General features: G+C 43.2%; 2 protein-coding genes across 8 annotated transcripts; both read left to right on the top strand.

Moving 5' to 3' along the window:
* The first annotated feature begins 12,820 nt into the window (after positions 1 to 12,820).
* LOC111159043 (CCHC-type zinc finger nucleic acid binding protein) lies at positions 12,821 to 25,169 on the top strand. Of its 7 annotated transcripts, none has more exons than XM_022521417.1 (5): positions 12,821 to 12,985; positions 22,399 to 22,515; positions 22,634 to 22,726; positions 22,906 to 23,104; positions 24,081 to 25,169. In XM_022521417.1, exons 2-5 carry the CDS (start codon positions 22,413 to 22,415, stop codon positions 24,196 to 24,198), a joined length of 513 nt encoding a protein of 170 aa, XP_022377125.1. In that variant the 5' UTR covers positions 12,821 to 12,985; positions 22,399 to 22,412; the 3' UTR covers positions 24,199 to 25,169. The 7 variants fall into 7 exon arrangements, with proteins under 7 accessions (XP_022377125.1, XP_022377122.1, XP_022377124.1 ...); XM_022521414.1 differs by having other exon boundaries at positions 22,399 to 22,536; XM_022521416.1 differs by having other exon boundaries at positions 12,839 to 12,985; positions 22,903 to 23,104.
* Positions 25,170 to 39,668: 14,499 nt separating this feature from the next.
* On the top strand, positions 39,669 to 64,543 carry LOC111159028 (ISY1 splicing factor homolog). The gene is made up of 11 exons (XM_022521385.1): positions 39,669 to 39,913; positions 42,003 to 42,025; positions 43,086 to 43,137; positions 43,899 to 43,964; positions 45,214 to 45,256; positions 47,561 to 47,673; positions 53,607 to 53,724; positions 58,417 to 58,539; positions 59,325 to 59,446; positions 63,582 to 63,668; positions 64,058 to 64,543. The coding sequence occupies exons 1-11, from the start codon at positions 39,911 to 39,913 to the stop codon at positions 64,163 to 64,165; spliced, it is 858 nt and encodes a 285-aa protein (XP_022377093.1). The 5' UTR covers positions 39,669 to 39,910; the 3' UTR covers positions 64,166 to 64,543.
* The last annotated feature ends 6,555 nt before the right edge of the window (positions 64,544 to 71,098 follow it).

Genomic DNA, 71,098 nt, shown 5'->3' with positions numbered 1-71,098 from the left:
TGGAGTCCCACATCGGGCTCTCTGCTCAGCAGGGAGCCTGCTTCCCCCTTCCTCTCTCTCTCTGCCTGCCTCTCTGCCTGCTTGTGATCTCTCTCTGTCAAATAAATAAATAAAAATCTTTAATAAAATAAAATAAAATAAAATCCTCTAGGTCTGTCCCCATTGTCACAAATGACACAATCTCATCCTTTTCTATGGCTGCCTAATATTATATATATGCATAATATTTTATATATATAAGCATTATATATATAAATATTGGATATCTCACATCTTCTTTATCCATTCATCTATCAATGGACACTTAGGATACTTCCATATCTTGGGTACTGTAAACAGTGCTGCAATAAAATAAACATAGATCTTTCAAATAAATGTTTTCTTTTTCTTTGGTATATACCCAGTAGTGGAATTATTGGATCATACGGTATTTCTATTTTTAATTTTTTGAAGAAACTCCACACTGTTTTCTGCAGTGGCTGCACCAATTTACATTCTACCAAAAGTGTAGGAGAGGGTTCCCTTTTCTTCACATCCTCACCAAGCCTTGTTATTTCATGTCTTTTTGTTTTTAGGCATTCTGACAGGTGTAAGGTGATATCTCATTGGGGTTTTGATTTGTGTTTCCCTGATGATGAGTGATGTTGAGCACCTTTTCATGTGTCTGTTGGTAATCTGGAGGCCTTCTTTGGAAAAATGTCTATTTCAGGTCCTCTGCCTGTTTATTTTTTATTTTTTATCTTTTTAAAAGACTTTATTTGAGAGAGAGAGAGAGAGAGAGAGAGAGAGAGAATGAGTGGTGGGGATGGACAGAGGGAAAGAGAGAGAAAAACAGATGTTCTGCTGAGCAGAAATCCCAGATCCCAGGACTCAGAGATCATGACCTGAGATGAAGGCAGATGCTTAACTGACTGAGCCACCCAGGCGCCCCACTCTGTATGTTTTTTAATTGGATAATTTATTATTATTATTATTATTGGTGTTGAGTTTTGTAAGTTCTTTATATATTTTGAATATTAACCCTTTATCAGGGATGTCATTGCAAATATCTTCTCCCACTCAGTAGGTTGACTTTTTGTTTTTGTTGATTGTTTTCTTTACTGTGCAAAACGTTTTTATTTTGATGTAGTCCTAATAGTTTATTTTGCTTTTGTTTCCCTTGCCTCAGGAGCCCTATCTAGAAAAATGTTGCTATGACCAATGTCAGAGAAATTACTGGCTTGCTCTCTTCTAGGATATTTTTTTGGGATTCACATGTAGGTTTTTAATCCATTTTGAGTTTATTTTTGTGTATGGTGTTGGAAAATGGTCTAACTTCATTCTCTTACCTGTAGCTGTCCAGTTTTTCCAGCATCATTTATTGAAGATACTGTTATTTCCTCATTGCACATTCTTGCCTCCTTTGTCCTAGACTAATTGACCATACAATTGTAGGCTTATTTCTGGGTTCTCTAGTCTGTTGGATTGATCTATATGTCTATTTTTGTGCCAGTACCATACTATTTTGATTACAGTTTTATAGTATATCTTGAAATCTGGAATTGTGATACCTCTAGCTTTGTTCTTCTTTCTCAAGATTGCTTTAGCTATTTGGGGTCTTTTGCGCTTCCATACAAATTTTAGTATTGTCCTAGTGTTTTGAAAAATGCTGTTGGTATTTTGGTAGGAATTGCATTGAATCTCTAGATAGTTTTGGGTAATATGGGCATTTTAACAATATTAATTCTTCCAATCCATAAGCATGAAATGTCTTTCCATTTGTTTATGGCATCTTCAAGTTCTTTCTTTCTTTTTTTTTTTTTTTTTAAGATTTATTTATTTATTTGAGAGAGAAATCATGAGCGGGGGTGGGGGGTAGAGGCAGAAGCAGACCCCCGCTGAACAGAAGCCCAATGTGGGACTTAATCCCAGGACCCTGAGATTGTGACCAGTTAAAGTGGATGCTTAACTGACTGAGCCACCCAGATGCTCCAATTTCTTTCTTTTTTTTTTTTTTTTAAGGTTTATCTTATTTATTTGAGAGAGAGAGAGCAGGGGGAAAGGGCAGAGGGAGAGGGAGAGAAATCTCAAGCAGACTCCCCGCTGAGCATAGAGTCTAAGGCAGGGCTTGATCCTAGGATCCCAAGATCATGACCTGAGCAGAAAACAAGAGTCAGCCACCTTACTGACCGACCCACCTAGGGGCCCCTCACTTTCTTAATTTATGAGAGGAAACTTTTGGAAGCATTCTAAATGTCCATTGAGGGATGAAAATGTCCATTGAGGATAAAGAAAATGTGGTGTATATATACAATGAACTATTATGCAGCCATATAAAGGCTTAATCCTGCAAATCCTGCAATTTGTGACAACATGGATGGACCTTGAAGGCATTACACTAAGTGAGATAAGTCAGACAAAGAATACAAACACTATGTGATCTCACTTATATATGGAATCTAAAAAAACAAACAAAACACCATACATACACAAACAAAAAAAATTTTTAAAGTAGAAGCCCATAAATACGGAGAACAGATTGGTGGTTGCCAGAGGCAGGGGGAGGGTGGTAGGTGAAGTAGGTGAAGGTGAAGTGCTTAACCGACTAAGCCACCCAAGCGCCCCTTTATCAATTTTAATTTTATCTTGGTTAAAAATGCCCCAGGTTGCCTGGGTGGCTCAGTGGGTTAAGCCTCTGCCTTCAGCTCAGGTCATGATCTCAGGGTCCTGGAATCGAGCCCCACATCAGGCTCTCTGCTCGGTGGGGAGCCTGCTTCTCCCTTTCTCTCTGCCTGCCTCTCTGTCTGCTTGTGATCTCTCTCTCTGTCAAATAAATAAATAAAATATTTTTTTAAATGCCCCAAATCTGCAACTTACTTTCAGCTGCCTTAGCAATAAAACATGTATGTACATATGTGAACAGAAGAGGAAATTTGATTACACAAATGAGAAAACAGGGTAATTTATCTCTTATGTTTTCATAATAAAAAGATAATGTTCTATGGTTACTTGGACCTATGCTCTCCTCATTAAGAAAGGTTAAATAGAGTGTTGTGGAGGTAAAGACTGGCAAGCACCAAACTGGGAGTTTTCCCTTGAGACAGATAGAAGGCTTGAAAGAACTTGAAATGAGACTTTATTACCGTCTGATGTCACTTTAGTTGATGCCCTGCCATATGCCACCTGAAAGCACTGAATGCATCCCATCCTGCAAAAAACACTAAGGAAGCCGATGCCTCCTACAAATAAAATCTTGGGGGGAAAATAGGTCTATATATTTAAGCAGAAGTATAAAAAAAATAGAAATAGAAAATATAAAAGTAGAAATATAAAAAATATAAGATATAGAAAATATAAAAAGTAGAAATATAAATAAAAGGTCTATATATTTAAGTAGAAATATATAGGCCTTTTTTTTCCCCCAAGATTTTATTTATTTGACAGAGAGAGAGAGAGATAGTGAGAGCAGGAACACAAGCAGAGGGAGTGGGAGAGGGAGAAGCAGGCTTCCCGCTGGGCAGGGAGGGAGTCCATTATGGGGCTCGATCCCAGGACCCTGGGACCATGACCTGAGCTGAACGCACGAGCCTAATGGACTGAGCCACCCAGGTGCCCCATGAGGTTTCTGTAAGAACTAAATGAAGTGAAGAATACCCTGGCTGGTGTGGCCTGTAATAATCTCTCAATAAATTCTGGTTGAACGTTTATATGGAAACTATAAGGTACTATGTAAATGAAGTTATTATTAACCTAGCATCCATTGGTTGATAAAATGATTGTCCCTGATAGAGCAGGGCATGTCAACGTTGACGAGAGAAGGAAGCTGGCCCTGACCGAATCAGGAAATCACTAGGAAACTAGATGTGTATTTGAAGTGTCAGAAAGAAAGAAAATAGGAAGCACAGGAAAGATCCCATTAACCACCCCCTTTAGTTTAGTCTAGAGCTGTCTTTGAATTCTGTGCCACCTAAAGCAAACTTTATTTTGGATAAATCTTCAGCATCAGAAGTTTTAGAGTCAATGTTAGTCCCCTGAGAACTTTTATTGCATCGAGTAGGGAAGCCAACCTCTAAATAAAGGAAAAATATTACTTCCAATCATTCTTCAAATACAATAGAAATATTATCATTGCCTATTCAAGTGTCCAAGATATTGTCTTTATATGTTTTTAATCAGCATGGGAAAGGAATTTCATGCCTTAGATGTTTCAGAAACTGTTCTTAATATTTTACCTTGGTAATACACTTGGGAATTTGTGAAGCATTTTCCATTTAAATACCTTATTTAATCTTCGCTACTGCCCTTTGAAAATATCCAGAGCCTCGTTTCTTTAACATTTATTTGTTTGTTTGTTTGTTTGTTTTTAGAGATGTGCTTGGGGGGACGGAGGGAAAGGGATAGAATCTTAAGCAGTCTCCATGCCAGAGTGGGGCTCGATCTCATGACCTGAGATCACAACCTGAACTGAAATCTAGAGTCAGATGCTTAACCAACTGAGGCCCCTAACATTTGTTTGTATAGCATAGTGGTAAATTTCAGGCTCCTAGAAATCCTGGTACTCGCTTTATGGTTTTTTTTCCCCTCCTGTGGTTTCAGGGGAAATTATAAGAAACTTTGTGTATCAGTTTCTTCACAGGCAATCCACATGAACAGTTGCAATGTTCTTATAAATAAACTAGTCAAGATAATTTTGGGTAGTGAATGTTTTATAAGGTAATTTATTGAAATGAGAGCTAAATTTGGAATTGTTAATTCAGCTATGCAGACTGTTTCACTGTAAGCACCACGCCCCAACCGGGACTGTGCAGATGGGAAAGACAGCTCACTGAGCTCAGAAGATGGTACTGGCTGTGCCAGCTCGTACAATCCACAGCTTTATGGCCAGGATTGCAGAAGCGTGGCTTCCCCTTCAGTCAAAGGAGAAAGGAGAGCAGCTGAGCAGAAGAGAAAGTTAGAAAGGAAAAGCCTCACTATTACCTGAAATTGCATTACTTTTGGTTTGTTCAAAAGCTATTTTCCGTTTCAAAGTCACTTGGAGAGCACTGACCATACCAGAATGATCAGCATTCTCTGTGGCAGGCTGAAGGGTGAGTCAGGATTCTAAATTCTGGCTGCAGTGCTAGGGAAAATGGAAACACCAGTGGAGGAGTACATCATGATGTCAGCAGTTTCTGAGGGCTGATTAAAATGCTGCAAATCATGGTTTTGGGATGCAATAAATGCATCTGAATGCCCTCCCCCAAAACGAGGCAAAGGGTTTGCTAAAAGCAAATCCGAGGACTCGTGGCATTTGCTCTCAAGCAGGCAGAAATTTTGATATGCTCTGCCTGGCCTTCAACATGACATCATTAAAGCACATCGTTGGCATTTAACAGATGCAGTGGTGCTACGAAATGTAGGGGCTGTGGTAGTCTCCCCAAACTCTCGATGGGTAGCCCTGAGTGACCTTCCCTGTATGAAATCACTCTGTCTCTTCATCAGTGATCCAAATCCAATTTTCAGGAATTCTTTATCCCTGTCTGAACTTTACATCACATTGAGAAACAATGATCACCAAGATGTCAACACATACAATTTCATATAACTGACAAAAGATTGGTATCCTGAACAGATAAGGAATGCTTTCAGGGGCACCTGGGTGGCTCAGTCACTAAGTGTCTGCCTCTGGCTCAGGTCATGATCCCAGGGTCCAGCGGGAAGCCTGCTTCTCCCTCTCCCACTCCCCTGGCTCACTGTATTCCCTCTCTCGCTGTTTCTCTCTCTCCCTGTCAACTAAATAAATAAAAACTTAAAAAAAAAATGCTTTCATATCAGTAAGAAAAAGGCAAACAAAATAGACCAAATGAGCAAAACTGGCCCTTCTCAAAAGAGAAAACTTGAAGAGCCTACACATATATGAAAAGATGATGAACCTCACTGGTAATGTGGGAAATGTTAATTGAAAAATGAAATACCAAATAAAAGCATCTTTACACAAAAACCTGCACACCAATGTTCATGGCAGCTTTATTTGTAATAGCCCCAAATCAGAAACAGTAGTCCTCTACTGTTGGTTAATCTATGGTTTATCTATAAAGTGGAATGCTACTCAGTAGTAAAGGAACAAACTATTTGATGCACACAACTCCCATGATTCTCCAGCCAATTATCTCAGTGAAACAAAAGCCAATCCCAAAAGGTTACATACTGCACAATTCCATTTATATAACTTTTTGAAAATTTTATATATAACATTTTTGGGGCGCCTGGGTGGCTCACTTGGTTAAAGCATCCGACTCCTGATTTCCGATGAGTTCATGATCTCAAGATCCTGGGATCAAGCCTTGTTGGGCTCCACGTTCAGCAGGGAGCCTACCTGAGCATTCTCTCTCTCCCTCTCCCTCTGCCCTTCCCCTGCTCATACTCTCTCTCTCTCTCAAATAAATCTTTAAAAATTTTATATATAACATTTTAAAAGTTTATTTATTTTTTTAATAATCTCTACGCCTAACCTAGGACTCAAGAGTCACATGTTCCTCCAGCTGACCCAGCCCGGAGCCCCTATATATAATATTTTTCAAAGGACATTTTGGAAATGAAGAACAGGAATTAGGGAGGAGGAGAAGAGTGGGAAGGAAGTAGGTGTGGGTATAAAAGGGCAACAGGAGTGAATCTTGAGATGTTGAAGGTGTTCAGGTGTTCTGTATCTTGAGTATGTAGGCAGTTACACTGACCTACATGTTAGATTGTATAAAGCTACACACAAACACAGACACACAGAGTACAAGTAAAATGGGGGAAATCTGAACAAAATAATTGGACTGTATTGATTTCATGATTCTGACTGTAACATTTTACTACATTTTTGTAAGATGTTACCATTGGGGGGAATTGGGTAAGGGATATACAAGATCTCTCTGTATTACTTCTTTTTTTAAAAGATTTTATTTATTTATTTGACACAGTGAGAGAGAGATCACAAGGAGGCAGAGAGGCAGGCAGAGAGAGATGGGGGAAGCAGGCTCCCCGCTGAGCAGAGAGGCCGATGCAGGGCTCCATCCCAGGACTCTGAGATCATGACCTGAGCCGAAGGCAGAGGCTTAACCTACTGAGTCACCCAGGCGCCCCTCTCTGTATTACTTCTTTCAACTACATGTAAATCCACAGTTATCTCAGTAAAAACAAACAAAACAGAGACAACATGTTTCATCCATCAGATTGGCAAAAAATAATTTCACAGTGTGAAATGTTGGCAAAGATTTGAGAAATATGGCACCATTACTCCCTGCTGCGGGGAGTATAATTCGGTATGACCACTTTGGAAAGCAATATGGCAGGCAGCCAATGAAATTTAAAATACAGACCCTTCCTTGCCCAACTGTTCTCCTTCTGGGTTTGTATACCCTAAAGAGAGTCTCCTACATGTCCCTGAAGAGACTTGTATGCAAGGGTGCTTATTACAACATTGTTTATAATAACAAAAAGTGGAAGTAATATAAATGCCTTCCAAATTGGGAATGGCTAAATAAAATATAGTATATTTATAATACATAGCTGTAAAAATGAACCAGATAAGATTATATATACAATATACATTATATTTACATATTAAATGTTTCAGAAACACAACATCAAGTTTAAAAAGCAAGATACAGGGGCGCCTGGGTGGCTCAGTGGGTTAAGCCGCTGCCTTCGGCTCGGGTCGTGGTCTCAGAGTCCTGGGATCGAGCCCCGCATCGGGCTCTCTGCTCTCTAGGGGAGCCTGCTTCCTCCTCTCTCTCTGCCTGCCTCTCTGCCTGCTTGTGATCTCTCTGTCAAATAAATAAATAAAATCTTAAAAAAAAAAAAGCAAGATACAAAGTGATACTTATTCATTCAGCAAATATTTGAGAGCTTGCCATATATAAGGAGCTGTTCTAGGACCCGGAAGTATAGCAGAAAGCAGACAAAGCCAGAGTTCTTGCTTTGTGGATTTTTTGTTCTTAGAAGGGAACACAAACGAATAAGCAAATATGTATGAGGTTATTTATGTAAAACTTTTAACTGTTCATGTGTATATACACACACACATATATATGTAGTTATGTGTGTACATATATATGTAATGTAGGCACTACATAGTGTGGAGTTACTACATACTATGTATACATATAGAATCATTATATACTATATACATAGTAATTTTATTATATATTATAAAAAATAGGCCAGAAAGATACACACTGTTTTTGTGATATTAGGAGGAAAGAAAAGAAGTGGGACTCAGGATAAGGAGGGATAAAAGGAACATTAGCTGTGTCTGTGATATTCTAATTGCCTAAAAGCCATTTTTTTGCCAGGTGTAATTTCAAATGTTCTCTTTTGTAGTTACAATTCATAATTGAAAGACATTTTCCTAGTATAAACATACAGAGTTTAAAGTTAATGTTTCTTATATTGAAGTCTATGTACATGTCCCAAGATTTAGAAATTATTTGTTCATCCTTGTTAAACTCATAAGTTTATCACTACTTTATAAATGAGAATGACCATTGAGTTAATTTCCAGAGAAAAAGGCTGGAGACACAAGGCACAAGTGTAGAGTATTAGATTTGGGCTCCCCTTTTCTTATCACCACTGCAGTTACTTGGATTAATCAGGTCACAAGCGTAGCTAGTAGCTCCTTCCTTATGATATGTGGGTGGGACTCTGATTTACTCATGTTAAAGACATCAGTTCTTTTAGGGACTTGTAGGGACTCTAGGTAACTCTATAGGTCTCTGTCTCATTTAAAAATGAGGGGAAAAATGAGGGGATTAGATGAAATATTCTGAGATTAGGCTAAATACTCTTTTAGATGTTAGATTCTAATTCACCCAATTATATAGTACTTATTTTTCAATTTAACCTTGAAAAGTCAATTACATTATTTTTGTAGATTATGAGAACCAGGTGATCAAATTTTTAATGCTCTCTCAAAAAACAACTTAAGACATTTTGTGATTTGCCATTCACTACCTGTTTTAAAGTTTAAATAATGAAAGTGATCCATATGAAGTTACTTTTTTAAATGAATGCATCTGCTTTTCTTTTAAGAAAAAAATGGATGGTTTACTTCGACCTTTAAAAACTATTTGCGAGGGGCACCTGGGTGGCTCAGTGGGTTAAGCCTCTGCCTTCAGCTCAGGTCATGATCTCAGGGTCCTGGGATCAAGCCCGGCATCGGCATCGGCATCGGCATCGGGCTCTCTGCTCAGCAGGGAGCCTGCTTTCCCCTCTCTCTCTGCCTGCCTCTCTGCCTACTTGTGATCTCTCTGTCAAACAAATAAATAAAATCTTAAAAAAAAAAAACAACTATTTGCGAATGATGTTCTCTTGCCAGTTATTTTGCAGAAGTAGAGATAGATTCAATTTGGGGTCACAGAGGAGAAAGCCAACTAATGGAAAGCTCACTAAATCATTAGTCAGTGTTTCATATTTTCCTTATCATCCGTTAGTATTCCCTATACTGTCACTTTAAGGAGTTAATGGGAAATTGTAGGATTAGGTTTTGAAAACTGCTGGGAGGCTAGAAGCTTTGTGTTTAAGCACTTAGGCTTCCTCTGTCTGAAGCCTGTCCTGTCATTTATTCACTCTCTGACCTTTGGCAGAATCCTTGAATTCTCTGGAATTTTATTTCCTTATGGGGATAATAAAAGTACATATCTTATAGAGGTTTTGTATAAACTTACAAAGAGGTCATAAACAATGACTGGCATATAATAAGCACTCCATAATAATAACAAAAATAGTAGGTAACACTTTAATAGTAATTGTGCCAGGCCCTGTTAAAGAAATTTATATGTACTATTAGCTATTATTAGATTAACTGATTCCAATTTCAGGATTTAGTTCAGTAAACTGTTTTAACTTCAGAAGCAGACAGGAGAGGTGAAACGATTTATGCTCCTTAAACTTATTTGCATATTTTCCAATTTAAGTCACAGAGACTCTTTCCCGGTAGGCAGAGAAAGCAAGACATGGAGGGTTTAGAAAGATATATACGATATCATCTCCATTGGACAGCAGAATTTAAGGCATGTACTATGCAGTTGGGCATTTCAGCGGAAATGAAGAATTGGCAGGTCTTGCTTCTCAACTGGTACTCATTTTAAGGAATCCTGAATCATGCTGAATCATAGCATTTTAGCTGGTCCTCCCTCAGGACACTTAATACTTTTTTTTTCCCTTTAAGATTTATTTATTAATTTGAGAGAGAATGAGAGAGAGAGAGAGAACAGAAGCAGAGAGAACAGAGCCCCCCCTGAGCAGGGAGCCTGATGCGGTATTTGATCCTAGGACCCTGAGATCGTGACCTGAGCAGAAGGCAGAAACATAACCAACTGAGCCCTCCAAGGCGCCCCCAAGGCGCCCCCACTTAGTACTTTCTTATGGTCCATTTCATTTTGCTAGATCTTCAGGGGAAAGGTCTACATCTGAGCTAGTTACCTTTGTAACAGTTAACAGTGCTGAGCACAAAAAGTGGGAAAGACTGGGTAAGACTGAACACTGGAAGGAAGGAGGGGGAGAAAACACATTTTTAGAGGAGGGACTTCATATATGGTTGGCAGTTTATCTTTTGAGTAGGCTGGCTTTTTCCTTTCTTCTTTTCAAGCATCTCTAGTGAAATAGGTGTACCCAAGGGCATATCCAGACAACACAAACGAGTATAGTTAAATTCCATCATAAACCTCTGGAGACAGAATGCCTCATGATCAGCGTGGCTCTGTTAATAGTAATAGTTATTGCAGAAAGCTGGATGCCAGGTAGAGAAGAGCCATTACTTGTTACCAGAGCTAAGCAGCAAAAACCACATTACATTTCCATTCCTTCCACTTAAGTCTTTTGAAACCTACAGAATCTTATGTCCACTATTTCACACCCACCCTCTTTTTAAAAAAAATTTTTAACATTAGGAACATTCTGTCTCTGCGTCTATAATAAATATCAAACATTTATGTAAGCATTGTGGTTGGAATGATAAATAAAAATCAAGTCAAAAGTAGGAATTGATGGTTACTATGACAATTTAACTAGTCCTCCTGGCATGGCTTGGATGCATACAAGGTGGACTTCCTCCGTTTAGCCTCTTGCATTATACTGACTCACTGCTGGGGCTTAGGAAATCACTACTTAAGTGTCTGCAAATGCCACACTACTACTTACCTGGAGATATTATAAAGATTAATCAGTTAGGGAGGGGAAATCTATAAAGCTGTGTAAGCTTCTTGGTAATAAAACCATGTAAGCACAAAACAGTTTTATTATTGGTAACTCTGGTGTTATATAATTCAATATACAAACTGCTAGGCAGTTCAATCTTATTGGAAGATTGGGACCCTTTCAAACTGAATTTTTATATATTTTTACTTTAATTTTCTTGGCTAAAAAAAGCTTGCAAAAAAAATCACTGGCCCTTGAAATAGGTGATTCACTCTTTGATGATTGCTATCCTTCATTAAGCACTGTGTTGAGTACAACTTGCTAAATGCACTATACAGTGATTAAGTAAGCACTAGTGATTTGAATCCAGGTTTAATGCCTTATTCTCAACACCTGTGCTCTTAACCACTGTGTCTTTCTACCAACATGATTTCAAGTCATACAGCCTGGGGACTGGGAGGATTCAATGGGATGAGACCAAGGGCAAAGGACGGGTAAAGTCTTCACAGCTACTCACTGAATTAATGCTACAAACAAGGACTGTTTATCACGGTTTTAACATCTTAATAGATCTGTGCAATTAATTTCAAATAAGATGCTCATTAAAGGAATGAAAAGTAAATTTCTGGGACATACCAGCCAACAACTTGGCTGCTTATCAACCTTGAGGAGCATATTAAGTTAATAGGTGACTATAGTAATTTCAGGGCTTTTAGAGCTCAAGAGGCTGGGGGTGCTTCAATTTTTTCTCCTCTTTTTAACAAAAGTCATTTCAAGATGGTACACAGAATTCTTGAAATTTTAGTTCACATTCAGCAATTTAAATTGTTTTCATCTGAAAGAATATCTATGACTACGTATCCAACCTTTTTTGGAGAAGATACGAAATCTCAACTAAAGCCATTCCTGAACACGATAGCCCAGGCCAGATGGCTCTCCTGGCACACCGTGTGACCCCCTTGAGTCGCAGGGAATGTGACTCATCAATGTGTTAAACGGTCACAAGGTGTGTTGTGAGGCAGAGAAGTCTCAGGGCCATTCCTTCGCCGTCTTCACACCCTCCGCAGGGCAGGTCCCTTTCCCTCATGGGGTGCATTTTGTGAGGGTTGTTGGTGCTGGTTTATCTGTTAAGAGGTTTAAGCATCATGGCTTCCAGGCTCTGCCTAGACTCACACAAAAACCAAAACAAAACTTAGGGCCTGTGACCTACAGCCACAGCAACTTCTGTCACTTGGCTGCCGCGACCTTTCCCTAAACTGAGATGTGTGTTTTAGGAAACGGGTACTAGCTCTGAAAATCCCAACTAGGGGTCTCCGAGCAGACCCTTTTTTCTGAGCCCCAAAAGGGGTAGGGATTTTCCCTGATCCTACGCTAATCACAGCCATTTCACTGAGACCCGCCCTCTAGCATCCCTGGTCGCCAGGCGCCGCGAGAGATCACAACACTGGACACCCAAATTCCCCCCGGGTGGGGAGGAGCCTGGAATAAGCGGAAAGGGCCCAAGAAAGGTCGGGACCTGGGGTTCCGGGCGGGAAAGGCCGCGCGCAGGGCACGCCGGGAAAGGCCGTGGCGCGCGGAGGTAGAAGTCGGCCCCGCCCCGCGCCGCGCTCAAGCTGGGCGGCCCTCCTCTGGGGCGGCTCTGATTGGACGGCGGAGCTCCGCGTGCTGATTGGCCGCGTGGGCGAGGCGGAGGAGAGCCGTGCGCAGCGGCGTGTGTGGGGCCGTGTGCAGACCCGCGTGTGGCGCAGGCAAGGACCCTGAAAATAAACAGCCGCTACCTTGTGAGCCGCCTCTCCCAGGCCTGCGTCCGAGTCTCCGCAGCTGCGGGCCCGCTCAGACGCTGAAGGTGAGGGCCTAGAGCGGGGCCTGGGGTTGGGGGGAAGTCGCGGTGCGGGCCCTGGCCGAGGCGGACGGAGAGGTTGGGAGCGGTGAGGCGGCGATGGCGGCCGCACTCTGGCCTGCTCTGCTGCTGCGTCAGGCGGGAAACTCGGCTGCCACCGCCACCTCATGTCCAGGTTTCCGGCCTGCCGCAGTCGGGCGTCCCTGCCGCCCTTCCTTCCGTCTTGGGAAGCTGGGTCGCCGCGTCTCGGGGCCTCTTCAAGGGCCAAGGCCGCACCCCAGGCCGCAGCCTCACAGCAAAGGAGGCCCCAGCCTGTGCGCCCTTGGGACTGAGGCGCTGAGACTTCGAGGGTCGCGGAATGCGGGACGGAGGGTCGATTTGGCGGGAACTTACTGGAAGGAGGCTGTGTGGTGGGAAAAGGACCCTGGTGAGGTCGGAGGGGGGGATGGGTTTGGGTATTTATGCAGGCCATGTGCTGGGGTAGTGGGCCTGGCGGGCCATGTGCCAAGGGTTGTGATGGGCTAAGAAAAGGGTCACTGGAGACGTGCTTGGATTTAGAGTGGTGGAATATTCCGCCAGAAGGCCCGAGAATCTTCGAAATTCGTACTCTCCATACTTGAATTTTTATCGTCGTTCAAATGCTAGGTTACTTCTCTTAACATTGCAATTCGAAAAAGAGGCAGATAGGTCTCGCTTTCCGTGAATCAACGAAATCCAACTATTTCATGGGTTAAACAAATACAACTTAATTTGAAATTGAGACGTGAAAGTTGATGAACCAGTCCCCATCTAGATATTCCAAATGTGAAAACCTATTTTAGGACCACATAATTGCCCACATTTGGGTTTGGGTGTTGATTTTATTATGGGTAAGGCGTATGCTTGTTGCCACATGTTAACCACATGGTCTCAGCCACAGGGCACTTCCAAAGGAAGTGACTACATCTGGTCTTGGAGGTCTTAGAAAAAGCAAATACTGCTCAGTAGTCTTCTGTGACTTGGGATAGTGTGTTTCAGTCATTATCCAGAAAGAGCCATAGAGAGGGTAAGAAGCCAGGAGTCTGGATTAATTTACATCCTACATCCTCATCATACCCCAGAGTATACAAAAAAAAAAAAAAAAAGTTTCCTTCTTTCCTATTGTTGGATCTCATTTTTGAAAGAAATATAACCAGTTAATTTCTGCATGGAGGAGTTACCATAAATTAAGATAGCAACTTTGTTATTCTTGCCCAAACACTATAAATTGCATGTACCATTTTGAGGGCTTTTAAAAGATGTATGAGATGAAATTCTTACCTCTTAGGCTTTTTTTCCCTTCTGTAAAGCAGTCATTTTCAAATGCTTAAAAAATCACTCTGATCATGGTTTAATCAAACCCCTACAAAAGCGACGTACATAGGTACACGCTGTGTTTAGCTTGTTGAGCCTGTTTCTTGTCTACAAGGAGCTCTCTGTCCTGGCATAGAAAAAGAATATTAGATTCCCAAGGGCTGAATTAAGGACTTAAAATTTTTTCCAAATCACAACTCTTGGCCGCAGGTTTTTTTTTTTTAAGCTAACAGTATATGTTTGTGTACTTATCTGCTGCATGTGTCACATTGGAAAACTTGGGTAAGTCTTAGCAGCCTAAAGGTCCACGTTTTCATACTGATAGGAGGTAATGTGTTTCAAACAGATGTGGAGTTTCTGTAAAATATTTTGAGCCAAATCAGTGGAAGACCAAAGGGCATTTATTACACTAGCATTTGAACAACTGGATCTCTTCTTTAAGGTATTATAAATGGGTTTTGTAGATGGTTATGTGACTTTGGATTATTTTGCCTTTTAAAAAAAATCTAATAAAAATATGTGGTATGTATATGGGAAGTTACCGGATTGGTGCTTAAAAGCGATAGAACCACAGTTTGAATCATTGGAATGGTCTGTTGGCTAAGCACTTGACCACAAGAGAGATTTTGCAGTTTTGTTGTTTTTTTTTTTTTTTTCCCCCTCTTGCGAGAGTGAGAGTTTTAAAAAATTGTTGGCTTCTTTCCTCTTCCTAGCCTTCTGACAGTAAGTGGAGAGCCAGAAGACTGATGCCAAGGCATCCTGGCCTGCTATGTGGAGAATGCTCTTTCCCTACTGTCTGACTTAATAGAACTCCTATTCTGGCAGTGTCAGTTGCTGCTGCAGTAAGGGCATGCTCGTGAGAATTCAATAAGCTGTGCATCATTTTTGTGTTGTGAAGAACTGCTGGAATAATAAAGTGAGAGCTTGCGGCCACCAAAATTTAAGTTGTAAGTAGGTAGAATCTGTTAAGCAGTAGTATGAGAGTGTAGTATAGTGCTCACCTGGAGTGGCTCCATAATTAAAAATGAGGCTGTTAAATGGTGAAATCAGGTTGCCAGTCTTTGGTTCTGTGGTGACACTCTTAAGTTCTACCACAAAGAAGGTTGAGAAAATCTGTCTCGGCTTAAAATTCAGAAAGCTGTGTGATGGTATACTGTGAATAAATTAATACATGGCAGTGGGTTTTTAAAAGGTTGATGAGTTCTAGTTTCGGTTTACCTAAAGAGAATATTTTTGGCATTACAAATTAACATGTTTTACATAGTCTCAGATCTTCAGTCTCCTTATCAGTGAAATGGGAACAAGTATACCTAACTTGCAGGGTTGTAAGGGTTACAGATAATATGTTTATTAATCTTTGAGTCATAGTAGATAATTTAGTTATTAAAACCCTTTGGGGTAATCAGGGCAGGAACCAGGGTGAAAACCCAGAATCACTCCCAGTATTAAACTCTGGTCTCCTTTATTCTGGCCAGAATGCAGGCAGTGTACAGCGTAACTTGTTTCCTTCCCTTCTTTCTGTAGTTTATTTATCTTGAGTCTGAAGTGTTTCAGTACCATGTTGGAACACTAAACTGATTTATTAGAGCACAATGATGAGTACCTTCAGAGGGGCAAAAGCTCCCCTATGATCTGGATATAGTTAGGTCAGCAACATGAATGAATCAGGGATAACCCTACACTTAAGGGAAATAACTGGAGATACAGTAAATGTGGATACACACAGCTATGTTACGAAAACCATGTAAAGCAATAAAGATAGCCAGAGCCACACAAAAATTGTCTTGCGTCCCCCACCATTTGCCTGTCACTACTTACTTAAATATATTTGTAGCCAGAGTTAGGGTCTTACTGGGATTCACATTGTTAGTCTTGATAGTGTGCTGTTAAGATTTAAGTAGTTTACTAGCTTTGTTCTTAGTATCAGAAATGGTGGGAAACTACATTGATAAAGACAAGTTAGTATAATCAATAATGTTTTGGTATCAATTCCAGAATTTAAGCCTAGATGAGTGTAAAATAGCCGGACCTCTTAATTATATATGGTCTCTCAGTGAATTTCCAGTCTTTTCAAGTGATGTCTTGACTGCCTTACTGCTGCCTGGCATGCCCTATTCTCCTGCATTTCTTTTTTCTTTTAAGATTTTTAAATTTTATCTATTTGATAGGGACACAGTGAGAGAGGGAACACAAGCAGGGGGAGTGGGAGAGGGAGAAGCAGGCCCCCTGCCAAGCAGGGAGCCTGATGCAGGACTCCATCCCAGGACCCTGGGATCATGACCTGAGCAGAAGGCATTCACTCAACCACTGAGCCACCCAGGCGCCCGCCCCTCCTGCATTTCTTTAAGCTGGTTTGTGTCATGAAAACATGAAGTGGAAACTAAGTAACTGGTTTCTGTTGTTGGAAATATAAAGTCGTTTGGCATTATTACTCAATTTTTCTTACCTCTTCATTCCATTTAGGAAGTAGACTTCGAGATGGGAAACTTGAGTATACGCAGAGTTTGCCCTGTTGTAAGCCTGCTCTGTAGGCATTGCACTGGGTTCTAATCCACCTGTAAGCAGTCTAACTTAACTGAGGGAAGAGTAGAAAGACTAAATGGGGGACATAAACCCATAAAGTTTTGAAGCTGAGCACCTGTTAAGGACAAGACCCCTGGTAACAGTCCTTATCACAGATCAGTTTTATCATCTTTTTTCCTGAAAATGACAGACTTTAAATTGTCTGAGGTAACACAGCAGGTGTTACCCAGGCTTACCTGTTAAAAGAGTCCCCAGATCTTTACTGTGTGACAGTGATAATCCATGTAGATACAAGCAATGATTTTTAGCAGCAAAAAGAAGGAAATACATGCTCTCCTTCTGCCTGGCAACAGTGAAAATACAGCATTTTGTCTTTTATCTTTATTAGTAGATATGTCTCGTAGCATTCCATAAAATACTAGAGGTCTAGTAGATTGTGAATTCCTGGAGTAATAGAATTTTATTAGATAATCCGAAATAAACATTTTTTGAGTGATAGTACATCCTCAATGAGTACATAATTTAAACATACATAACCTTTTTTTAATTTTTTTTTCTTTTTTTTTTTAAGATTTTATGACACAGCACACAAACGGGCAGGAAGGGCAGAGGGAGAGGAAGCAGCAGACTTCCCACTGAGCAAGGAGCCCAACTTGCAGTTCTGTCCCATGACCCTGGGATCATGAGCTGAAAGCAAATGCCCAACTGACTGAGCCACGCAGGTGCCCCTGCATTGTTACTTTAAATTAATGGTGCAGTAACTCTTGTGATAATAAGAATTTAGGTGTTAGGGGAGGGCGCCTGGGTGGCTCAGTGGGTTAAGCCGCTGCCTTCAGCTCAGGTCATGATCTCAGGGTCCTGGGATCGAGTCCCGCATCGGGTTCTCTGCTCGGCAGGGATCCTGCTTCCCTCTCTGTCTCTCTGCCTGCCTCTCCATCTACTTGTGATCTCTGTTTGTCAAATAAATAAATAAAATCTTTAAAAAAAAAAAAAAAGAATTTAGGTGTTAGTACTTGGTTAGATTGGGTTGAGTCTGTACAAGAAACAGTTTGTTTCATTCGGCAAATGATTATTAATTGTCCCTTCCCCGCAAGCAGTTAAAGTACTGAGTGTAACTGCTACTAAAAGGATAATTGTATGGGGTGTTGTGATTGAAAGGTGAATTACTTGGTCTCTGCCCTCAGGAATATGATAAAAGTCAATATAGTAGTGTCATCAGACAGATACCAATAAAGTACTGTCAGCTTTACTAGGAAGGAGAGTTCCAGTCTAGGAGATGTGGTCAGATTCTTTTATAAGAGTTGGCATTTGCGTTGGCCATTGAAGGGTGGAAAAGGTTGTGACAGGTGGAGGGGGCAGAGGCAGCACAGTGCAGCAAAATTCCAGCCAGGAGTAGTCATAGGCAGTGAGAATCACAGAACCATAATTCTCTACGGTCTTACCTTACTGCCTCTTTTCATAGGGAATAGTATATAATTCTCTATAAAGACCTTTTAATTAACTACATTTTGCATATAAGATGAATATTAGGATGGGGACCTTCTTCTAGGATAAGTGATTGGTCTCTAAAACATAGTGGGAATCGGTTGGTTTAATGTTACTGATGAGATAAATCTATCACAGGAGACTCAGTGAAAATGTAGAACAGCTAATTGACTGTGATTGGCTTGACCAAAGGGGGAGAAGGCAGATTGCATATACATTACCTAAGCCCACTGGGAAGATCTTCTAGAAAGCATGTGGCCTACTGATGATGGGTCTTTGGGATGTTAATGAAATGTTTCTTTCCCTTTAAGACTTCGTATTTTTTTTTGACCTGTATTTATTCCAGTAAACAAAATTATGTGAGACTAAAATTTGTTGATAGTAAAGCAAATAATCTAAAACTAGTTAAAGTGTATAAAGTTGCCTATCTGTTTAGTAGAGTCGTTTAATTACTGTCTAAATGGAGAAGTATTGCTTTCCTTAAATAATTTGTGGTTCATATAGAAATGATTACACTTTAACCAAATTTCAATTAGGAATTAGGGTGAGGAGAAGAAGTAGAGTGTAGTGTTTAATCATTAAATGTTATTTTAACTAATTGTCTTCTTTCCAGAAGTACTTTTCCTGTGATTTCTTTTTCTTCCTGTTCATTTTGGATCTGGGTCCTGTGCATAGAGATACGACAAAATGGAGAAACAATTCATGAAAAAATGTACACATAGATGAATCAATTTCTTGGGGGGGGTGGTATCTTCTTTTTACTTATTTGACAGAGAGGGAGAAGCAGGCTCCCTGAGTAAGGAGCCAGATGCGGGGCTCCATCTTAGGACCCTGGGATCATGGCCCAAGCTGAAGGGTAGAAGGGTAGGTGCTTCACTGAGCCACCCAGGCACCCAGAGAAATCAGTTCTTAAGTAGTTTTTTTTAAACTCGCATTTCTTTGCTGAAAGTAAACCTACTTTATATACATGATGATTCATTGTAACATATTTCTTTTGTAGTTTATTATGAAATAAAGTGTCCTTTTTTTTTTTTTAAAAGATTTTCTTTATTTACTTGACAGAGAGAGAGAGATCACAAGTAGGCAGAGAGGCAGGCAGAGAGAGAGAGAGAGAGGAGGAAGCAGGCTCATTGCTGAGCAGAGAGCCCGATGTGGGACTCGATCCCAGAACCCTGAGATCATGACCTGAGCCAAAGGCAGAGGCTTAACCCACTGAGCCACCCAGGCGCCCCAATAAAGTGTCCTTTTAAAGCATCAGTCTAAAGGGGTGATTGAAACTAGCTATAGAAATGCGTGTTGAATATGATTATGATATTTTTAAAAGACAAGTTAATCTTGTTTACATATATATCGGTAAATATAATTTTTTAAAAGATCTTATTAGAGCATGAACAAGCGGGAGAGGGAGAAGCAGACTCCCTGCAGACCAGCAGCGCTCGGTCCCAGGACCCAGAGATCATACCTGAGCCTAAGCAGACACTTAACTGACTGAGCCAACCAGGAGCCCTATACATACATAATTTTTATGATTCGTTTATTTGAGAGTGAGTGTGGGGGGCAGGGGAGAGAACCTCCAGCAGATTCCCTGCTGTAGGAGGAGCCTGACACAGGGCTTGACCTCACAACCCTGAGATCATGACCTGAGCCAAAATCAAGAGTTGGACGCTGAACTGACTGAGCCAGCCAGGAGCCCCTCTTGTTTAAATATTAAATGATAAAATACTCAGGACTTGTCAAATTGCCTGTATTACCTTATAAAAGGAAGTGATCATTTCTGTGCAAAGAATTCATTGACAGCAATAGTTAAATGTGCTTAAACTGGTCTGGCTATAATAAACTGGGGAAGATGCAAAATGAAAAGGAGGGTACGAGGTACCATAAGCAGCTCTTTTCTGTGATCTTTTTATTTTTTATTATTTTTTTATCCTAACTCTTCTCTCTGGTGGTAACCAGTACTTATATGACTTAAAAGGCAAATACTAGTAACAGAAAGCAAAGGTAATCTCATGCTTTGCAAAAACACATTTTTAATCTTTATTGGCTGTTTTCTTTTTTTTAAGATTTTATGTATTTGACAGAGATCACATTAGGCAGAGAGGCAGGCAGAGAGAGAGGAAGGGAAGCAGGCTCCCTACTGAGCAGAGAGCCCGATGTGGGGTTGATCCCAGAATCCTGGGATCATAACCTGAGCCAGAGTCAGAGGCTTTAACCCACTGAGCCACCCAGGTGCCCCTGGCTGTTTTCTTCTGACTAGAAATGTGCATTATGTATCCTGAAACCACTAACCTTTTTTTTTTTTTTTTTTTTTTTAAGATTTATTTGAGGGGTGGGGGAAGGAGAGAGAATCTTAAGCAGATTCTCTGCTTATCTGCCCATGAGATCATGACCTGAGTCAGTTTAAATCACAAGTTGGACACCTAACTGACGGAGCCACTCAGGTACCCCTGAAACCACTAACTCTTAAGTATCCCATGCTGGTCCCTGCCTGTCCTTCCCCCCACCCCCATTTTTGGTAATGTGTTTATATGGCAAGTGGCAGGAATTGATAAAAAGATCCCTTTGAAAACTTACCCTGAATCTGATTGTAGAGACTTGGGGTAAGTATTGAGTTCTTTTGAATATTTGACAATGGAAACGTCTGAAAGTGAACTTTAGCTTAATTTTTAGTTAGTGGATTCTCTATAACTTAGCAATGAACTGGTTACTGAAAGGGTGGCAGGGAGGGGGGACTTTAGCATTTCACTGTCACTTGAGTTTTGGTACTGTGGTTGACTTGGATAATTCCACTCTCTAGTCAGTCTTAGTTGTTCTTTTGTTTTTTGTTTGTTTGTTTGTTTGTTTGTTTTTGTTTTTAAGATTTTATTTGTTTATTTGACAGAGAGATCACAAGTAGGCAGAGAGGCAGGCAGAGAGAGGGGGAAGCAGGCTCATTGCTGAGCAGAGAGCCCAACGCAGGGATCAATCCCAGGACCCTGAGATCATGACCTGAGCCGAAGGCAGAGGCTTAACCCACTGAGCCACCCAGGCACCCCAGTCTTAGTTGTTTTGCTAGATCATGGTGCTTATCTTTGAGAGGGTAGTTAAAAAACTTGGTGTACCATGGGTTGACACTGGGAATAAGGTAAAAATATTGAGATGTAGAAGTTACTACGCTGCATTGTTCTGAGCTAGTTTGTTTTTTAAAAACCAGTTTCCTAGGAGTTCCATTCTATTCCAGGAATAGTTCCTGTTTATTTTTAGATTGTTACATAAGAAGTATAAAATTCATTTGCTTTAGTGGGAGTTTTGGCCCCCCTTGTAAATAATACCCAATAAAGGAATCCGTTGTGACATTCCAAGTAGCCTTGTTTTAAATGAGTTACAGGAAAATTGAGAAAGAAGAGAATAAAAGAAAAAAAAAAGGTCCTGGGCTTTAGATGGTTTTGATACTTTGGTGTACCCTTTTGTTGTTTTTCTAATATTTTTAACATATTGTATCCTCTAGAGAAAATTTATATCCTGCATTTTTTTTTAACATGTCTGCTATAAAGAGTCTGCAGACAAGTGCTACAGTTAACCAGGCACTATTAGATGCTAAAGTTAGAAAGTTTCTCTTTAGCTACCCCGCACTCTCAAAGTACATACTATGGTTCTGTTGTTTTGAGCTATTCTGATTTTATGACCATTAAATAACCAGTTGCCCAAAATAAAGTTGACTGGCTTGTAACCATGAAAATGTGGCCATTAAATTAGACCTGGAAGGAGATACTATTTATTATTTCTAATAATGGATGTGCATTGATACTCTGTGCATTCTATCACCCCATTAATAACTGAATAACATTTGTATTAATCCACATATTCATAATTTAATGGTTTTAAAAATCAAATTATATCAAAACGTTTTACATTTTTTCAGTTTTACTGTATTTCTTAATAGGCATACGATGCCTAAGTACATAGTTGTGTGGCCCTTTTTCTAACCAGTATATATGCTGGCTTCTTCCCTCAGAATAATTATCCAAAAATACACTAAAAGGGCAGTAAAAGCTAAAAGTAATTTCAAGTAGTTTAACAATGTCATTTTTAATATTTCGAAGATCTAACTGCAGCCATGAGCAGCAATGAGTGTTTCAAGTGTGGACGATCTGGCCATTGGGCCCGGGAATGCCCTACTGGTGGAGGCCGTGGTCGTGGAATGAGAAGCCGTGGCAGAGGTGGTTTTACCTCGGATAGAGGTATTTTTGTCGAATAAAAAATTTTGAAGCACTTCAGTGTTTATTAGTATCAAGACTGGTCTAATTAGCCAAATTCTTTTGTTTTTGCCCAAAATAGGTTTCCAGTTTGTTTCCTCATCTCTTCCAGACATCTGTTATCGCTGTGGTGAGTCTGGTCATCTTGCCAAGGATTGTGATCTTCAAGAGGATGGTAAGTATTTAACACTTCTTTTCATACCCTTGTAGAATTTGGAGAGGTGAGCATGTACTACTGCTGCACATAGCATTGGGAAAGACTTAATACCTTTGAGGCTTTGTGTTGTATGGCTTAAAGCAATGTTTTGTAAAGGTTTTATAGTCTTGGTCTGCTTCTTTTCCTTATTGTTGAAGCCTGCTATAACTGCGGTAGAGGTGGCCACATTGCCAAGGACTGCAAGGAGCCCAAGAGAGAGCGAGAGCAATGCTGCTACAACTGTGGCAAACCAGGCCATCTGGCTCGTGACTGTGACCATGCGGATGAGCAGAAGTGCTATTCTTGCGGAGAATTTGGACACATTCAGAAAGACTGCACCAAAGTGAAGTGCTATAGGTAAGTTAGAGTGTTGCTAGAGGAAGGCTTGTGGCAGAGATTATTTTAGAAGTGAGTTAGGTATAAATGGAAGGGACTTGGGACCATTTATTGAAAGTTGGCTGTGACCAGATGATAATTTTCAGCATATGTAACCAGCATCCTGTCTGTACATTAGTCACTGTTCTGCCATCAAGGCTTGTGGCTTATGGCAGCTGGACAACTTACACAACTTCGGAACTTTTAAAGATTTAAAAATAAGAACTCTTCTGCTGTAATTTGGAATTTTCAGAGGCATTGTAGAAAACTGTAATTCCCATACACAAATATTCTGTCCTACAACCAGAAATCTTTGTGGATGAAATATACAATAAAATGTACATATTTAAGGTATAAAATTTGGAAAGTTTTGAGAAGTATCTACTGGTGAAATCTTAGAGATTAATTTGTATAAAGGTACATCTTGGGGCGCCTGGCTGGCTCATTCAGAGGAGAGTGCAACTCTTGATCTTGGGGATATGTTTTGAGTCCTACCTGGGTTTAGAGATTACTTAAATAAAACTTAAGAAGAAGGTACATCTTGGCCAGTGTCATTCATTTAGCATTTTGGAGGGAGAGAGAATCCCAAGCAGGTTCCATGCCCAGCACAGAATGGGGCTTGGGGCTCGATGTCATGACTGTGAGCTCATGACCTGGGCTGAAATTAAAAGTCAGTCAGTTAACCAACTGAGCCACCCAGGTGCCCCTGTTTTTGGTGCTTTGGTGTTTTTGGTGGATCTGTTATGGTGAAAATTCTAATTTTATGCCTTAGGCTGCATAATTGAGTGCTGTTACTTAATTCCTGCTTCCTGCTCTTAATTTAGGGGTTAATGAGATTCTTGAGGGGAAAAAAATGCATTGCTTCATCGCTATTGCTTTTTGTTCCTCAGTTACTATTGCTCCAGTACAGTTTTGCATTTTCTGAGTACATTGTGAAGACTCTCTCTCTTTTTTTAAGGTGTGGTGAAACTGGTCACGTAGCCATCAACTGCAGCAAGACAAGTGAAGTCAACTGTTACCGCTGTGGCGAGTCAGGGCACCTTGCACGGGAATGCACAATTGAAGCCACAGCTTAATTATTTTCCTTTGTCGCCCCTCCTTTTTCTGATTGATGGTTGTATTATTTTCTCTGAATCCTCTTCACTGGCCAAAGGTTGGCAGATAGAGGCTACTCCCAGGCCAGTGAGCTTTACTTGCCGTGTAAAAGGAGGAAAGGGGTGGAAAAAAATCGACTTTCTGCATTTAACTACAAAAAAAAAAAGTTTATGTTTAGTTTGGTAGAGGTGTTATGTATAATGCTTTGTTAAAGAACCCCCTTTCCGCGCCACTGGTGAATAGGGATTGAGGAATGGGAAGAGTTGAGTCAGACCAGTAAGCCCGTTCTGGGTTTCTTGGATATGTTCCCATGTAGGAGGTAAAACCAATTCTGGAAGTATTTATGAGCTTCCATAAATAACTTTAATTTTAGCATAATGATGGCCTTGGATTGTCTGACCTCAGTAGCTATTAAATAACATCAAGTAACATCTGTATCAGGCCCTACATAGAACATACAGTTGAGTGGGAGTAAACAAAATAAAAAGACAAACGTGTGTTAATGGCTGTGCGAGAAAAATCGGGATAAAGGCCTAAACAGGAACAACTTCATCACAGCATTGATGCTGGATATACATAAGGTGATGGCAAAGGTTTAGAACACATTTTTTCAAAGACTAAATCTAAAACCCAGAGTAAACATCTATGCTCAGAGTTAGCATAATTTGGAGTTATTCAGGAATTGCAGAGAAATGCATTTTCACAGAAATCAAGATGTTATTTTTGTATACTATATCACTTAGACAACTGTGTTTCATTTGCTGTAATCAGTTTTTAAAAAGTCAGATGGAAAAAGCAACTGAAGTCCTAGAAAATAGAAATGTAATTTTAAACTATCCAATAAAGCTGGAGGAGGAAGGGGAGTTTGACTAAAGTTCTTTTTGTTTCAAATTTTCATTAATGTATATAGTGCAAAATGCCATATTAAAGAGGGGAATGTGGAGGACTAAAAGCTGATAGTTTGGACTTTTCTTTGTGTACTAACCCAGTCATGTCTTCAGTAATGAAAAACAGCTATTATAAGGAAGTATAGGCTTTAGATCCTTTGGTGTCCTGTTATGCAGGGATAGAAAAAAATCCCTTTGTAACCCATTACAATGCTACCCTTTACCTCTATGTTCATTATTGATGGTTTTAATGCCATTGTTATGTTTTAATGTGATATTTTTCCTGGGCATCACAAGGATGTGAAATGTTTTTCATTTCTTGTTTCTCTAAGATTTGTTCTAGAGTTGAGACAAACCTTAGAAATTACTTGGTTTATTTATTTATTTATTTTTTTAAAAGATTTTTTATTCATTTATTTGACAGAGATCACAAGTAGAGAGGCAGGCAGAGAGAGAGAGAGAGGGAGAGAGAGGGAAGCAGGCTCCCTGCTGAGCAGAGAGCCCGATGCGGGACTCGATCCCAGGACCCTGAGATCATGACCCGAGCCGAAGGCAGCGGCTTAACCCACTGAGCCACCCAGGCGCCCAGAAATTACTTGGTTTAATGAACGAACTCACTTTATAAATGAGTTCAAAGCTTATATAAGCATACATAAGTGGAAGCTTAACTTGTTTGAGAAATGTACAGCTACCTAGAGTCTAGAACCTACGCAAGTATACCTCCCCCACCCTATGTTCTCTTTTTTTTGTCCCCCCCCCCCCCCAGCTAAACTAACTATAGTTAGTGGTTTATGCTTTCCCGACTTAGTTTATTCTTTTCCCTTCACACTGCCACATATCACATTGGATATATATTGTTTTCCCCAGGTAGTCAATTTTTTTATCTATACCATTGCAAGGTTAAGATGTTGGTGTCTGAGCTGTGCTGTGCCAATTCCTACTTGGTCTCATTAATAGTCAAAAGGAGGCAAAGTAAAAAAGTGTGAAGCCCTGGCATGTAGGTCCTTTCACTCATGAATACAAGCTAACAAGTTTCTTTCTCCTTTGATATTTGTATTGAGCAAATGATATATATCAGATGTTAACTAGACATGTTAAATGTCTTGATAATTTTTGTTTCTGTTGCAAGGAAAAGATAGCATAAAGGAAGACCTGTTTTCAAAGGCATCATTGTTAAATGTAGATTCAGGTTTGGGGGTGGTACGCATGGGGTTATTCCACCCCCCCCCCCCAGGTTTTCCAGCCTCAAGTTGGAAAACCTAGCTGTGAGATATTTAGAACAATTTTGCTTCACACAACTGCTCTTTGTCCTGCATTTGTAGTACCTAGGAGCCTTTTGTTTAAAGCCCTTTGATACGCATAACTGAGGGCCTATTCACATGCCACATAAGTGTTCTTTCATAAGGTTGCATTTAGTTGCATTGATCTTGATGACTGAGCAAGTACAACGTGAAAATACGTGTATTCTAGGGAATTCAAACTAATTGCTGAGAGCCAATGAGAAGTTCCTGTAGCAAGGAAGGATTTGTTGTAACTTTTTTTAATGATTATTTTATTTATTGGAGGGGGCAGAGGGAGAGAATTCTCAAGCAGACTCCTCAGTGTGGAGGCTGACACTGAGCTCAGTCCCAAGAGTTGAACACCCAACAACCAACTGAGCCACCTAGGAGCCTTGGCTTTAAGCAACTTTTCAAAAATCATTTTCAGATAGTAAGTAGTATATTGCCTTGATAGGCAAGCTCTGTCAAAAGGGGGGTTTGTTTGGGGTTTAGCAGCTTTCACTTTGGGTAAGAAACCAATCCCCCATTTCTTAAGGTCTGAGAGTCCTATGCCTGCAAGGTCGATAAAAGGGCAAGGATTTCTCCTAACAAGGGTTGACGGGATGATGGAAGGATAAGTGGAGGTGCTGCAAGGAATTCTACGTTGTCTAACATTTTCATCTTTGCATCCCTGTTAAGTTTTGCTGCCTTTTTGCTTGCTTCTAGAATAATTTCTCAGCCTCTTGAAGCTGCTTCAATAGGAGTGGATCAGATGGAATTCTTGCCTACAAACTTACCTTGAAGAATCTAATAAAGAATAGTTAAAATAATCCATACATTGAAGGATGCCTGGCTGGCTCAGTAGAGCATGCAACTGTTGATCTTGGGGTCCTGAGTTCAAGCCCCACATCGGGCTTCGGAGGTTACTTTTTTTTTTTTTTTTTTTTGAAAGATTTTACCTTTCAGAGTGCACGCACAAGCAGGCAGAGTGGTAGAGAGAGAAGCAGGCTCCCTGCTGAGCAAGGGGCCCGATATGGGGACTCGATCCCAGGGCCCTGGGATCATGACCTGAGCCGAAGGCCGTGGCTTAACCAACTAAGCCACCCAGGCATCCCTGGAGGTTACATTTAAAAAAATAGGTCATGCTGTCAGGGTCCTGAGATTAAGCCCTGCGTCCTGCTCTGCACTGGGCATGGAGCCTGCTTAAAATTCTCTACCTCAGGGTCCCTGGGTGGCTCAGTGGGTTAAAGTCTCTGCCTTCAGCTCAGGTCATGATTCCAGGGTGCTGGGATTGAGCCCCATGTTGGGCTCTCTGCTCAGCGGGGAACCTGCTTCCCCCTCTCTGCCTGCCTCTCTGCCTACTTGTGATTTCTGTCAAAATCTTTTTTAAAAATTCTCTACCTCTGTCCCCTTCCCCACCCCACTGCTCATGCATACACTCTCAAAATACTCAAATTGAGCATTCCATCTAACTTAGATGTGCATACCAAAGCTACATTATTAAGTTGGCTTTTTAAAAGACTTTATTTGAGAGAGAACATGAGCTAGGGGAGAGGCAGACTCCCCGCTGTGCAGGGGAACCCAGTGCAGGCCTCATTCTAGAACCCTGGGATAGTGACCTGAGCTAAAGGCAGACACTTAAGCAACTGAGCCATCCAGGTGCTCCTATTAAGTAGTAGTTTAAAATGTTAATTTCAGTGATCTTTGAAACTTTATTTTATTGAAGATGTAGAGTGAGCAAGGGTAGGGTCAGTGAGACTCTCAAGCAGACTCCCCACTGAGCCCAAAACCCCAGATCATGACCTGAGTCGGAATCAAGAGTTGGATACTTAACTGACTGGACCACCCAGGTGCCCCCCTGCTTTGACACTTAAAAGACAACTGAAAAGATTTCCTTCCTTTCTTTACAGTAGATAGTAAAAAATTCTCTTCCCTACCCAATCAATGTGCTGTGTTGCAATGAAGAATTAACAGCAATGGTGTTAATATAGTGACACTGGTTTTACTTTGGGAGTTCACTGCTGCACTGTACTACAATGTACGAACATGTTTTTGATGCGTAGCATAGAACTTTGGGGTAGTTGGCTGCCAGAAAACATTTAGATTATGGTATCTGGTTCAGGTTCACTTGTAACCTTGTCTACTTAAAGTGCCAGAGGTAAAACCTTGAGGTTTGAGGGGAGTAAAGTTTATAGTGCATATTTGTCTTTTACCAGCTTTATCTATTTTGGATGTGTTTGCCTTAGTATGTATGAGTATTTGTTGTGATCATCCAAGTTAAACCTCCATGATACTGAAAATTCTTTAGAAGATTGGGGGCACGTTTTTGTGGTAGACTCGATATGTCATAGTAAGCATTAAACATTGCATTTCATGTGTGTAACCTGAAGTATTGGGGGCTCCTGTTGTGAGTCTTGTGTGCTTGATATGAAGAGCAGGTAACTGCTGATTCAGCGGAGAAGTGTGAATCTTAGCAACAGGCTTAATGGCTGGGAGCTAGTAACTTTTAGAATTAGACATGCAGCCATTTGACTCTAATTTGTCTAGGTGGGTCCTGAGCTATCACTATTTTATAAGCTTCCAGATGATTCTCAGGTACCCCTGGATTGAAAACCATTGGTGTAAGTAACCAAGGTCATAGCCCTGGTGGTGCAGTTGTAATTCGAGAACTAGTCCTGTGCTTATGCTCTTAATTACACTGATTTGTGTGCAATTATCCTTTCTTGCTTGCTTTAGAATGGAAAGAACATTCATTACACATAACTGCTTCCCTTCTGTCCATTTTCAACCCCACAACAAACCTTTACAAGGAACTTAGCTGCTATCTGTAATCTTCAAGTGAATGTTCTGATAGCAAGCTAAAGTGTTTTACCTCCTAAGGTAGCTGGTACATATCCGAAGGCAAGGATGGTGGTAGTGTTTTCTTAAAAATAAGCCTGTCTTTTTTTACTTAATTCTTTACTTTCACTTGTAAAAACATCCTTTCCTAAATGGGCCTGAAGAGATCAATCAATTTCAAGTAGTTTGGATGTGTTTTCGTCTTGATCCTTCCTAGTTTTGGTTTCCAGCATTGAAGTTCTCATTGAGGTTACTCTGCAGCATGGCCCACGAACCAGGGCCTAGAACCTGCCTACTCTTGTCTCCCCAGAGAACATTGCTAACTGACCAAACTTGGGCAGAAATAATTTGGTGGCAGAGAGAGGTCATTCAGTGAATGACCACTTGACTGGGATGGACTTCTTTCCTCAGTCTGGCTCCTTCATTGCTTTGCTTTCACAGAACAACCATCCTTTGCCCTTAGGTTCATTTCAGATATTCTTAGTTGCAGTTAGTATGTCCTCTTGTGCCCCCAATAATGAAAGTCATTGGAGACGTGTTGTGACAATGGGCCCTCAAAGTGGATGCAAGTGGGATGGAACGGGGTGAGGGGTGCGGGGGTGGGGACAGTTACCTGGAAGGAGAATGGGGAACTCCAGTCCTTCTGTCTACTACATTTATACTTCTTGGATCAGGCCACAAAGCTGTAGGCAATAGGCACATGTACTTGATGTCTGATGCTTAGTTGACTGCACCTAACATTTATGAGGCAGTCCTATGTTAGAGCTCTTAGGAGCTTGCTTGCTTGCTTTTTTTAAGATTGATTTATTTATTTGACAGAGAGCAATCACAAGTAGGCAGAGAGCGGGGAGGGGGAAGCAGGTTCCCTGCCGAACAGAGAGCCCGATGGGGGGCTCAATCCCAGGACTCTGGGATCATAACCTGAGCCGAAGGCAGAGGCTTTAACCCACTGAGCTACCCAGGTGCCCCTCTCAGGAGCTTTCTAATCAAGAATTGATCATACCTGGTTCAGTGGTTTAAAGTCAGAAGGCTTTTGGCTGATTTAGGTATAAAAAGCTCCTTAGAGGAATGGCATTCATTCAGTGCTTCCGGGTGGTATTTTTAATTTGGAAAAGTCAGAAACTGCAAATTTTATCGTGTAACACAGACAAGATGACACTCTTCAGGCTATTGCTGTTTGCTTGTCTGCTAATGTTTTTGGGTGATAGTTTACACACAGTGAACCTGAACTGATAGGGCAAGAGGTCAGAGTTTATAGTCACAGATTGTTTTTTCTGAGTAGGACAAAAATTTAGAGGCAAGATTTTTTTTTTTTTTTTTTTTAACATTTTTAAACCATACAGCTGAGGGCTGAAACAGAAGCAAAAAGTTACTTGTCACTGACTTTCAAATCTTTGCTGATTCTCTGTTGTGAATGGAAGAGAAAGTCAATTCACTCTAGTGGGTTTTGTGCCAAATTTCAGAATTAGATCACAGTTCTCCTAGCTGCCAAGTTTATATCGACTTTGTACAAAATTGCTTCATTAACGGGTTTCTGAATCAGATCAGCCAAAAAAAATGCCTTGGAATTGGAATATTTGCAAAATGGTAAGTGGTAATGTATGGAGGAAACACAAATTTGATTTCATTTAACTTTTTCCTGCTGGGTCAGGATCCAGTGCTCTCTACATACTGCATCTGGTAATATCTCTTAAATCTTTAAGTTGCCCATCCTTTTTGGAAAAAACAAGTTGAAGAATCTCTAATGACCTGCATTTGGTTGGTTGTATCCCTATAGTATTGTCTCATATGGTTTTACCTCCCAGAGTTTAGTGGTAGTCAAGTCTAGAAGCGTGATTACATTTTGATTATATTTTTTAGGCTAGGTACATCATAGGGGGTTTTGTATGTCCTGTTGCATCACATCAGGAGGGACATAATGTCAGGTTGCCTTACTTCTGGTGATACTAGTCTTGATCAGTAGGTTGTGGTGATTTCAGTGTTTTCTATTATAAAGTCTTCCAGTAGCCTTGCACCTCATGGTTTTAGCAGCCACGGATGATAAATAGATCTCTACCAATACTTCAGTTATAAAGAACAAATAGTTAAAGGACCTTAAATCCTTAAAAATGCAAGCCCAGGATAGAAGACCTCAGGAATTAATGGGTATGACTTCTAAATGCTGGCAAAGTTATATTTCACTTTACCCCCAAGGTCTATTGGTACTGCAGTACCTGGGCCTCCAAAAAACTGATTTTAGCTGCAGGGCCTTGCCCATTTTAGGGACCATAGCATCATGCAACCATTATAGGCTGTGGTGTCAGTCTTGACTGGAATGTCTGTTCCAATTTGAAACAGCAAGCATTTCTAAGCTCGGGTTTCCTCAAATACAAAGTGAAGGAAAAAAAACCCAAAACTTGTATTTTGTGGGATAACTGTGATGGATTACACAAAATGTTATTCATAAAGGGCCTACCACTTAACTGGAATAATAAATGGTACTTAACTGTTCTTTGCAAACTTCCTACAGTGCCACCTGATTGTATGCCACCTTGAGAGGAATACCTCTCAGTATGTTCAGCAAGTCTGAGATAAGGCCTGGTTGAACCAGTTCAGGGATACCTTTAATGCATGCCATTAACTCCAGAGCCTTTGGAAGGCCACAGATGGTGATGTGAATGAAGCTGGTCAGCTGGGAGATGGAGGAGGTGGTGCTATAGAGAACTGGAGAAGAGCCCACGTCCCTCTGAGGACAATAGCTACTTGGCTTCTCTTAATTGAGAGATTGTCTAATGCTTTCGTGCATGGAGGAGCAGTCTACTATTTTGAACTTTGTGTAATGCATACTCTGAAACCTGAGGAACATTTTGAAAATCCGTTTTCCTTACGCATTTTGATCTTGATTCTAAATTTGTTCTAAATTTAAACTTTGATTACAAATTTAATCTGGCTTTGAAAATTGGAAACACTACAAATACAGTGGTTTAAAATTTTGTTTATAACTTTTTAGAATGTTCTGCCTTTGTGATGTTCCAATCATATGCCATCCTAATGATTAGGTACCCCAGGATTTTATAATTCTACCATATTCCATTTTTATACTTGGTCTGGAGTGTAAACACTCTCAGACCCAAGAGAAAAAGGATACCATCTCATTTTGGGTTATCAGCATGGGAGTTTCTGGTGTTTTGGGCTGGTTAGCCCTAGATTAGGACACAGAAGTCCAAAGGTGATTAAAGTCTGAGATGTTGCAAGTGAGCTTGAATCCTCTTTTGTAACAGTTTCTCTTAGTATAGTCATTTAGCAACAGGTCTCCCAATCCCTATATTTTAAGCACATTTAAAAATGTTTGGACCCTTTCTTCTAGAAACAAAGTGTTCTTGAAATATATTTTTTAAAGATTTTATTTATTTATTTGACAGAGATCACAGTAGGCGGAGAGGCAGGTAGAGAGAGAGAGCAGGAAGCAGGCTCCCCGCTGAGCAGAGAGCCCGACGCGGGGCTCAATCCCAGGACCCTGGGATCATGACCTGAGCCGAAGGCAGAGGCTTTAACCCACTGAGCCACCCGGTGCCCCTTGAAATATTTTTTTATTAGGCTGCAGGTGTTGATCGGACCTTTCCATTCTTTGTATAGTTTATAAATTTTCTGGATTGTTTAGCTGATTTTGGACATTTTTATTCATGCTCACTTTGGCAGCTCATATAAAATGAGCTCATATAAAATTGAGCTCATATAAAATTGAAACATTTTTCAATTTTTTGCAGGTAAAAAGTACACTTACTAAGAATAATCTGGGGATGCCTGGGTGGCTCAGTCGGTTGAGTGTCTGCCTTCGCCTCAGGTCATGATCCCAGGGTCCTGGGATCAAGTTCCACATTGGGCTCCCTGCTCAGTGGGGAGCCTACTTCTCCCTCTGCCTGCTTTGCCTGCTGCTCCCCTGCTTATGCTCTCTGACAAATAAATAAAATCTTTAAAAAAAAATACATCTATATAATAAATACTTCTGTGTAACAAGAAGTCCCTTAGTGGAACTCTTTCATGTTTATATCTTTGCAACTAATTTTTAACTAACTTTTAACTTTTCTTAGCAAAAGTATGAACTCATGGGCTTTTACAAATTCCTTTTTTTTTTTTTTTTTAAGATTTTACTTATTACAGGGTGGAGGTAGGGCCAGTGGGAGAGGGAGAGAGAATCTCAAGCTGAGTGGGGAGCCCAAGGTCGGGCTTGATCTTAAAACCCTGAGATCATGGCCTGAGGTGAAACCAGGAGTCGGAGGGTCACCCGACTACGCCACCCAGGCACCCCTCATTTTTACTATTTTATGCTCATATTGTCACATCTTATTTTCTGCTAAGGACAGAATTCTACAGGATCCATTCAAGGGTTTTCTTGCCCCTGGACAAGGTATCAATCACTGTGTTAGTTACCTGTTGATGTAACTTCATCACATCCCAAAAGAACCTTGGCCATGTATAGTAACATTCACAGGTGGTGGGAATTAGTACATACACACTTTGGCAGGGTATTATTCTTCCTCAGTCTGGACTCTGGCCCCTAAAGATTTCACAGCCATCTCACATGCAGAATGCATTCATTCATCCCAGCGTCACCCCAGGTGTCGACCACTACACACCACCAAAGCAACATTTCTGTCTTGGATCCAAAGTCCCAAGTCTCATTGTCTTAAATCAGGTATAGGTGAGGGGCGCCTGGGTTGCTCAGTGGGTTAAAGCCTCTGCCTTTGGCTCAGGTCGTGATCCCAGGGTCCTGGGTTCGAGCCCCTCATCGGGCTTTCTGCTTGGTGGGGAGCCTGCTTCCCCCCACCTCTCTCTGCCTGCCTCTCTGCCTATATGTGATCTCTGCTGGGTAAATAAATCTTTACAAAAATAAATCCAATCAATCAGGTATAGGTGAGAGCTAGATATGATCTATCCTGGGGTGAAATTCCTCCCCATCTGTGGTTTGGTTTTAAGTTATCTTCTCCCAAAAGTCAATGGTAATAAAGGTATAGGACATTAGTAACAGATATGGCCCTTTAAAATGGGAGGAACTAGAAGGGAAAAGGGAGTCACTGGTCTCAATTAAAAAAATCTAGCTGGGCAAACAGTAAAGGTTTAATGGTTGAGGATATTCTCCAGGCTCAAGCTGACCTCCCAGGAGCCAACCCCTTTCCTTTTTTTTTCTTTCTTTCTTCTTTCCTTTTTCTTTTTCTTTTTCTTTTTTTTAAACAGAATGAACACAAGCAGGGGGAGCGGCAGGCAGAGGGAGAAGCAGGCTCTGTGCTGAGCTAGAAGCCCAATGCGGGACTAGATCCCAGGACCCCAGGATCATGACCTGAGCCAATGGTAGATGCTGAGCCAAGGGTAGATGCTTAACTGACTGAGCCACCCAGGCGTCCCAGTATAGCTGAGTAGATTTATCAGCTTGTTTCCTCCATATGAAATTTTGGGAATTCAAGAGCCTTTTTTCATTTTTTTTTTTTTTCCTGTCCATTGGAGTCCAAGCTGGCAGTACAACCTTATGGGTCTTCTGTGTTTGTCATGGGAATTCACTTCATTAGACAAGAGGATCCTCCACAGAACTTTCCTGGATAATTCCATCTCTGTCCTGGGTTCTGCTGCAATGATTGAAAGGATTCAGGAGTCACACACCTAATCTCTTACCCTATCTTCAAAGTGGATGAATATTCTGACCTTTTGATCATTCTGAGGCACTAGAAAAAGGTGGTTCAACCACACCCTTAGCTTTTTCTCCAGAGCACACTTTCCAGTGAATCTCCTAATTTTAGCATCTTTTGTAGTATGGATAGGCTAAGATTTTCTCAAATCAAGTTCAGGATCTGTTTTAACAGTACTTCCTTAGGTTATCTCTTTGCTCTTGCATTTTACTATAAGCATCAAAAAAGAAACCAAAACCCCTCTTAGCTAAATATCCAAGTTTGTCATATACAAATTCCACCTGCCACATAACTAGGCTACAACTCAGCTATGTTTCTATCATATAAGGATTTCCCTTTTTTCCAGTTTTTAAAAAAGATTTTATTTATTCATTTGACAGATCACAAGTAGGCAGAGAGGCAGGCAGAGAGAGGGGGGAAGCAGGCTCCCCACTGAGCAGAGAGCCTGATGCAGGGCTCCATCCCAGGATCATGACCTGAGCTGAAGGCAGAGTTTTTTTTTTTTTTTTAAGATTTTATTTATTTATTTGACAGAGATCACAAGTAGGCACAGAGGCAGGCAGAGAGAGAGAGGAGAAAGCAGGCTCCCTGCCGAGCAGAAAGCCCGATGTGGGGCTTGATCCCAGGACCCTGGGATCATGACCTGAGCTGAAGGCAGAGGCTTTAACCCACTGAGCCACCCAGGCGCCCCTTTTCCAATTTCTGATAACATTCCCAATTCCTTCTGAGCCCTCACCAGCAGTGCTTTTAGTGTCCATATTTCTATTTATGTATTCTCTACAACACAGATTTTCTCTGTTGAGCTCTTCACTTCCTTCTGAGTCCTCACTAGCAGAGTTGTTATTATCCATGTTTGTACTAACAATTTGCAGAAAGCATTCTAGGTTTTTCTATCATCCCCATAATCCCTCCAGCCTTTGTCAATTGCCCAGTTCCAAACCACTTGTAGATTTTAACATGCACTGACCTAACATTAGGATTTTTTTTTAAGATTTTTTTTTTTTTTAATTTGACAGATCACAAGTAGGCAGAGAGACAGGCGGGGTGGGGGGGCAGGGGGAAGCAGGCTCCCTGCAGAGCAGAGAGCCCGATTCAGGGCTCGATCCCAGAACCCCGAGATCATGACCTGAGCTGAAGGCAGAGGCTTTAACTAACCACTGAGCCACCCAGGCGCCCCTAACATTAGGATTTTTTAATAAAGATTTTATTTATTTGACAGAGAACAGCAAGAGAGGGAACACAAGCAGGGGGAGTGGGAGAGGGAGAACCAAGCTTCCCGGGGAGCCGGGAGCCCGATGTGGGGCTCATTCCTGGGCCCCTGGGATCATGAACCGAGCGGAATGCAAACGCTTAATGACTGAGCCCCTAACATTAGGCGCCCCTAACATTAGGATGTTTTACTTGCATTTTTCTTTAAGTAGGCTCCACACTCAGCGTGGAGCCCAATGCAGGGCTTGAACTCAAGACCCTGAGATGAAGAGCTAGGTGCTTAACCAACTCAGCCACCCAGGGTTTTCACCTGTATTGACAGTTACCGTGCAGGAAGAAGGGTTTAGTGTTGCCTCATATCAGGATTTCTGTGTGAGATTTTCCGGTTCTTCACGACAGAAGTCAAAACCAACTCTGGGGGCGCCTGGGTGGCTCAGTGGTTAAAGCCTCTGCCTTCAGCTCAGGTCATGATCTCAGGGTCCTGGGATCGAGTCCCGCGTCGGGCTCTCTGCTCAGCAGGGAGCCTGCCTCCTCCTCTCTCTCTGCCTGCCTCTCTGCCTACTCGTGATCTGTCTGTCAAATAAATTAAAAAAAAAAAAAACCAACTCTGTAGGCCAAATTCAGCCTGCTGGTCAGTTTACAGTTGTTCTGTAGATTAGTAATGTGATCTAATGATAGGTCACAATTGTGGATGCATAGATAAGTAAGATATTTAGGACTGACACTGGGATGTAAGTACAGAAAATCTTAGCAATACAACAGGCTGTTCAGATTTACAGGGTGGCTGAGAAACAGCGTAAGTTGGGGCTGTTGGCACACCAAAAAAGGCAGTACAGTGCTAGTGTCTCTGTTGCTTTACTCATTTGGCTATCCTATCTCACGAGCCAGACCAAGGGGCAGAGATAAAAAACCAAAACAAGATAAGATTCCAGTAGGGCAAAGCCTGTAAATCTAAAATTCGGTTATTTAAAGGTCATCAGAGGGACGCCTGGGTGACTCAGTTGGTTAAGTGTCTGTCTTCAGCTAAGGTCATGATCCCAGGGTCCTGGGATCCAGCCCCACAGCGGGCTCCCTGCTCAGCTAGGAGCCTGCTTCTCCCTCTCCCATTCCCCCTGCTTATGCTCACTCTCTCTGACAAATAGATTCTAAAAAAAAAAAAAAAAAAAAAGGCCAAAAGAGCTTTTACAGAGTCCCTAAGGCTGGACCAGCTGACTACATAGACTTGGGTAAGGCCACATAATAGATGTGACTTGCAGATCATGGGGTTTTTGGTTTTAAAATAATTGAGTACTTTACATAGATCTGTTCTGAGCACCTTATATATAGTTTCCTCTCTTAACAACTCTAAAGCAAATGTCCCAATATCATGAATGAGGAAAAATGAAAATAGAAAGGTAAATACTATTATGGCAATTTCACAGACTAGAAATTAAACACAGAAGTTAAGTCATCTAAGGCTGTCTAAATTGTCTCAAATGAGGAAGGCATAAACGGGATTAGTTGGGTAGCAAAATGAAGAAAGGGTGCTGCGGGCAGAAGGAACAGTATGGGCAAAGACAGGACCAGTGTGCACAGAGAAAGAAAGGACATTAGCAGACTGTGGCATGATGAATGGTATCATCAGGATGCTCTTAGTTTACGGTAAGTCTGACTCTTACTGGTTTCTACACTAAAGAGAGTTTATTGGTCTACATAAGTGAAGACTGAGCAGTGGGCTTGAGGCCTTATTCAGCAACTCACTTAGGTCCCCAAATACTGAGTCTTGTCTTGGAGTCCTAGAGTGGCTGACAGCAGCTTCTGTTTATTACGTTTGTTCTGACATCCACCCAGCCCTGCAAGCAAAGTCTGGAGACTCACTCTGGGTCAGCCTGGGTCTTAAGCCCACCACTCAATCAATATTCATAGGGAGATGACATGGATTGTTTAGCTTAACCTAGCTTTCTTATTCTGTTCTTAAAGCTGGGAATGTAGTTCCCTTCCCCTGAGCCCTAAGATTCCCAAATGGAGTTCAGGTAAGTGGGTAGGCATAACGAATGCTGGAAGGACAATCAATATAGGTAATGATTTAAGAATCCTGTTTCATATGACCTCTGCATCCTAGTGTCAGGGATTTAATGGATAAAGATACAGAAGTCTGAGAAACTTCTGTCTCAGAAAAACTCATTTGAGTGAGGAATGACCTTGCTTGTTTGGGATCAACAAGCTTTGTTATGTGTTACTTATGGTAAAGATTAATAAAGGCAATAAAAGACCCCCAAATGCAGCAGCTTAAACAAGATGATATTTATTTTTCTCTCATTCTACAGAGCTAGATATTCCACAGCTGGGAGGTGGCTCTGGCATCCTCACAATTCTTCCATTTCTGAGTTCAAGGTGGCTGTTGCCATACTCGCCTCTCAGCAGGGAAGGGAAAGGGCAAAGGGAAAGGCATGTCCATACTTTTCATGACACTGCCTAAGTGGCACACATTCCTCTCATTCAGTTCCCATTGACTATTATATAATCACAAACCCATAACTAGCTGCCAGAAACCTGGGAAGATGGAGCCTAGTTGTGTGGCCAAATGCCCACCTGAAACTTTTAAGGAGACAACTTGTCCTTACCATGGTTCAGGCATGAGATTCTGGTGTCACTCTTCCAAGTACTTGTCCTGCCTGATCCTGAACCACAAGCCAGCTGCCTTCCCCCCCACCTCCCCCCGCGGACTTGTGTCTCAGGTTGGAGCCGAAGTGCTCACCACTGGTTAGGTCTTCTGGCAGAGGAAGGCACTGAAAAGGGAGAGCTGCTCTTACTGGCTTAATTTGCTACCGTCCTTCGCCTGAATTTTACACCACAGCTCTGGACACCATACGGGAGGAGCCCCCAGAACCATACCCACCCATCAAGTGGCCTCTCCCGTGTTCCTGGGTCCTTGTCTAACGATCATCTTATCCTAGCAGTAAGCTCATCACACACTGACCGCATCTCTCTGGTAGTGCTACACATACTACCTCTCTAACCAACCTCCTCCTCCGAGTAGGTAGCTTTTTCTTCCCCGGTCCTTACATTTTTTACTTTAAAAGAAAGTGACTTCAAGTACCGGTCCAGCTCTGATAAGGCCCGCGATTCCAGAAGAGCTCGGAAAAAGGCCCCACGCAAATGACAGGAAAACGCGAAGGAATTAACGAAGCCTGGCCAGTTCGAGCTCCTGGAGAGCACTCGCTCTGCTCTGCCCAAAGAGGCGTTTCAGCGCCCGCTAGCTGGAGTCTGCGCCTTCCACTTCTGGAGCTGCCTGGCCTCTTCTGCGCAGGCTGGGACGACTTCGTTCGGAGGCATGAGGATGAGCGATTTCCACAAGGGCACGCTTGCTCTCACCAGAAGAAGCAGAAAGGGGGACGGAGGGATGCGACCTACAGTATCAACCGTGACGCCAAACAGCTCCGTCTCAACAGCAGCATGTATCGCCAGCTTCCGCAATACCAATAATTAATGCGAGAAAATTTGCTATCGCGAGATCAAAACCAGGGGGCTAAGCCAAACATATCAGTCTCACTACGCAAGCGCAATTTTGCCAACACCCGCCCCGCCCATCCTTCGTACGCGTGTATTGGTGCAACCTCCAGACGCCTAGGGAGGACCAGCCTTACAGGCGCGCGCTCACGTTTCCTCCTCCCCTTGTCAATTCTTCAACTTCACTTCCGGCTCCCCACTTCCGGTCCTTCCCATTTGTCCTTCCGACAGAAAAATAGGCGGTGCGGTCGCCTAGGGTATTTCTGTTCCCGCTAGGATCTCCCTCGCGGGAGGCGGTGAAGCTTCGGGGGCTGGGGCCGCGCGGCCCCAAGGCGGCACCCTCGCTCAACCATGGTGAGTTGGGTGGGTGCGTGATGGAGGGGGCGAGCGGGCGGGCTGTGAGGGCCCCCGGCCCCATTCGGGGTGCTCGTGGTGTAGGCTCGCGCAGCCGGGCATCACTGCAGGCTTCAGGCTCCTGGGCTACGTGTAACTTGGGTTTTTTTTTCCTCCTTGCTTCAGTTGTCAGAAGTTGGGGGAGGAAACGGGAACCTCGGGAGCGGAGGAGTTAGCTTCTCCGACAGTGTTTTCATGTCGATCAAGCGCTTTAAGTTACCGCTCGGGAAAAGTAAGGAACAGAGGGGCGCAAGGACCGGCCCCAAGTCACGGTTCCCGGCGTGGGCCCACTTGTTTGTCCCCAAGTCTCATACGGGAGATGAACAGCGGTTGTGACAATATGTTTCTGGGTTATTTGATTTATGCGTTCTCGGTCTCCCCCACGAGATACAAACTTCACGAAGTCACCATTGCTTTCTTAAAGTCTAAAACGGCGTCTGGCACGTTGTGGTGTTCAGTAACGATTGAACGGATGACATAGTGTTATTGCGTGAGGGTGTGATCTCTGTGGTCTGGAGTGGTCTGTTGGCTTCTCCATTCGTTCAGCAGCGCTCACGACAAGTAAATGTGAGATTGCACATCGCGCTGGTACGAAAAAGTTGCTCATATATCTTGGTAACCATAATATTTTCATTAAGTGAAGCCCCGTAAGAACCACACGACGCAGTAATAAGGTTGTAGATGTATTTATTGCAAGCTCTTGTAGATTAATGAGCCCAAGATCCGAAGAAGAGGAGAAACCAGTGGGCTAGAAGCAGCCCTTTCTGTGGGAGAATATGCCCCAAATTACTGCTTCATACTGCTCTGCTCAGCCTTGAGGCTCTTCCTTTCTGAACTCTAGCAAGCATAGGGAATCCATCTCTCCATTCCCTAGCAGGGGAGAGGGCTCCCTGGGCCTGGATATTTCTGGGTACAGGAGTTGTTGGTTATTTTATAACACTCTAATCATCACACATTTGTATTTGTGGGCCTACATTATCCTGGATATATTTATTCCCTTATCACATTTATTCATTGTTTTGGGGTGGGGGGAGTTCCAAGAAGTCCCCTCAAGAAGAAGATCCATGGCTCAATTGCTAGCACCTACCATGGTATTTTAAGGTGGAGTAAGCATTGAGAAACATTCAATTAAATATTCAGAATCTCTAGGATTTAATGAAATAGGTAGGACACTGCCTCAGCCTTCAAGATGATGGTTTCCCCTGGGAAAGCTGCGCTGTTTTATTCCTTAGTAGATAATGTGTTCATGTATCTACCCAGCTTTCGCCAAGTTTTTTCCTGTGGTCATTGAAAGGGAGGACCAGAAAGTATACTTGAATTGAGCTCGCTTTTGCTGAGTATAAACTGCATACCTGATGTTTTCATGTATTTTTCTCATCAAGTCATCATGACATCTCTATGAGATAAGAGGTATGATCCCTATTGTAAAGATGGGGAAACAGAGACTGCTTCTCAGGGATGGTAAGCTGAGAATAAAATTCAAGTCCCTGACTCAACAAGTACAAGTATAAGCAGAAATACTTATACTACAACCCAGAAAACATATTCTGTGCTTGACACTGTGTTTCAGGGACAATTGTCTTGACACTAGTATGACAATACTTACATAAAACTCAGTTTGGAAAAGCCAGCCTTTTCTTTCTCAAATTCTGCTGGCAGGAAACAGACAATTGGGATGCTGGGTGGAAAGGACCACAGTAGTTATAAACCCAAACTAAAGGTAGCAGCCCCGTTGGGAAGAACGGGCTACAGAAGAACTTTCTGGGATGGTGATGACACAGATGATACATTTTGAAGGATGGATAGGAGTTAGCCAGATCCAAGGGGGTGGGGTAGTGGAGAGGTAAAGATTTTAGGTGGAGGGAGCAGTGTAAGTCACGTCACAGGATTTGGACATCTGTTGATTTTTTGCTGTTGTTGTTGTCGTTACAGTGTACATATACTAGTTCAAACTTTATGTTTGTGACTGTCCTTGTGATACTTTTCTCTAAATAGTACATGAAAAAAAGGGTATTTTAAACATGGGCATTTTTCTTCCCTTCTCTCTTAGGCCCGAAATGCAGAAAAGGCCATGTAAGTATCGACTTAATTTTGTTTGTAAATTTTATATTGCTTAATTATCACCACAGAGCTCTTTTGTGTTTGGTCCTTTTGGTATGTTTCTTTCTCTACATGTGTTAAAATAGTATTCCCATATTTGCTGTTTGTTTTTCCCATTAGTGTTTTCTGACAGATCCCAGAACTTATACTGGATAAACATTAGTTCACTTGGGGATGGTGCAGGGTGTGTCTGGGCACCCCATGATATTAGTCTTTTAACATCTGGATGTGTTGCTCACCACAATGGTCTGATGCTTGGAGTTCCCCACAGTGTTTACACCCAGTGTAAGTAAAATAGTTACTTGGATGTTCAGGAACACCAATGGCTTTTTTAAGTCCCTCACTGTTGGAACATGGAAACCTATAACTTCTCTGTGGTGACTTAATCTCTTTCACATGCTCGTGTGTGCTCTCTTTTTTTTAAATGAATAAGTATTATGAAAAAGTATATAATAGGTCCATTTCTTTATCAGTTAGGAAGGACGTTAGGTTTGAGGTTGGTGTTGAGGAGAATAACTACCATGACTTCCAGTGCTTTGATGGAACGTCAGGTGCGAGGCCTTCTGGCCAAGCGTCTGCGATTTCATGTTGTTGGAACCTTCGTTGTATCCCTGGGGGTTGCAACTTTCTATAAGTTTGCTGTGGTCGAACCAAGAAAGAAGGCATGTGCAGATTTCTACAGAAATTATGATTCCATGAAAGATTTTGAGGAGATGAAGAAGGCTGGTATCTTTCAGAGTGCAAAGTGATTTTGGAATGTAAAGAATTTCTTTGGGTTGAGTTCAATTGAAGTTTGTCACCGACCTGTGTACCTGAACTATGAAGCGTGAATATTGGGTTATGGAATAGTTTGCCTTGATAAATAAACAACTAACAAATACTTTGGACAGTTAAAAAAAGTATATAATAATATATATATGAGTCATATTAATGAATACCTTACATGATGGTCATGAGCAGATCTACCCCATCTAGGAACTTGGATGACAACTCTGGGAGCAGTATCTTACGGAGTTTTCTCTCTTCCTGATAGGACGGCCTTAGCAAGATTTCGCCAAGCTCAGCTGGAAGAGGGAAAAGTGAAGGTTGGTGTAAAGCTTCCTTGTGAATTGTAAAGTCTCAAGAACAAATGTGGTAAAACTCCCTTCTGAGCAGGCTAGATTTCCTGTTCCTTGTCTGTGCTTGCTGACATTCTTATGAGTCTGTACCCATGAATTCTACGTGTACCTCCCTCTAGCTGGGGCAGTGTGACGATCTAGCTGCTTGTTCTTCCGCCTCCTCTGTATTATGATAATTGGCTTCCCATATTATCCCAGCTCTGTCTAATACAGGAAGTGCCATCGAGAGCAGCTCTGAAGCTGCAGCCGGTGAGTGATCTCAATTCATGGAGGCTCAGCCAGGTTAGGAATAATATGTGCCATTCTTTCAATATTTTTGTTTTGTTTTTTTTTTTTAATTATACACATAAGTGCTTACACACATGTACATGTATACACATATATGTTTGTTCTAAACACTGAAGCCATTATTTCTTAAGATAATATGAATATGCCATGAAATGGATATAATCTAGCTTACTTGGCCATCTCTCTGGAATTTTAAGTGGTTTCCAGTGGTTCATTCTACTAGATACAATGCAGCCTCTGTATGTATGTTTTTGTATGTATACTTCTTTCCTAAGTAGAGACTGGAGAGTGAAACGTAAGGCTTGAAGATCATCTGAAACTGAAGCTTCAAATGTATTTGAACGTTTGGACGTTTAGTCTTCAGGGCTGAATCAGTTGTGGTTGCTGTATAAAGCTGGCAACTAGGACAGTGGCAACATGTGTATTTTGCTTCTTCTTAGGAACGAAGACCCTTCCTTGCCTCAGAATGTACTGAGCTGCCCAAAGCTGAGAAGTGGAGACGACAAGTATGTTCTGGGTGAATCTGTTCTTAGTAGAAGTAACAAGTCTCTAATTGCTTCTTTTTGGATTGAGGTGTAATTGATACAGAATGTTACATTGGTTCAGGTGTACAGCTTGGTGACACCACAAACATAGCTACCATCTGTTACCATAAACCCAATTATAATACCACTGACTATATGCCCTCTGCTCTACCTTTCCCCACACTGTGACTTATCATTCTATAATTGGAAGCCTGTACCTCCCACTCCCCTTCATCCATTTTGCCCATCCCCCAACCTCGCCCCTCTGGCAAGCATGAGTTGGTTCTCTGTATTTATGGGTCTGTTTCTACTTTTTTGTTTGTTTATTCATTTGTTTTTTTGATTCTATATATACGTGAAATCACGTGGTATTTGTCTTTGTCTGACTTATTTCACTTAGCATAACACCTTCTAGGTCCATCCATGTTGTTGCAAATGGGAAGATGCCATTCTTTTTTATGGCCAAGTAATATTCCATTGTATATGCCCACCACATCTTCCTTATCCATTCTTCTGTCCCTGGACACAGCTTCCATATCTTGGGTATTGTAAATAGTACTACAGTTAACATACATTTTTTTCAAATCAGTGTTTTCATTTTCTTTGGGTAAATACTCAGTAGTGGAAATAATTGGATCATATAGTATTTCTGTTTTTATTTTTAAGGAACCTCCATACTGTTTTCCAAGGTGGCTGCACCAGTCTATATTCCCTCTAACAGAGGGAAAAAGAAAAGAGAACAAGGGTTCTCTTTTCTCCACATCCTTGCCAGCACTTGTTATTACTTGTCTTTTTGATTCTAGCCATTCTGGCAAGTGTAAGGTGATACCTCATTGTGGTTTTGATTTTGTATTCTGTTGTTTCTTATTATCTGAATGGTTCATTACCAGGATTCTAAGGTTTTTTTTTTGTTTTTTTTTTTTAATATTTTTTTTATTTTATTTAAAAAAATTTTTTTAAGATTTTTATTTATTTATTTTGACAGACAGAGATCACAGGTAGGCAGAGAGAGAGGAAGGGAAGCAGGCTCCCTGCTGAGCAGAGAGCCTGATGCAGGGCTCGATCCCAGGACCCTGGGATCATGACCTGAGCTGAAGGCAGAGGCTTTAACCCACTGAGCCACCCAGGCGCCCCCTAAGTATTTTTAATTACTGATTTTGGATTACATTTTTTCTGTGCTTTCAGACATGTTCAAAAGTCTTGAGAATTACCTTTTATTTTTTTTTCACAGATCATTGGAGAAATCTCAAAAAAAGTGGCTCAAATTCAGAATGGTAAGGTAACCTGCCTTTTAAAGTGTTGATTCTCAAATCCACAATTAGACGTGGGGATTTCAGCACTTCTCTCAGTAGAACAAGTAGATAGAAAATCAGTAAGGACATAGAAGAACTGAACAATAGTGTTAATCAATTTGATATTCATAAAACACTCCAGGAGACATTTGTCAGGATCTGGAGAAATTTCGATTTTTACAACTTGGGTTGCTACTGGCATCTAGTGGATAAAGCCAGGGATGCCGCTAAGTATCCTCCAGTGCCTCCTACAAAGAATTTTTGACCCAAAATCTCAATAGTGCCACTGTTTAGAAACACAGCTCAAAAGGAAATTGAAAGCTGAGTAGCCCTATATCTATTAAAAAATAATAAAAAAATTTCTTTTTCTAAGTAAACTCTGTGCCCAGTGTGAGGCTTGAGCTCATGACCCCGAGATGAAGAGTTGCATCCTCTACTGACTAAGTCAGCCAGGCACCCCTGTATCTGTTAACGAAACTGAATTCATCGTTAAAGCCTTCCAGCAAAGAAATCTCCAGGCCCTGGTCAGTTCTATCAAACCTTTAAGGAAGAAATAATACCAATTCAACATAGTTTCTTCCAGAAAATTGAAGGGGAAGGAGAAGGAATACTTCCTCATTCATTTTATAAATTTTAGTATTAGCATTATCATGATACTAAAATTAAAAAAACGACATTATGTGGATAGAAAAAAACTGCCAATCAATATTCCACATGCATGTAGACGTAAAAATCTTCAACAGAATATTAGCAAACCAAATCCAGCAATTTATAAAAAGGGTAATAAATCACAACCAAGTGGGATTTATCCTGGGAATGCATGCATTGCTGATTCAGCATTAAAAAATTAATGTAATTCACTTAATCACCATTCTAAAGTTGAGAAACCACATGCCCTTCTCAGTAGATATTGAAAAAATATTTGGCAAAATTTAACCTTCACTCGTGATGAAAACTCCACTGACTGGGAATAAGAGGAAAATTTTTTTTTTAACCCTACCAAAAGACCTATCACTAATATCATAATTAATAGTGAAAGATTGCATGCTTTCCTCCTAGGGGCAGGAATGAGGCGGATACCTATTCTAACCATTTATATTCTAGGTCATACTGGAGTTCCTGGTCAGTGCAGTAAAGCAAGAAAAGGAAATAAAAGGCACACAGACTGGAAGGGGAAGAACTATAATTCTCTGTTCTCAGATCATGTAATTTTCCCTGTAGAAGATCCCAACAAAGCTATAGAAAGATTTCTAAAATGAATAAGTGAGTTTAGCAAGGTCACAGAATAGAAGGTCAATACACAAAAATCAATTCTATTTTTATAACATAGCACTGAAAAATTGGTACTAGAACATTTTTAAAAAGTGCTATTTACAGAAGCACCAAAACACAATAAATACTTGGGTATAAATCTAACAAAACATATGTGCAATCTGTATGCCTTTTTTTTTTTTTTTTTTTATTTTATTTATTTTCTTGAGAGAGAGAGAGAGAGATGGTGAGAGAGATCACAAGTTGGGAGGAGAGGGAGAAGCAGGCTCCCCGCTGAGCTGGGAGCCCCACTTGGGGCTCAAACCCAGGACCCTGGGATCATGACCCAAGCCAAAGGCAGACACTTAACTGACTGAGCTACCCAGGCACCCCTGTAATCTGTATGCTTAAAACTACAAAACACTGGTAAAGGAAATCAGAGATGACCCCAGCACGTGGAGAGATACACAACATTCATGGATGGGAAGCCTCAGCATAAAACATTGACGAAATCCCAACAGGATTTTTTTTTTCTTTGTGAATAGGTTACCAGATTCTTTTCTACATTTTTTTTTTAAAGATTTTATTTTTTTATTTGAGAGACAGAGATCACAAGTAGGCAGAGAGATAGGCAGAGAGAGAGGGGGAAGCAGGCTCCCTGCCAAGCAGAGAGCCTGATGTAGGACTCGATCCCAGGACCCTGGGATCATGACCTGAGCTGAAGACCGAGGCTTTAACCCACTGAGCCACCCAGGCACCCCCACTCAGACATTTTAATAGGTGGATAAATGGAACTGCAGGATTGCTTCAGTTACAAGGAGGAAGTTGTTTTTCAAGGATTTTTTTCCCCCTGTGCTCGTGAGAACTCTGTTACTAATCCTTGTTTTTCCTTTATTTGGGTGTTGATGGTTTTTCTTATAAATTTAAATGAGTATTTTTGTACCGGATACCTTCGTAAGTGTTGATGTTCATTTTTAAGAGTATAACATTGAGTGCTATTTTGAAGAAATGATATTAATGTTTTTTGTTTTCTAGCCGGTTTAGGCGAATTCCGAATTCGTGACCTGAATGATGAAATTAACAAACTGCTAAGAGAGAAGGGACACTGGGAAGTCCGGATAAAGGAGCTGGGAGGTCCTGATTATGGAGTAAGTAAGCAGTGGTCTCAGAGGATCTTGGGGGTAAGCCAGCGAGCTTTTTGGGCAGCTGGGTAGCTTTGAATCCCCTGTAGCCCCTGGCCCATGTCCGCCACAGAGTAGGCACTTGAGGAATGAAGGAATGAAAGAAGGCTTGGAAAGTGCCTGTTGGATGTGGACAGGAAGCATGGGTAGGATAATCCTTAAAGACCCTATAGCACAGCCCTCAGAGCAGACAAGGCACCTGAGTTTAGTGCCCAGATGTTCTTGAGTAAGCCACTTAATCTCTCTGGGCCTTTTGTTTAAAATGACCCTAGTCTTGGGGCACCTGGCTGGCTCAGGGGAGCATGTGACTCTTGATCTTGGGGTTGTGAGTTTGAGCCCTGTGTTGGGTGTAGAGATAACTTAAAAGAATAAAAGTCTTAAAAAACCAAAAATGACCATGGACCCTTTACATCATCTCTGAGCCTCTTGGGAGTCGGGGCAGCCATTGTTGGGTTCTTTCCTGGAGGGGGCTTTGAGGGCCCTCCATTCTTTCCTTTCTTTGGACACTCATAAATGCAGTCGCCTAGACTGGCTGTCAAGTTTTTAGGACCATGACCCATTATAAAACACACACATAATACAGACTCTGTCAAAACCCGGTACACACAAAAATGTACCGAAAAAATTCGTGTTGATGCATGTTGAGATTTTTCTATTCTGTTATATTTTGACTTAAAAAAATTGATGATTGTGACCCCCTTAATGATTTCATGACCCACTCATGGGTCTCAACTTTAAAAAATACTAGCCCAGAGCCCACCCCATTGATTCGTTTGTGAAGAGGTCTACCTCAGGTCATTTGACCTGTTCAACGAGTTGTAATGTGTTATGCAGGAAGTAGGTGAAGTTTTTCTAACCTGCTGGTATTCTCATTTTTATGAAACTTTAACACCTAATTCTCACTTAAGTACCTGGTGTGCAAATGAAGAAGAGGCATTCATGTTTCTTGACCCCTGGTTTTGTTCTTGGCACCGTGTGAGGAACTGTCTCACTTAACTCTTGAGTAGTTCGGTGATGGTGATCTTATGTGTCCTGTCGGAGAGCTTTAAAGAAATGCAGAGGTTTGCTAACCCTCCCGGAAAAGTGACCTCAGAAGCAGTAAAAAATTACTATGTAAGATATTCTTAACTGCCACCACCCAAAGTCAACATTAATTTTCTTAAAATTTTCAGTGTTATTTTTTACTGAAATATAGTTGACACATAATATGACATTTATTTCAGGTGTACCACATAGTGATTCAGCAATTCTTGTACATACATTATGCAATGAGCGTTGTTAACCATCTGTCACTACACAGTTATTATATTATTGACTAGATTTCTTGAAAAAATTGATTAAAAAATTCCAGTATAGTTAGTTTCAGGTGCATAATACAGTGACTCCACAGTTCTGTACATTACTCAGTGCTCATCATGATAAGTGTACTCTTAATCCCCCTCACCTGTTTCACCCATTCTCCCTCCCAACTCCCCTCTAGTGACCCTCAATGTGTTCTCAATATTTAAGAGTCTGGTTTTTGTTTGTTTCTTTTTTTAGTTTGTTCATTTGTTTCTTAAATTCCACACATGGGGAAAGTCACGGCATTTTTTTCCCCTCTAATTGACTTATTTTACTTATGATACCCTACAGATCCATCCATGTTGTTACACATGGGAACATTTCTTTCATTTTTATGGCTGAGTAATAGTCCATTGTGTATATATATATGTATATTTATATATATTTCTTTATATATATATGTGTGTGTGTGTGTGTTTGTGTATCCCATGTCTTCCTTATCACTTTAACAGTCAGTGAACCCTTGGGTTGCTTCCATATCTTGACCACTATGAATAGTGCTACAATAAACATAAGAGTGCATATATCTTTTCAAATCAGTGTTTTCGTTTCTTTGAGTAAATATCCAGTAGTGCCATGACTGAAACATATGGTAATTCTATTTTTAATTTTTTTAGGAACCTCTGTACTGTTTTCCACAGTGGCTATACTATAGTGTGAATTCCCACCAGCATGTGAGAGGTTCCTTTTTCTCCACATCTTTGCCAACAGTTGTTGTTTTTTGTGTTTTTGATATTAGCCATTCTGACAGGTGTGAGGTAATATCACACACTGTGGTTTTGACTTATATTTCCCTGATTATGTGTGATGTTGAGCATCTTTTCAGTGTGTCTGTTGGCCATCTTTATGTGTTTGGAGAATGTTCCTGTCCTCTGCCCATTTTTTAATTGGATTATTGTTTTTGGGTGTTGTTAATTTCTTTTTTTTTTTTTTTTTAAAGATTTATTTATTTATTTATTTGACAGACAGAGATCACAAGTAGGCAGAGAGGAAGGCAGAGAGAGAGGAGGAAGCAGGCTCCCTGCTGAGCAGAGAGCCTGATGCTGGGCTCGATCCCAGGACCCTGGGATCATGACCTGAGCCGAAGGCAGAGGCTTTAACCCACTGAGCCACCCAGGCGCCCCTGGTGTTGTTAATTTCTAATATTTTGGATATTAACCTCTTTTTTAATTTGGATATTAACCTCTTATTGGATATATCATTTGCAGATATCTTCTCCCATTCAGTAGATTGTCTTTTAGTTTTGTTGATTGTTTCCTTTGCTGTGCAGAAGCTTTTATTTTGATGTAGACCCAGTAGTTTGTTTTTGCTTTTATTTCCTTTGCTTCAGGAGCCCTATCTAGAAAAATGTTGGTATGGCTGATGTCAGAGATATTACTGCCTGTGCTCTCTTCTGGGACTTTATGGTTTCAGGTCTCACTTTTAGGTCATTAACCCATTTTGAGTTTATTTTTATGTATGGTGTAAGAAAGCAGTCCAGTTTCATTCTTCTGCATGTGACTGTCCAGTTTTCCAAACACCGTTTGTTGAAGAGACTGTCTTTTTTCCGCTGGATATTCTTGCTTCCTTTGTCATGCGTTAATTGACCGTACAATCCTAGGTTTATTTCTGGGCTCTCTATTGTGTTCCATTGATCTATGCATCTGTTTTTTGTCACAGCCCTACTGTTTTGATTTATTATAGTTTTGTAGTATATCTTGAAATATGGAATTCGGCTTCGTTTTTCTTAAGATTGCTTTGGCTATTCAGGGTTTTTGTGGATCTAAATAAGTTTTGTAATTATTTGTTCTAGTGTTTTGAAAAACATTGCTGGTATTTTGATAGGGATTGCATTAAATCTGTAGATTGTGTTGGGTAATGTGGACATTTTAACAATATTAATTCTTCTTGTACATGAGTGTGAAATGTTTTTTCATTTGTCTCCTTCAATTTCTTTTTTTTTTTTAATAAGATTTTATTTATTTGACAGAGAGATCACAAGTAGGCAGAGAGGCAGGCAGAGAGAGAGGGGGAAGCAGGCGCCCCACTGAGCAGAGAGCCCGATGCAGGGCTAGATCCTAGGACCCTGCGATCATGACCTGAGATGAAGGCAGATGCTTAACCCACTGAGCCACCCAGGTGCCCCAAATCTTCAATTTTTTTTATCAATGTTTTATAGTTTCAGAGTATAAGTCTTTGACTTCCTTGGGTAAGTTGATTCCTAGGTATTTTATAATTTTTGCCGCAATTCAACATCAGTGTTTTAATGTATTTCTTTTTAGAGTTTTTTTAAGATTTTATCTTTAAGTAATCTCTACACCCAACATGGGGGTTGAACTTACAACCCTGAGGTCAAGAGTTGCAAGCTGTACCGATTCAGCCTGCCAGGTGCCCCTCTTTCTAGAGTTTTTTAATGCTTACCAATTCTATTTCCATTTTCTATGTGTAAAAGTAATACATTTAGAGTCTTAGTTTCACAAGATGAGGGGAGTTCTGGAGATGAATGGTTTTGAGGGTTACATGATAGTTACGAACGTATTTAATGTCACTGGACTATCCACTAACGGGTTAAGACGGTACGTTTTGTTACCTATATTTTACCACAATAAAAAAGAAAAGAAAAAGTAGTACATTATCATCAAGGTCAGAAAAGTATAAAGAAGCAGAGCATTCAGTCAGAATGCCGTTACCTGGATGCAACCTGAATAGTTCCTTCCGTTGTTCTTCTGTGAATGCCAATGACTGAGATCGCACTTACTGTCTGTACAACTTGGTTGTAGCATTTATGCTTCTTTCCAAAATGGTAGCATTGGTTATGTAGATACTACATAGTTCTGTGCAAAAACAAACAAAAAACAAAAAAACAGAGCGAGAGAGAAAATATAAAAATTATACAATATTTAAAAATTTGTTATGTTCTGTGCATGATATAGAGTATATTTTTCTAGCCCACAGAGCTGCTGCTGACATTTTCTATTTATCTAACTTTTATCCTATGAATATATATGTTCATTTTTACAGAGATTATTTCTTATTCTAACCATGTGCTTTGTTCACTTAACAGTGTATCAGCGACATATTTTCATATCAATAATCATTTGTATCACTATTTTATTTTTTTTAAATTTTTTTTAAAAGATTTTATTTATTTATTTGACAGACAGATCACAAGTAGGCAGAGAAGCAGGCAGAGAGAGAGAGAGAGAGAGGAGGAAGCAGACTCCCCATGGAGCTGGGAGCCCGATGCAGGGCTCGATCCCAGGACCCTGAGATCATGACCTGAGCCGAAGGCAGAGGCTTTAACCCACTGAGCCACCCAGGCGCCCCTGTATCACTATTTTAAAAAGCATTTTTGAGAAAGTTAGAAAATTAGTACAGAGAATTCTTATATACCATTCATACAGATTTACCAGTTTTTGATACTTTGCCAGATTTTGCCATTTTCTGTGTGTCCCTTCAGATTTATTTTTTCTGAACCATTTGAAGCTTAAATACATCATGCTTCCTTATCCCTTAATACTTAATATCTCTGTGTATATTTTCTTTTTTCCTCACTCTGTCTGTATTTTCTTTTTTTAAGATTTTATTTAATTATTAGAGAGAGAGTGTGTGTGTAAGCACACAAGCAGGAGGAGCTGCAGAGAGAGAGGGAGAAGCAGGCTCCCCACTGAGCAGGGAACGGACACAGGGCTCGATCCCAGGACCCTGGGATCATGACCTGAGCGAAGGCAGATGCTTAACTGACTGAGCCACTCAGGCGCCCCTCTCTGCGTATTTTCTAAGAGTAAGAATGTTCTCCTTACATAACTATGGTAGAATTATCAAGTGTAAGACATTTAACTTTTTTTTTTAAGATTTTTTTTTTTTGACAGAGAGAGCACAAGCAGGGGGAACAGGAGAGGGAGAAGCAGGCTTCCTGCCGAGTAGGGAGCCTGATGTGGGGCTTGATCCCAGGACTCTGGGATCATGACCTGAGCTGAAGGTAGACACTTAACCGACTGAGCCACCCAGTCGCCCCAAGACATTTACCTTTGATACAATAATTTTATCCATCCTTCTTGGCTGTTTCACTGATTTTCCCAGTAATCTCCTTTTTAACATTTGCCCCTCTAAGACAGGACCTAGTCCAGGGTCACATACTACATGTAGCTGTTGATATGATCATCTTTGATGGATAGAATTCTCTCTTCAGGATGTATCTCATTTGTCTTTTACTGCTTGTCATTGAAGTTGTTTGCAATTGTTTCTTTAAGCTTTTGTCACTTGGGTCATATCATAAGTGTTATCCTAAGGTGATAGGAAAGTTTCATAAGAATCATCATTTTTAAGGCATAGAATATTTTCCATCCTTGAGTATGCTGAAATTTACTTAAATCGTCCTCCTGCTGCTAGGTATTTAGGCTGATTTTATTTTATTTTATTTTTATTTAGGCTGATTTTAATTTATGAAAAAAAATGGGCCTAAATATTTTTCTCTGTACATCAGTGTTTTCCCACATTCATGTTATTATCTTAAAGTATATTTGCAAACATGTGAACTAAAAGATCAGATCCATTTTCTCTTTTTCCTTCCCAATAAGAAAGTTGGCCCTAAAATGCTGGATCATGAAGGGAAAGAAGTCCCAGGAAATCGAGGTTACAAGTACTTTGGAGCAGCTAAAGATTTGCCTGGTGTCAGGGAGCTTTTTGAAAAAGAGCGTAAGTAACTGCTAATGTTTGTGATGTAGTTTGTGATGATGCTAATGTAGGTTTTAGCCTCTGATTGCTAGTGATCATGATAACACACCTGTAGGCTAGGTGCTCTTCCTGTATTGTTCCTCAGATGCTCCGCAGTGCTGTCAGAATTATTGTCTCCAGATTTGAGAGGAAGGGAAGCAGGCTCTCTGTAGAGAGCCTTGATGCGGGGCTTGATCCCAGGACCCTGGGATCATGACCTGAGCTGAAGGCAGAGGCTTAACCCACTGAACCACCCAGGTGACTCTTATTGTCCCCAGATTTCAAATGAGAAACTGTAAGTACTAGTAGTTGAAGTTGTAGCCCAGGGCGCACAGATGGGGCTGGGAGGTGGATCCAGAATTGACTGGCACCAAATTCTCACCCTTGGCACATGCCAGTCTCTCAGCCTAAATGTTTCCCTGTTTGAGGTTTCCTTAGATTATCAGGACAGACTCTGATGTTCATTGAAACAGGTTCCTGTTTCAGTTACTTATTAGTTGACAAGCCCTACCTGAAGAACACGTACAACCTTGGGCCAAACCCCAGGAGGTATAAATGGAGAAAAGTGGAAAGGCTGTGTGTGGACTTCCACTCCTGGTCCCCTCACCTGACCTGCCTTCTCTCTCTGTGGCCCTGGGGAGTGTCAGCCAAATCTTGGCCTTCCAAAATGCACTTGGAAACCACTAGCCTGGAGTGTTTGTGGATTTTAATTTTGCCTTTTAGGAAAGTAGTCTGAACTCTTTATACAAAGAAGTATGAATAGCAGAGAAGACACTAGTATTCTCACTGCTGTTGGGATTCTGCCCCATTTCCTTCCAGTCAGTTTTTCTGTTTGTTTAAAAATATAATTCTACCTAGGGGCACCTGGGTCGCTAAGCAGGAAGCCTGCTTCTCCTTCTACCACTCCCCTGCTTGTGTTCCCCCTTTTGCTGTGTCTCTCTCTGCCAAATAAATAAATAAAATCTTTAAAAAACACAAACAAATAAAAATACAGTTCTACCTATATTAAGCCCTTCTTTTTAAATTAATCATGCCCAAACTGTTTTGCCAGTGTTATTAACAACACTTAAAAACAACTCAGGGGCAGTGCACCTGGGTGGCTTAATTGGCTAAACACCTGACTCTTGATTTTGGCCCAGGTCATGATCTCAAGGTCATGAGGTTGAGCCCTGCGTCAGGCTCTGTGCTTAGTGGGGAGTCTGCTTGGGATTCTCTCTCTCCCTCTTCCTCTGCCCCTCCCCCCTCTAAAAAATAATCTTTAAAAATAATAATAATAACAATTTAGGGGGTGCTTGGCTGGCTCAGTAGGTGGAGTGTGGGACTCTTGTGAGTTTGAGCCCCATGTTGGGTGTAGAGATTATTTAAAAATAAAATCTTAAAAAAACTTTAAAAAAATAATTCAGAGTTTAAGTATCATGCTGTTCATTATGAAATTAATATAATTTTATTACAGAGAAGTTGCAGAATACAGAAAATCAGAAAAAAACCTGTCCATATTTTCACATCTTATAGATGATAGTTGTTGACATGTTGGGGCATATTTTCTTCAGTTTTTAAAGGGAAATGACAACCCAACATATTGGTCAAAGAATCAAAGCTAATAAGAAGAAAAAATTCATGTGAATGAAAATACGTATGTGGAGGGGGCTCCTATACTGAGGTTATACTGTACATATTACTTTTTTAAATTTGCATTTTTCTAAAAAAATCAGTTGTAGATTTTTTTTTTTAAAAAGGCAAGTGCTTTGGTTTTTTTTTTTTTTTTTTTTTAAAGATTGTTTATTTATGAGAGAGAGAGAGAGTGCACAAGCAGGAGGAACAGCAGGTAGAGGGATAAGCAGCAGGGTGCTCCACCCCAGGACCCTGAGATTATGATCTGAGCTGAAGGCAGATAGTTAACCAACTGAGCCACCCAGGCACCCTGAAAGTGCTTAAGTCAGTCTTAATGAGTATAATTCAAATAGCACTGTCCCCTGGGTGCCCCCCCCCCAATCCCTGTGCCCCTGGATAACTGGTAATCATAATTATCTGATTTGGTACATTCCCTTCCAGGCTTTTTTTTTTTAATGCACTTACATGCTTATTTCATCAGCTAAATTTCATCATTATAAGTGACAGATGACTCAACCCCAGTTCTGTTTAGGCAGAAAAGTGAATTTATTGACTCACATAACTGAAAAGCCCACGGGTGGTTTGTCTTCAGGAAAGGCTGATACCGTGTCACATTTCCTCCATGTTGTAGTTTTGACTTCCAGTCTGTGAGCTCGTTTCTCTCTCTAGCTCTCTGCTTGTGGCAAGTGGTCCATCATCAGTTTATGCTTTGTCCTCTCTCAGCAAGAGATTTTTCCCCGCCCTGAAGTGGTTAAAGCAAAACTCCTAGAATTGCTCTGGTTGGCTTGGATCGGATCCTAGGTCCATCTGTGAACCAGCCCCTGTGATGGGAGGGATGCGATGTTCTGAGCCAGCCCTGTACCCTGTACCCTGTACCCTGTCCTGGGTGCAGCCAGAATTGTCACAGGACAGGGACCAAGAGTGGTGCAGGGTTGGACGGACTTGCCATCACCAGCGTCAGGGTGATGGGTGGAGGCCTGCCCAGACCCAGTGGCACTCCCATACCTGTTGTGCCATGTTCTGTGTTGATATCCTCCCATCGTTCTGCTTAGAACTCTGTGATGGATGTGAAGGATTAAAGCACAGAGGATATGAATTAGCCGTACATTATGTAACCATTCATTGGTAGACCTTTAGCTATTTCTAGTTTCCCATAATTGTAAAATTTTTGCGGATCTGATGGTTAAAAATTTATTATTTTTACTTTTTATTTCCTTGATTTACTAATGAAATTGAATTCAGTTACTAATTGAAATTTTTTTTTCAAGATTTTATTTATTTATTTGACAGAGATCACAAGTAGGCAGAGAGGCAGGCAGAGAGAGAGGAGAGAGGAGGAAGCAGGCTCCCTGCTGAGCAGAGAGCCCGATGTGGGGCTCAATCCCAGGACCCTGGGATCATGACCTGAGCTGAAGGCAGAGGCCTTAACCCACTGAGCCACCCAGGCGCCCCACTAATTGAAATTTTTATACATGCAAAATTTTTCTTCTGAAATGATCAGCTTTTACTCTTTCACCTGTTGGGTTATCATTTCCTTTTTGATTTTTTTTTTTTAAGATTTTTATTTATTTATTTGACCGACAGAGATCACAAGTAGGCAGAGAGGCAGGCAGAGAGAGAGAGAAAGGGAAGCAGGCTCCCTGCCGAGCAGAGAGCCCGATGCGGGGCTTGATCCCAGGACCCTGGGATTATGACCTGAGCCAAAGGCAGAAGCTTTAACCTACTGAACCACTTAGGCGCCACCCCTTTTGATTTTTTAAAAATATTTTTTATTTTTTTAAGTTTTGAAAAAAAATTTTTAAAAATTTTTATTTTTAAATTTTTAAATAAACATATAGTGTGTTTTTATCCCCAGGGGTACAGGTCTGTGACTCGCCAGGTTTACACATTTCACAGTACCCATCATAGCACATACCCTCCCCAATGTCCATATCCCCACCATCCTATCCTGTCCCCACTCCCCCCAGCAACCCTTAGTCTGTTTTTTGAGATTGAGTCTTTTATGGTTTGTCTGAAAAAATTTTTTAAATACTTTATTTGAGAGAGAGAGAGCGAGCACAAGTGTGGGAGAGGGGCAAAGGGAGAGGGAGCCCGATGTGGGGCTGGATCCCAGGACCCTGAGATCATGACCTGAGCCGAAGGCAGACACGTAAGCGACTGAGCCACTTAGGTGCCCCTAAGATTTTTTATTTTTAAGTAATCTCTGCACTCATCATGGGACTGGAACTCATGACCCTGAGATAGAGAGTTGAACACTCCATCGACTGAGCCAAGCAGGGCCCCCCTCCCTTTCGATTTTTAAGAATTACATAAATATTCTGAGTACTAACCCTTAGTCTGAAAATATTTTCTTCAAGACTTTCTCATTTATCTTTTTGGTTTGTTTATAGTTTCTTTTGTCTTATCTATATACTTAAGATTTTTCATCGCATTTTTATTAAACCTCATGACATTTCCTGTATTATCAAAACACCTTGTGAAACAGCTATGGGGGGCCATAGGGAACCCCATTCCCCACACATCCTGTAGTTCACAGCCATAGTTATTCCAGGTTTTCACAACTCTGTAAACAATGCACATCTCTGTCCATAGAGCTTTGCCTGTCTTTGTTTTTGTTTTTTAAGTTAGGATAAATTCCTTCTAAATAGGCTAATTGGGTTAAAGGTTTCAAAACTGATTGAGAAAAGGGTGGGTTGTACCACTTAACGTAGTTCTATGGCTAATATAGGAGGTGCTTATGTTGTGGTGTTTTCTTTCTTTTTTTTTTTTTTTTAATATTTTATTTATTTATTTGACAGAGAGAGTGATCTCAAGTAGGCAGAGAGACAGGCAGAGAGAGAGAGGAAGCAGGCTCCCCACTAGGCAGAGAGCCCGATGCGGGGTTCGATCCCAGGACCCTGAGACCATGCCCTGAGCCAAAGGTAGAGGCTTAATCCACTGAGCCACCCAGGCGCCCGTCATGGTGTTTTCTTGAGCGTACTCCCTTGGCTGAGAAACATTGTATGGGATGCAGGCTCGAGTGTGATTGTGGTGATTTAGTTAAGTCGGTGCTGTTTCTTTTAGCTCTTCCTCCTCCAAGAAAGACACGTGCGGAGCTCATGAAAGCAATCGATTTTGAATACTACGGTTACCTTGATGAAGATGATGGTGTCATCGTGCCTTTGGAACAGGACTATGAGAAGAAATGTAGGTCTATGAGCAACTCATTTCATTATAGATGGCATCTGGTTTCCGTTCTGTCCTTAGAAAATGGGTTTGTAAATAGTGCCATATGCCAGAAGCGAGTTTATTTATTGCTGATGGTCTTCAGAAGCCGTGGTCTGCTCATGACTGAACCCTCCGTTAACTACGATGCCATCTGGGGCTGTGTGGGGCCAGAAGCAGCAGATGGGGGAAGCCCAAGGGCGACATCGGACCTGTTCCCCACCCACCCGTAATTCATCATCTGGATTCCTTCCCACGTTGGCCTTTCTTGAACTCAGGAACTGGTGCCCATTTAAGTGACTTTTCAGTCTGCTTTAAACACAGCTATACATTAACAGTGCAGAGCAAGGTGGCTGACCCTGAGCACTTCCTCCACGCCAAGTCTTGTGCTAACCATTTTCTGGACTCTGTTCTGAAGCCTCATGACGGCCCTGTGAGGAATCGTTAGTGATGATCTCCCAGTGGTGTGTGGAGCTAGGGTTTTGGTTGGGAGTCTGAGCCTGTTTCCAGCAGCATGTACGGTTGTGTCTCCCTTGTCAACCTGAAGCCACTCAGGTTGCTGAACTTGGGAGGATCTTGGAATGTCCCCTAAACAGCTGCCTTCTTGTGACTTCCGGCCAGAGCTGTGGTGTGACCAGACTCTCTCACATCCTGCTCCCTGCCCGCCAGGGCAGAGTGGAGGGCGCTCCTCTTCAGAGGGGACATGGGGCCTTGCCTGGCATGGTGGGTAAAGCTCATTCAGAGGCCTGACTCTCCTGTTTCTGCAGTCAGGGCCGGGTTGGTGGAAAAGTGGAAAGCAGAGCGAGAGGCCCGGCTGGCAAGAGGAGAAAAGGAGGAGGAGGAGGAAGAGGAGGAAGAGATCAACATATATGCTGTCACTGAGGAGGAGGTACTATGGGCGGGGGTGGGGGGGGCCTGGTCCTCACTGCCTTCTGCTCCGAGCCACCCGCAAGACTGGGCCTTGGGGGAATCGGTGGGGCAGTAGGAAGCCTCAGCTCACTGGGGAGAGATCAGGGTCAAAGCCCAGCCCTCTGGCTGGGAACTCCTCTTCCTCACCTGGAAGATGGGTATGAGGATCACCTCACGCATCCCAGGGAGGGTTCCAGAAGGGAATGGCTGTGAGAGTGTGAGAGCACTCTGTAATCTGTGCTTTACACCCAGAATTACTTTCCTGCTTCTTAGAGGTAAGTCCCCCTGAATATACTGCTACCCGACTTCTAAACACATGGGAAGCCATATGAGTTACAGCCCCTATCCCCATTTTTCCTTCTTATTTATCTATTCACTTATTTATTGTTACTGTGTTTTCAGGCACAATTATAGATCTGTTGCATTAGTTGCTTTTACTTTACAAAGTACCACAGGTGGTGAGGCTTAAACACCAGAAATGGGTTTACTCGGTGTTCTGGAAGCTGGAAGTCTGAGCTCAAGGTGTCAGCAGTAGGTCTTGTCATTTCTCTTTAGATGCCGGTACCAGGAGCCCTGCTGCAATCTTAACATCCCCCATCCCCCCAGGGTAGAGATAGAAACCCATCCAGAGCAGACAAGGCTTTGATGCAGAAGGTCACCCCAAGGGCGGAGCTGTCGTCCTGCCTCGCAGCCAGAGCCTTCTAGCTCCAGGCTCTCCTGAGGGGCCTGCCATGCAGGCCTCACTCCTTGACACATCCAGAGAGAATGAAGTGGATTTGCTGGACTGAGAAGGGGAGGGGCGTTACCGCTGTGTGGGCGGTAGGTCAGGGCCTGTATGAGGAGCTTGCTGTGACACGGGTGGCAAAGAAGCAAGCTCAGAGAAGGTGAGCGACTTGTTGGCATCACACAGGATGTAGCTGACTGGAGGCTTCTGGGCAGGTCTGGCTGATGAGCAGTGGGAACAGTGAAGCATTTGAAATAAGCTGGCATATGTGCTCGCTTCGGCCGCAGATACACTGAATTAGGCTGGCAGCATGCCCTAGGAAGGTCTCGTCTGGTCTTGTATTTTCTTCTCTTGTCTTGTTTTTTCTTTTCTTCCTGCCTCCCTTCCTTTTTCCTTTTTTTTCCCCTAAGCGGAACCCAGCGCAGGGCTTGAACTGAAGACCCTGCAATGAAAACCTGAGTGGAGATCGAGGGTCAGATGCTTAACCAGCTGAGCCACCCAGGAGCCCCTACCTAGGAAGGTCTTCTTCAGCTGCAAACATTCATATGTTCTTTTAGCAGCTGTTGGCTTAATTAGTGGCTACTGTGAGCCGGGCCCATGTTGGGGCCACAGCAATAACCGAGCTCTACTTGTAGCTTAAAGTCAGTGGGGAGACAGTCCAGTGGGCAGAGTCAGTGGAAAACAGTGGCTGTCACAGCAGCTCTGAGACAGTGCCACAGGGTGGGGAGAGCCCTTGAAGCCTTTCCTGGGGAGCAGCCCATTCAGCTGAGGCCTGGAAGATCAGGAGAAGTTTACCAAGTGAGAGGCGGTGAGGGAAGAGTGTTCCAGGCAGAAGGGAACAGCATGTACTGAGAGACACTGTGGGAGTTGGGGAACAGAGGACAGGCACGTGTGGCTGAAGCACAGTGTGGGCTGCTGGTGGGGAGAGGAGAGGAGGCGGGAGAGAGGGGCAAGGCAGGACAAGTGAGCGCCCCAGCTCTATAGGGAGGAGGCTTTGCCTTTATCCGGAGAGCAGTGGCAGGCCTCCAAAGGTTGTTGTGGGTTTTTTGTTTTTTTTTAAAGATTTTATTTATTTATTTGAGAGAGAGGAGAGAAGGAGCATGAGGCAGAGGGAGAGGGAGAAGCAGACTTCCCGCTGAGCAGGGAGGCTGTTGTGGGACTCAGTCCCAGGACCCTGAGATTATGACCCCAGCCGAAGGCAGCCACTTCACTCACTGAGCCATCCAGGCGCCCCAAGTGTTTTTGTTGTTGTTGTTGTTGTTGTTTTAAATAGTTTACAGGAATGGTAGCACAGAGGGTCCCATGTATCCTTCACCCAGTTTTCCCCAATGGTTACATCTTCCAGAGTTAGAGTACAATATCCACGCTGCAGGACAGAGTTGGGGTAATGAGTGCATAGCGTTTGGTGTCTTCTATCACATGTGGATTTGTGTAACCACCATTTCTTTCTCTCTCTCTCTCTCTCTTTTTTTTTTAAAGATTTCTTTATTAGAGCACGTGTGGTGAGGAGGGCAGAGGGAAAGGGAGAGAGAGTCTTAGATGCTCAGCACGGAGCCCAATGCGGGGCTCTATTTCACAAACCTGAGATCAGGACCTGAGCCAAAACCAGGAGTTGGTCACTTAACTGACTGCGCCACCCAAGCACCCCTATAACCACCATTTCAGTCAAGATACAGAGCTGTTCCCTCTCTGCACTGCTCCCTTAGAGTCACACCTCCCTCCTTCCCCCATCCCTCACCCCTGGCAAACTCCAATCTGTTCTCTTTCTTTATAATTCTGTCATTTTGAGAATGTTTCATAAATGAAATCATACCTTATGTCATCTTTGAGGATGGTTCCTACACTCAGCACAAGGCCCTTGAGATCCATCGGAGTTGTTGGATTCAAGAGTTCATTCCCTTTTATTGCTGAGTAGATTCCATGTGGAGAGAAGTATGCGAGTGGTAAGTGGGCAGGTCAGTGCATTTTCACAAGGCGAACAACCCCATGGAGCAAATACCCGGTGACGAAACAGAACATGACCATGACCAGCACCCTAGAAACTTGCTTCCGCCCCACTGGGTGTTACTCTCCTGACCTCGGATAACCCTTAAGCTCTTACCTATTTCTGAACTTGACGTTTGCTGGTGGAATCATGCATACTCTTTAGTGTCTCATGGTCACAGGTATCTGTTTAGTGTCCAGTACCAAAGGAAGCTGCCGTGGCCTTCCTTGTTCACAGAGAGCCATTCATGTTGTGTGTACATGGAGGAGCGGAATTATCAGGTTGTAGGGAAGGCACATGCTAGGCTTCAGAAGATGTGGCTGAACCATTTCCTGGGGTGCTGGGCCCGTTTGCCTCCTGCCAGCAGCATCCGAGACGTTCCGCTGAAGGGTCTCCAGCCAGCTTCCCTGGGCAGCGGGTGTGCCGAGAGGCCGGTGTGGGCCACCCAGGGCCTCCCAGGGGTCCTTGCTGCTCATGTCTCCCAAGCCACAGTATTTCCTTAGGTGATGAGTAATCTCTCTTGACTCAAGTGCAGCCTCTGAGTTGGCCTTTTTTTCTCTATGTGGTACATTTAAAAATCTTCATTAAACAAAATAGAGAACATGTACGAGGTTCAAAAGCCAAAAAAAAAAAAATACATAAAGATCAACAAAAATTCTGTAGGTCTCTTGGTGCAGAGATGCGCCTGGTTCTCACAGCTCTCGCTAGTTTCTGTTCCTGTTTTCTTTCCTCAGACAAAAGGTGGCATCATTTACACAGCATCGTTGCTCTTTATTTATTTCTTTTTTAAAAGATTTTATTTATTTATTTGACAGACAGAAATCACAAGTAGGCAGAGAGGCAGGCGGGGGGCGGGGGGGAAGCAGGCTCCCTGCTGAGCAGAGAGCGGATGCGGGGCTCCATCCTGGGATCGAGCCCTGCATCGGGCTCCCTGCTCAGTGAGGAGCCTGTTTCCCCCACCCTCACTCCCCCTGCTTGTGTTCCCTCTCTTGCTGTGTCTCTTTCTCTGTCAAATAAATAAAATCTTCAAAAAAAGTAAAAATAGGGTGCCTGGGTGGCTCAGTGGGTTAAAGCCTCTGCCTTCGGCTCAGGTCAGGGTCCTGGGATTGAGCCCCACATTGGGCTCTCTGCTGAGCGGGGAGCCTGCTTCCCCCTCTCTCTCTACCTGCCTCTCTGCCAACTTGTGATCTCTCTCTCTCTCTCAAATAAAGAAATAAAATCTTTTTAAAAAAATTAAAATAAATAAATAGTCAGTGGTGCTTCTTCATGTCTTTCTGAGCCTTGAGCTTCCTCTTTCCTTTTGTTTCTTCCTTGTAAGCAGCTGCACAGATGTCCAGTTTTGTAGTGATACTGGCCTGTGTTTAATAGGCTCCCCGCTCACTGACTATTTGGGGGTTCTGTTTGTAGTCTGATGAGGAAGGCAGCCAGGAGAAAGGAGGTGAAGACGGGCAGCAGAAGTTCATCGCCCACGTCCCAGTGCCATCCCAGCAAGAGGTAGGACAGAGTGGGGGAGCTGCCCTTGCCGGTGGGGCTTCCCCAGCACCAGGGGTCTCACCTCTAAAGGAGACTGCATGGAGTGGGGGAGCGGGTTTGCCTCGGCCTTCCTGTCCATTGAGGCAGCTCTGACTCCAACCACACTGGTCACTATGCTCACAACAGAGTGTGGACTCCCGAGGAGGCAGGCTCTCGTCTGCTTTAGGGGATACTGACACACGGTGTTCCCACGCTTCTGGTGGGGAAGAGTGGGGCTTGGGGAGAGGCCTCTGGGTTTTGGCTCCTCAATGGCCTCTGTCCCGGGCACTCCCTCCTGGCCAGGTTCTGGCAAGGCATGGAGGGCCTCTCGGAGGAGTAAAGGATGAGCCCTTTCTTCTTGCCATCCACAGATCGAGGAGGCCCTGGTGCGGAGGAAGAAGATGGAACTCCTCCAGAAGTATGCTAGCGAGACCCTGCAGGCCCAGAGCGAAGAGGCCAAGAGACTTCTGGGCTACTAGGGCTGAGCTGAGACCTGCTCAGGGTCTGAAAATCTGACAGGAGACCATCATCCCCCGCTGGCCCTTGGTGAGCCCACAGGCTGGCTAGTGCTGCGAGTCTTCCTGCTACTTCCCCTACCTTTCCTAACCCCCATCTCCCGATGCGAAGGGAGGGGCTGCCTGGGCCTCCCTGGCAGGCTGTCTGCGTGCCGAACCCGTTCAGCTGTCACTTTTGTACAAATGTTTTGCTATTGTAGGAACCCACTTATTTTTATCCAGAGTGTGTAAAACAGGCTGCTCACAGACGGCCTGTGTTTTACTTAGCTTTCTACTGTCATCGCTGGGGAGGGAGGTCAATTTATGACTGCCATTAAAAAGATGCAATTTTTCCTAAAAAGACATATTGCTACCTCCTCTTGAAAAATGACAAAATGTGTCAACCCTGGGCCCATAGTCATATATGTCAGCCACCAGCCAGGGCTGTTCCTTTTGGGTCAGGTTCTGCTCCCAGTTGTCTGTGGCCCACTCAGCCTGCCTCATTCCCTTCTGCCCAGGTGGCAGGAGTTTCAGTTTGTTACTTCTGTCTTACGACTCGTTCAGAAGAGAGCTATTTTTATTAAAGATTTTTATATGAAAGGGAAACTTCCATGTCTGCAGCTTGTTCCCTGGAAGCACACTGAGGTGCAGCGGGATGCCTGGTGCAGAGTCCCTGCTGGGGCCAGAGGCCCGAAGCACATGGCCCGGGTGCGGGAGGGATGGGACCCATCCCGGGCTCCCTCTCAGGGCAGAGGCTGGGGAGGCCCCCAAGGTGGCCCTGGTCAGAGCACACCACGGATGTCCAGGAAGCAACAGTCAGGGCTAAGCCTGCCCTCTGGGCTGGGTCTGCTCTTTCCAGTAGAGATAGGACACAGCAGTCTCTGGGGCTGTGGGGGTGGGGGCGGGCTCCACGTACTCTGTAGGGATCCTGGGAGGGTCTGGGAGTCAGTGTCAGGACCAGGGGGCTGTCCTTTGGGTCCGGGCCCCAACTTGGACTATGTGTCAACAGGAGGCCCTGCTTGGGGAAGCCTGTGATACAGTGGAGAGTTGGGCTCTTTGGGCAAGTCTGGGGGTCTGCCTGTCAGGGGAGCAGCAGGGTCAGGGAATGCCAAATCCCCATGTGGCTGGAGGTGGTGAGTATCAGGGGAGAGGCTAGCCAGGCCATGGCCAGCCCACACAGGCCCCTTGAGGGAGCTGTGCAGATCCTAGCAAGAGTTTGAACCAGGCAATGTGTGACCTGCCTTAGGAAGGTGTGTGGAGCTGGATGTGGAGACAGGAGGCAGGAGGCAGGGCAGGCAGAGGCTGGCTGGGGCCGAGGCGGGGGGTGGCGGGTGGGGAGTGGGGAGTGGCTGCATGGGAAAGGCAACGGAGGGTGAGGAGAGGGGGTGTGACTGGGGTGGGGGCACCTTGCCTCCTGGCTTCCCTCAAGGAGGGGCTGGCTTGTCCCCCCTCAGCTGAGCCCCTGGGTGAATGTGTGCAGGGAGCAGGGGGGAGGCGGGGTTGCAGCTTTGGGAACCCCCAGGGGAGGGGCAGGGCCAGGCTCAGCTCTGGGACCTAGGCCCCTGGCCTCAGTTTCTCTGTTTTAAAGCCCAGGACTTTGTCCCAGGGTCCGGCAGTGCTACTGTGCAGGCAGAGGCAAGCGAGGGCCCTCATCACAGCCTCTTTGGGGTGTGTGGCGGCCTGGCTCAGACCACTCCCTCGGGGGTTTTTCTTCCAAGGGGCACATGTAGGCTTGGGGGCTGCCCAGCATTCTAGGACAGCAGGAAATCCAAACCCCAGGCATTTCTTCCTGGAAAAGGTGACTGGAAATGCCTGGAGTGTGACCCTTCTGGAAGGTTCAGGCTCCAGGCCTCCATCCATCAGTCAGTGGAATTACCAGGCTTCTAACCCCTGGGACAGAGCCAGACACTGGAGCCCCTGCTCCAGCCCTGCAGTGTACAGAGCATGTCCCAGCTAGGGTCTTGCAGTGGCTTGCTGGGACGTAGGCGGACAGGAATGAGTGTCCCATATCTGAGGAAACCAAGGCTGGGTGGGAAAGCACCTAGCACCATATCCTACAGGTGTCCTTGGCAGAGATGGCCCTGACCCCAGGCTTCTTCCTGTCCCAGAGGCCCTGGCTACTTGCCCTGCCAGGGGCCCCAGAGGGAAGATTTCTGCAGGGCTCCCATTCTGGACCAGCAACGGCAGAGGAATCTGCTGGGCAGTTGTCATCACTGGTGGGGATGTAGTTCCTTGGCCCAGTTCATTGCTCAGAGACAAAAGAGCCAGTCCTGGGAGCCTTGAGTTTGTTGACAAAATCTGTTTCGTGGTTTATATTAGCTTTGGCTTTGCCTGAAGTTTCCAAAAAGGCGACTCTCCATAGATAGATTTCCATAGACTTCCCTCCCCTTTGCTCACCCCACTGGTTTTCCTACAAGTAAAACATCAGTCTTCCTCTTGGTTTGCTTTAAGATTCATCAGACCAGCACCATCCAGGCCTTAGGCTGGCCTTCCTCCCCATGCATCCCCACCCGCCCTGTACTCTGACCCCCCTGACACTTGTGTTCGGGCTCTTGAGCAATTTATAAACAAGGAAGAGATGAACATGTTCTACTCTGACCCTGGATACCTTGGGCAGTGATGAGAGGGACAGGCCGGTCACAGGGGAGCAAAGGTTCCGGTTGTGTGGCCACACAGACAGCACCCCCCCCCATCCTCTAACAACTGAACTGGAGAAGAGACATCAGCATCCCACTGCCTCCTCCCAAAGCCCTAAGAAAGGATGCAGTGGGGGTGTCTCAGCCCCTGCTCACAGAAACTGTGAAGCGGTGACAGCAGGAGCCCATCTGGGTACATCAGGCCTTCCCTAGTGGGGCAGGCAGCGCTCGACTAATGAGCAGACGGGACCCTGGGGAGACCAGTGGCAGCACCCCGCCCCTTCAGGCATTTTCATATCTGTCCCCCTCCTGTTGCACTTCCCCCCCCCAAACCCCCCTCCCAAAAAGAATGTAGAGGGAAGTTCCCTGCAGGGCTGAGGGGTGCTGAGTTCCCATACAGGGTATTTCCTGCACATCTCAGAGCCTGGGTTTCCATCTCAGTCAGTGTGGTGAGGAGTGGGGAGAGCAGGGCTTGATCCCCCTCAGTCCCTCTGGCTATGCCATGGAGGACTCCATGCAAACTGGCAAGTTGGAGGGTCTGGGAAAAAGGGCGGGGATGGGGGACACAGATGATGGAGGAATAAGGTGTAATACTGTGTTTCAGAGGGTCTGGGACTTATCACTGAAGTTTGAGCAGGGGAGTGGCCTCGACAGAGCCCCTTGGGTGGGGGGAGGGGAACTGATCTGATGCTGAGGGGGTGGTGTGGAGGGGGGGCTGTTAAGCCAGGATAGGCCTGGGTGGGAGCACTGTGCTAGGTGGAGGGTGGCAGTGGGGGAGCATGGAGCTGGCAGAGGTAGAAGTAGGGGTGCTGAGAGCCATTTGATCCCTCTATTTTCAGGCAGAGCCTCAAGCATGAAATGGAATCAACAAGCAGGCAGGACTGGGGTTCATTTCCCCATGTTCATGATGTTTTGGGGTTCTGGGAGTGGGGAGAGAGTTGGATAGCTGGCATTTCTTTGGCCTCCAGTTGGGCTGAGGGCTGGCCCCTGGGAGGGCGCCTTCCCAGTCATCAGCCAGCACCAGCCCAGGGCATCCACGTCTATAGCTCCGGTAAGATAGCTTTGCTTCCTTGCTGCGCCATTATATTCTAATGTCGCGTAGCAAGCACTCTTCTATATTAAGAATGCAGGGTATCATCGTTGATGTCTGGTCTTCGCTTCCTTACTGTGTTTTCTCACCTTCGTGTCTGATGGGTCTCTTGGAGGCACATTTTTAGCACTAAGTCTGGGCGCTGCGAAATAGAACTCAGGTGATATTGTTAGAGGTTGTGTATTTTAATCATGGTGATGGTAGAAAGAATAATGATGAAAAAAGAAAGGAGGAAGAAGGGTGCCTGGGTGGCTCAGTTGGTTAAGCGACTGCCTTCTGCTCAGGTCAAAATGCCAGGGTTCTGGGATCAAGTCCCACATCAGGCTCCAAGGAAGGGCAAGAAAGATGGCATTGGAGTTCTGATCCACAGACTGTTGGGGTGACCACGGGCGCTTTGGCTTATCAACTGGGATGGTGTGCCCCCATGTAGCAACAGTACAAACACAGTTAAAACTCAGCCCACCCACCACTAGCTTTAAGAATGTTAAATTGTGGAGCTCCTGGGTGGCTCAGTTGTTGAGCATCTGCCCTCTGCTCAGGTCATGATCCCAGGGTCCTGGGATTGAGTCCTGCATCAGGAAGCCTGCTTCTCACTCTCCCACTCCCCCTGCTTGTGTTCCCTCTCTCACTGTGTCTCTCTGTCAAATAAATAAATAAAATCTTAAAAAAAATAATTTAACATTTTTAAAAAGATTTTATTTATTTGAAAGAGAGAGAGAGCGCACAAGCAGGAGGAATGGCAGGCAGAGGCAGAGGGAAAAGCGTCTCCTTGATGAGCAGGAAGCCAGACCTGGGGCTCAATCCCAGAACCCCGGGATCACGACCTGACCCAAAGGCAGCTGGTTAACCGTCAGAGCCACCCAGGTACCCAAGTGCCCCAAGGATGTTAAATTCTTGGCACATTTTAAAAATTTGGGATATGCATTGTTTCAAAACTGGGGCATTAAGTGAGATATAAACATTTTTGAATTTGAATCACTCTGTTTCAAATGAGCATAATTTGATTTCAGATAAAGTGCTATTGTGCTACGCAGAAACTTACCACCAAAAGAGAGGAAATGCAGATATTTTTTAACAGCTTTATTGAGGTATAATTTACTCACCATCAATTCCACCCATTGTAAGTGTACAATTTAAGAATTTTAATAAATTTCCTGTGTCATGCAGCCCTCACGACAGTCTAGTTTTATTTTATTTTTTTAAAAAAGAATTTATTTATTTGAGGGAGAGAGAGAGGGTGTGCTTGCAGGAGGTGGGGGGTAGTGCTAAGGGGCAGAGGGAGAAGCAGACTACTCTACTGAGCAGGGAGCCCAATGCGAGGCTCGATCCCAGGACCCTGATATCATGACCTGAGCCAAAGGCAGACACTTAACCAACGGAACCTATCCAAGTGCCCCGACAGTCTAGGTTTAGAACATTTCCATCACCTACAAAGACAAGTGGTAGCTGGACTTTCTGGCAAGATCCATAGCCAGACCAAGGGGCCTTCGTCCCACTCTAAACCAATTCCAGGCAAGGCAAACATAAAGGCCAGTTCAGTTATTCAGCCACATGTCCACCCCACCCTGTGAATGTCTATACTCTTTGTTCCTTTCTCCATGCTTCCAGTAGCTGAGTCTTGGCTCATCTCGGCCCCCGGGCTCACCTTTTCCTTTCTTCTTTCCACCAGTGCCTGTGAGGAGCCACTCTGGGCTGCAACAGATGTTATTTTCTGGGGTTCTGAGATTTGAGATGCTTCAGAGCCAACCCAAGCTTGTGGAAGTCTTCCACTCCATGTCCTTCTGTCTCCTACTACTTCAGAATGGAAGGCTATTTCCTGCCCCTCCAGTCTGATATAATAAAGCTGGGCTCCCCGAATTGCTTTTCCATAGCACTTTGGGGGTTCCTGTCTAACACTGTTGGGCACTTCCCATGGGAGAAGAGCTTCCATGGTTCCAGAACAGATTGCTGCTCCATCATCTCCATGGGTCTGTCTTTGCCTCCTAATCCAGTCTCTTCCCCACTTAGCCAGTAAGGTAGGTCGGGGATCCTCAGGGTACTACTGGTCCTGGTGGACTTGCCCTCCGTGGTCTCCTTAAGCTATGGGAAAGCCCTCTTCCCTTTTCTGCTGGGGAGGGTATGGATTTTTGTCTGCTTTGTTCATTGATGTGTTCCAAGGGCCTATAGTAGGCATTAATAATTTATTGAACCAAGTAGAACTGGAGTCAGAAGAGGGCAGGAGTGTCCTCAATTCCCTCCCTGCTGGGTAGTTGGGAAGCCCTTTGTGGGGATAGGTTCCATTTGATCTATTTTAAGCTTAGCTCGGTTCCATTTCTCCAAGGACTCTTGGTTTATGGATTATCTCGGCAAAAGCTTGTCTGACCTACCACAGAATTCCCCACAAACTTCCCATGCTCCTCTGCTCAGCCCAATCATTGGTGCTGTTTGGCTGGGTCAGTTTCCTCAAATGGACCCATAACCCCAACTGAGCCAGCCCACCCTGAGCCATTAGGACAGCTGCTTCAACGCTAGGCTGCCTCTGGGGGTTGTGATCTCCCAACTCCTCCTTCCCGCCTTGCCATCCACCAAATGGGCTCTCTAGTTCCCTTCTCTCGAGAGTCCTGAAGGGGGCGTCACCTTGAGCAGGCAGCCTTCGGGTCCCTTTCCCCACCAGGATTCTGGTCTTCACCCCAGTTTTGTAGCCGGCTTAATTTCTGGTCTCACTGAAGCCTTCTCGTTCCTTCGCCTTTCCCGTCTGTGTGGGAGACACAGACATCCCCTGTTGCAGGGATTCTGCCACGCTTGTCCCCTTCCCAGTGATCCATTCTAGAGGAGGTCGTTCCGGGTTCAAGGTTTGGGTTAATCGGCCCCCAAGCCTGCAGGCCCAGGGACTCCACCGTACCCTCGAGGCGGGTACTGATTGCTCCAGTGAGGCAGCCTAGCCGTCGGCGCCGGGGGGCGTGGCGAGTGCTGGCAGTGCCTTGGGCGGAGTTGGGTTGTGGGCGGGTTTGGGGGCGGAGCTGAGAAGCTGACTGTCCGCGGGCGGAGGGCAGCGAGTCGGGCTGGGGGCGGGGCCGAGAGCGACGCTGGGGGCGGAGTCGGCCAGGGCGGTGCTGGGGCGGGTCCGGGGGCGGAGTCTGACTGGGGGTGTGGCTGAGGGCGGAGTCTGTCCCGCGAAGGGCTGAGGTTGGAGTGGGGATGGGGCGGGCCCAA

The sequence above is a fragment of the Enhydra lutris genome, unplaced genomic scaffold, assembly GCF_002288905.1.
Source record: "Enhydra lutris kenyoni isolate GAN:26980312 unplaced genomic scaffold, ASM228890v2 scaffoldscaffold66, whole genome shotgun sequence".
NCBI lineage: Eukaryota > Metazoa > Chordata > Mammalia > Carnivora > Mustelidae > Enhydra > Enhydra lutris.
The sequence above is the reverse complement of the archived record's forward strand: the minus strand, read 5'-3'. Positions and strand labels throughout refer to the sequence as shown.

Bases quoted from the DNA above. Each gene is read 5' to 3' on its own strand.
- LOC111159043 (XM_022521412.1), top strand. From the start codon at position 22,413: ATGAGCAGCAATGAGTGTTTCAAGTGTGGACGATCTGGCCATTGGGCC. The intron at 22,727-22,902 runs GTAAGTATTTAA...TCCTTATTGTTG, and splicing joins TTGTGATCTTCAAGAGGATG to AAGCCTGCTATAACTGCGGT. The intron at 23,105-24,080 runs GTAAGTTAGAGT...TCTTTTTTTAAG, and splicing joins ACCAAAGTGAAGTGCTATAG to GTGTGGTGAAACTGGTCACG.
- LOC111159028 (XM_022521385.1), top strand. The intron at 45,257-47,560 runs GTAAGGTAACCT...TTTGTTTTCTAG, and splicing joins AGTGGCTCAAATTCAGAATG to CCGGTTTAGGCGAATTCCGA. The intron at 63,669-64,057 runs GTAGGACAGAGT...TGCCATCCACAG, and splicing joins CAGTGCCATCCCAGCAAGAG to ATCGAGGAGGCCCTGGTGCG.